The sequence below is a fragment of the Pygocentrus nattereri genome, chromosome 6 (assembly GCF_015220715.1).
Source record: "Pygocentrus nattereri isolate fPygNat1 chromosome 6, fPygNat1.pri, whole genome shotgun sequence".
Lineage (NCBI taxonomy): Eukaryota > Metazoa > Chordata > Actinopteri > Characiformes > Serrasalmidae > Pygocentrus > Pygocentrus nattereri.
The window spans coordinates 15,085,662-15,156,236 of record NC_051216.1 but is presented as its reverse complement, the minus strand read 5'-3'; the positions used below and the strand labels follow the sequence as shown (position 1 = coordinate 15,156,236).

At 40.8% G+C, this 70,575-nt stretch overlaps 5 protein-coding genes across 8 annotated transcripts in view; 4 read left to right on the top strand and 1 right to left on the bottom strand.

The window, feature by feature from the left end:
* si:ch211-45c16.2 (mitogen-activated protein kinase kinase kinase 13) overlaps positions 1–19,798 on the top strand; it is a 56,684-nt gene extending 36,886 nt beyond the window's left edge. For all 4 annotated transcript variants that reach the window (XM_017691576.2, XM_037539346.1, XM_017691577.2 and 1 more), the window contains 13 exons: positions 3,169–3,874; positions 4,844–5,027; positions 5,206–5,397; positions 8,406–8,564; positions 9,326–9,484; positions 9,760–9,868; positions 10,271–10,380; positions 10,511–10,627; positions 11,695–11,838; positions 13,020–13,749; positions 14,741–14,811; positions 15,158–15,449; positions 16,067–19,798. In XM_017691576.2, coding sequence (XP_017547065.2) covers positions 3,244–3,874; positions 4,844–5,027; positions 5,206–5,397; positions 8,406–8,564; positions 9,326–9,484; positions 9,760–9,868; positions 10,271–10,380; positions 10,511–10,627; positions 11,695–11,838; positions 13,020–13,749; positions 14,741–14,811; positions 15,158–15,449; positions 16,067–16,168 — 3,000 coding nt within the window. In that variant the 5' untranslated portion in view covers positions 3,169–3,243 and the 3' untranslated portion in view covers positions 16,169–19,798. The remainder of the gene's footprint in view (positions 1–3,168; positions 3,875–4,843; positions 5,028–5,205; positions 5,398–8,405; positions 8,565–9,325; positions 9,485–9,759; positions 9,869–10,270; positions 10,381–10,510; positions 10,628–11,694; positions 11,839–13,019; positions 13,750–14,740; positions 14,812–15,157; positions 15,450–16,066) is intronic.
* Positions 19,799–21,673: 1,875 nt separating this feature from the next.
* pfkla (phosphofructokinase, liver a) lies at positions 21,674–40,587 on the top strand. The gene is made up of 22 exons (XM_017691575.2): positions 21,674–21,758; positions 23,518–23,591; positions 25,139–25,216; positions 26,055–26,244; positions 27,398–27,563; positions 28,621–28,665; positions 28,998–29,106; positions 30,180–30,275; positions 30,411–30,503; positions 31,491–31,616; positions 31,778–31,842; positions 31,967–32,030; positions 35,408–35,554; positions 35,851–35,921; positions 36,012–36,099; positions 36,195–36,347; positions 36,536–36,700; positions 36,863–36,924; positions 37,496–37,607; positions 38,995–39,094; positions 39,380–39,485; positions 39,629–40,587. The coding sequence occupies exons 1-22, from the start codon at positions 21,674–21,676 to the stop codon at positions 39,774–39,776; spliced, it is 2,343 nt and encodes a 780-aa protein (XP_017547064.1). The 3' UTR covers positions 39,777–40,587.
* Positions 40,484–45,784, bottom strand: LOC108423845 (coiled-coil domain-containing protein 18). The gene is made up of 15 exons (XM_017691449.2): positions 45,721–45,784; positions 45,385–45,444; positions 45,236–45,292; positions 44,993–45,119; positions 44,812–44,901; positions 44,487–44,674; positions 44,382–44,403; positions 44,197–44,299; positions 42,931–43,084; positions 42,736–42,773; positions 42,270–42,454; positions 41,726–41,864; positions 41,546–41,587; positions 41,199–41,223; positions 40,484–41,117 (listed from the first exon to the last, which is right to left on the bottom strand). The coding sequence occupies exons 2-15, from the start codon at positions 45,434–45,436 to the stop codon at positions 40,969–40,971; spliced, it is 1,371 nt and encodes a 456-aa protein (XP_017546938.1). The 5' UTR covers positions 45,437–45,444; positions 45,721–45,784; the 3' UTR covers positions 40,484–40,968.
* An 854-nt stretch (positions 45,785–46,638) lies between these two features.
* On the top strand, positions 46,639–50,925 carry tmem169b (transmembrane protein 169b). Its single transcript, XM_017691463.2, has 3 exons — positions 46,639–46,772; positions 47,578–47,944; positions 49,684–50,925. Exons 2-3 carry the CDS (start codon positions 47,680–47,682, stop codon positions 50,313–50,315), a joined length of 897 nt encoding a protein of 298 aa, XP_017546952.1. The 5' UTR covers positions 46,639–46,772; positions 47,578–47,679; the 3' UTR covers positions 50,316–50,925.
* Positions 50,926–54,231: 3,306 nt separating this feature from the next.
* xrcc5 (X-ray repair complementing defective repair in Chinese hamster cells 5) lies at positions 54,232–69,261 on the top strand. Its single transcript, XM_017691462.2, has 21 exons — positions 54,232–54,313; positions 56,178–56,291; positions 56,373–56,556; positions 57,961–58,009; positions 58,096–58,218; positions 58,385–58,567; positions 58,897–59,011; positions 59,212–59,350; positions 60,054–60,166; positions 60,515–60,577; positions 60,800–60,937; positions 61,022–61,112; positions 62,213–62,343; positions 62,711–62,907; positions 63,163–63,247; positions 63,632–63,701; positions 64,553–64,662; positions 65,516–65,612; positions 68,024–68,091; positions 68,462–68,536; positions 68,647–69,261. The coding sequence occupies exons 1-21, from the start codon at positions 54,296–54,298 to the stop codon at positions 68,659–68,661; spliced, it is 2,178 nt and encodes a 725-aa protein (XP_017546951.2). The 5' UTR covers positions 54,232–54,295; the 3' UTR covers positions 68,662–69,261.
* Positions 69,262–70,575: the final 1,314 nt, after the last annotated feature.

The window sequence follows — 70,575 nt, the reverse complement described above, 5'->3', positions numbered from 1 at the left end:
CAACGTACTTGTCTGGTTGTATTGTGCCAAGTGTAAAGTTTGGTGGAGGGGGATTATAGTGTGGGGTTGTTTTTCAGGAGTTGGGGTTGGCTCCTTAGTTCTAGTGAAAATGAACTCTTAGCAGACCAAGAGATTTTGGACAATTTTATGCTCCCATTTTGTGCGAATAGTTTGGGGACGGCCCTTTCCTGTTCCAACATGATTGCTCACCAGTGCACATAGCAAGGCCCATATAGACATGGATGAGCGAGTTTGGTGTAGAAGAAATCGACTGGTCTGCACAAAGTCCTGACCTCAACCCGATAGAACACCTTCGGGATTAATTTCAGTGGAGACCGCAAGCCAGGCCTTCTCGTCCATCATCAATGTCTGACCTCACAAATGCGCTTCTGGAAGAATGGTCAAAAATTCACAAACACACTCCTAAACCTTGTGGAAAGCCTTCCCAGAAGAGTTGAAGCTCTTATAGCTGCAAAGGGTGGGACATCATATTAAACCCTGTAGATTAAGAATCAGTTCTTGCTCAATTTCATATGCATGTAAAGGCAGATGAGCAAATACTTTTGGTGATATAGTGTATTTATATCTGGTCCTTGAAGTTTCTGCAGTGTTATTTTGATGGTAACTCTTTCAGTGACAGGCTGCTGCACCCCAAGTGTGTGTTCGCAGGTCCTTCCTTCCTGCTGCTGATAGACTGTACAACCAGCACTGCTCCCAGTAGAACCCCCTCCACCCCCCACTAGACCTCACACACCTACAGAACACACTGTGATTTTATCACCTTTTCCTGTGTGCAATGTAATCAACACTCCATGTGCAATAGATTTTAAAATATCTCTATAGTGTAAATATTTTTTAGCTTTCTGTTTATAATTGTTTATATTCTTAACTCCTCACCATCCCATGTGTGATATAAACCAGTACCTCACGTGCAATATTTCATGTGAATTTTGGGAAAATATCCTTTCAGTGTAAATATCTTAGCTTTTTATTTATTTATAATTCTTTACATTGTTATTTTTTTGTGAAGCATAGTTTATATTTTTTATCTTATTTTTTACTTTTAACATATATATAAGTAACAAACTGTCAAAAACCTTGTTAAGTACTTAGTCAATTACTTGTTTGTTAACTCTCTTCTTGTTACTTTTTCTCTTTTTCTTGAGTGCCTTGCTGTCCCTTTGCTGCTGTAACACTGAGATTTTCCCCATTGTGGGACTAAAGGATTATCTTATCTTATCTTTAATGTTTTTTCAGCACATGTTCGGTGCTTATGTCTCCGTCTAGCCACTGAGACTTCCTTTAACAAAGGCAGCAGACACAAGAACACATCTTTTGAGACCTTAAGAGGCATCCAAATGCAGTGTGTGTGATGCATTATTACTGAACTTTCGCTTTTTATATAGATTTATACACATTTCCCCTTTAGCCTTAGAAGAGGTTACATTTTCTGATTTCATGCATCACCTTGTAGAATAAAGAAGGTTGTGGAGAAGAACAGGTGAGTTTGAGAGTTTCACTGTAACAGAAGCAGAAATACCTGTTTGTTCAAGATAGTGAGTGGTTTGTTGTGTTCTGTGTTACTATGTTCTGCAGTTGAAACCACTGTTGTCATGTCGTTCAATAATAAAACCAGACAGTTGCTGAGAACATGGCAGCTGAGCTATGGGGGGAGTGTCTGAATATCTGGCCATGCCTACATCCTCTTTATACGCATTAATAAGGACACTGGGCGACACCCATGTGTTTCACCATGACCTTTGTGTTTATTTAGACACTGATGAGACTGAAATAAGTCCCCTTTTGGGAGCGTGGCCTCAGGCCATGCTTGAGCTTGCATAACCACAGCAGCGGATTATAGGCTGTGTGGCTGTTGGGTGCCAATGGTGGTGTGTGTGTGTCTGTGTGTGTGTGTTCACTGTGCTAGGCTGCTGGTTATGCACTGAGAGACAGCAGTGTGTGCCAGATGTTTGGCTCTCAGAGCTCCTAATACGCGTGCCTGCTTAATCCCTGTGCTGCAGTGGCAGAGTAAACCAGCAGAGTTTAGATCAGAACAAATGCTTCCTGGAATTTAGCCATGCATCACTCTCTCTCTTCCCCTCTCTCTCTCTCTATCTCTCTCTCTCTCTCTCTCTCTCTCTCTCTCTCTCTCTCTCTCTCTCTCCCTCTCTCTCTCTCTGATGATAATCATCATTAATATAAGCTCTTCCAATCCCACGACCCATGGATGGTAAAAGAGATAGGAAATTAAACTGGATTGACGGTTAAATGCTTGAAATTTCAGTTAGACCTGTACTAGTAGTTATCACCATGATTTTCAGATTTTTGCTTTGGATAATGCAGTCCACATGGATCATTCCAGCATAAAACTAGCATTTCATATGTTATTTGTTAGGTTATGTAATGTTTTGCAGCACAGTATTGCATCCCTCAGGCTCCTTAGTTTGACCGAATTTGCGATTTTGTGTCCTCCTTGTGTTTTAATTCTTCAGTGTTGTCTCACTACCGTACACTGTGAATAAGAATATGTTCTTAATGACTTTCCTGGTGAAATTGTAGGTTAAGATAATAATTCTGACTGCTAGCATAGCCACTGATAGAGGCCATAAATACAGATGTGATATTTGGCACCTATCAGTTAACCTATCGTTAACTTTCAGCCTTTCTTCAGCATTAGCCATAAAAGATCTTTCAAACAATCTGCCCCACAAATTCACACCAAAATTATAGTAGTTTTGCCCCCACCACCTTCAAAATACATCAACAAGAGGTCTTTCTAGCCTTTAGTCTGGAAAAGTCTTTTATACCACTGTAGGATAGGAATAGGCATGTTTACAACAGAGTAGCATTGGTTAAATATTTAATTTTGTCCAGCGTATCACTTTAAGTAGGGTACTAAAATGCGTTGATGCATGTTTGTATGTATTGCTTTTATTGACTGTATGTATTTCACCTTTAGTTTAGTACTTTTTAAAAAATATTTATGAATCATACTAAATTAATTTAATCTAATATGAAATTTGATATTTTTAATTAATCATAATCAAACCAAGATGGGATTTATATCTCTTGTCTCAAATGTTAAATCTTCACCTTCCAAATGACCTTCTACAGCTAACTGCAGTGCTGAGCTTTCTGTAATTTCTGTATTTATCTGCCTGTCTATAGGTTCCCTGATCTTCAACAGAAGCCTCCATCATTGAAGCCCCTCTGGCTTCCCTTCCTCTTGGCGGGTGGCCGCCCATGCACACACACAGCACTATGGGTAGCTCCCCGGAGGTGCTGTCCTGGACGTCCTGCCCCAGCCTGCTGGTGGGAAAGCTAAAAGAGGAACTCAAGCTCACTGTGGTGGGGGATGCTCTGAAGAAGTCCAACCCTAACACTTCTCCTTCCCCCCAAGCCCCACCTCTCGCACCTCCCCCACAGATCATCACAGACCTGGCCCCTCCCACCAACCTCCCTGTTACCCTGCAGCAGCTTCAGCCACCGGGTAGGGACGAGCTGGACTCGGGCCTGAGCGGGACAAGCCCACCATGCACGGCCCTGAGCGAAGACTCCACCAGAGAACAGGGACACTTTGACAACAGCGTTCTGCAGCTCCAGGAGCATGAGGACGCTGAATCACCTGGCTCCTGCGGACAGGGAGGATGCGGCAGCGGCGGGGAGGAGGGCACAGAGGAAGGAGGGAATGGATGCCCCATGGAGCACACCGAGGACGGCATGCACCACCACCATCACGATGACATCAAACTGCAGTTTCACAGGGCTGGCACGGGTGGTGGGGGGTTTCTCGAAGGGCTCTTTGGCTGTTTGAGACCTGTGTGGAACATCATAGGAAAGACTTACTCTACGGAATACAAGCTTCAGCAGCAAGGTGGGTGGTCTGATTTTGTTAGTTTCGTTTTTTTTTTTTTTAAGTTAAGGGTCTAGTCCAAAAAATCTAAAAATGTATTCATTTGTTCACGTCCACCCAAATGAGATTCTGCACTGGAGCTACAAGGCTAATGTAGTTTTGGACCAGTTAGCATTCTACAGGCCTAAATCATCAAATGCTTGCCTCAAACCGCATCAAGTAGCTAAGTAATCTCAAATATATAGAAGATACATACAAGATTCAGACCCCACAGTGGCTGTTGCTGCTGTTAGTTATGTGCTGTTCCTTTATAATAGCACTGTTCCTTTGTATATAACAGTGCTGTTGTATATAACAGTATCAGAAGCCATATAAGTCTGTTTGAAGCTGCTTAACAGGGTTACCAACATTGTGGCATGTCTATGGTGTAGATAATGTAGACATGCAGTTTGCACAATGCAAACTGGTGGGATATAAGCTTCTATTATTTGTTAGCTACATTAGCCTCAAAGAAACACTGAAAATCTGATGAGGCAAACTTTGGACACCGTTTCTGTGCATTATCACTGTGATATCAGTCCACAGTTGCAGCCACTGAGCCAGTGGGCAATTTCAAATTGTAGACATTTGCAGCCTGTCATTGTGTGCTGATATACCACTCTACTGGGAGTAAGCCATTTCGGTCACTCTGAAACAGCCTCCTGTCTGTGGATCTGTGTAAGTGGGTCAGATCAGCCCCCGACCTTGGGCTTAACTACCTTCCAGCATCTTTAGTTATGCAGCTTTTTTATATGATGCCCAAATGAAAAGAACCTTATCAGGACAGAGTAAGCTTTTCCAAATTGCTGCAAACGTCTGCTGTTAAACTAAATTTCACCACATTGATAAAGCAACCTGGAAAAATTAGCAGTGATAGAAAGTGTTAGAAATCTAGCTTTATTCCTGTAGTTTTGATTGGTTTGCCTTGTCTGTTTGTTAATTGGTCTATAGACATGTGGGAGGTTCCCTTTGAGGAGATTTCCGAGCTGCAGTGGTTGGGAAGTGGAGCACAGGGTGCCGTCTTTCTCGGCAAGTTCCGCTCAGAAGAAGTGGCCATCAAGAAAGTCAGGGAACAGAAAGAGACGGACATCAAGCATCTTCGCAAGCTGAAACATCCCAACATCATTGGCTTCAAGTATGACTTGCTGTCTCTGCTTGTGCAGCATTGTTCATTGTTTACAGATTGATTTGGTGTTTCTGTGCACCAAATGTACAGAGTCTGCAAACTGCCGAGTGTGAAACTCTTAAGAAATGCTTAATAAATGACACTGTGATATCTGACTCTGTGATGTTTGTTTTATTTCTCTCTGCAGAGGGGTGTGCACACAGGCTCCGTGTTACTGCATCATAATGGAGTACTGTGCTCAGGGTCAACTGTATGAGGTTCTTAGGGCAGGCAGGAAGATCACACCACGTCTTCTGGTAGACTGGGCCTCAGGCATCGCCAGCGGCATGAACTACCTGCATCTCCACAAGATCATCCATAGAGACCTCAAATCACCAAAGTAAGCCCCTTCTAGGAAGCAGATACACCCAGTAACAGAACTCGCTGAGCTCCGTTGCTTTAGCCCATAAAACTGTGCACTGTACCATGAAAGAACAATGTTTATACTCTTATCTACTGAACCACTTATTAATGTACAGAACTTTTCAAGAACACCAATGCAGAAGTATAGCATATAAAAGAAGACTTAGAAACAAATGCACTTATGTAATGTAGTTGCAAAGGAACTCAAGAAAAAAATGAGATTTAGTCAAAGGGCATTGAACAGAGATGGAAAAAATGATAGGAAATAAAGAGACTGATGAACAAAATCAAGCATAATCATAGACAGAGAAAAGCAGAAATTGTGTAAAAAGAAACAGAAAGCAAGATTTGACTGTAGTGTTGGCTGACATGAAAACATGCAAGCATGCCATTTAGCTCATGTCCTAATCTGTAGTGTTAATAGCCAGTAGGGTTCACTGCTTAAAAGTATGTAGATTTTAATGGTAGCTTATCACAAATGTGTATGTACTATTTTGTACAACTGTTAAAGAGCCAGGGTTGACAGTAAGTTTAGCTAATCTATGCTTGTTCTTTTGTATAAGTCAGTCTGCTTAAGCATATACAGAAAGCGTAGCATGAGTGCATATGTACTGTCCTCTCAGTGTGGCCTCTGTTTTTTGTTTTAAGCATATTGCAGCCAATTAGTGTCACTTTTGTCTCTTTCAATGCATCTTTTTGGCCTGTTATTCCATGAGCTTCAAGCATATTCAGTAAAAAGGCCATAAATTGGCACAGGAATCAGGGTTGCGACATCAGACATTCTTGGAAATCAGAAATGCCTGGTGTCTTTCCTCAAAGGCAGTTTATGTGAGCTATGTGAAAGTTTCATACACGTACGTATCATATGTCAAACCTGCCCAAACGGATCAAAACATTCAACTTCTGACCTAGTAACTGCACTTCTTTACAGCTGATCACATTGTAAATATAATGTGTATGTATGTGTGTGTGTGTGTGTGTGTGTGTGTGTGTGTGTGTGTGTGTGTGTGTGTATGTATGTGTATATATATATATATATATATATATATATATATATATATATATATATATATATATATATATATATATATATATGTATGTGTATATATATGTGTGTGTGTATATATATACTGCTCAAAAAAATAAAGGGAACAGTTAAACAACACAATATAACTCCAAGTAAATCAAACTTCTGTGAAATCAAACTGTCCACTTAGGAAGCAACACTGATTGACAATCAATTTCACAGCTGTTGTGCAAATGGAATAGACAACAGGTGGAAATTATTGGCAATTAGCAAGTCACACTCAATAAAGGAGTGGTTCTGCAGGTGGGGACCACAGACCACTTCTCAGTACCTTTCTGCTTTCTGGCTGATGTTTTGGTCTCTTTTGAATGTTGGTGGTGCTTTCACACTCGTGGTAGCATGAGACGGACTCTACAACCCACACAAGTGGCTCAGGTAGTGCAGCTCATCCAGGATGGCACATCAATGCGAGCTGTGGCAAGAAGGTTTGCTGTGTCTGTCAGCGTAGTGTCCAGAGCCTGGAGGTGCTACCAGGAGACAGCCCAGTACACCAGGAGACGTGGAGGAGGCCATAGGAGGGCAACAACCCAGCAGCAGGACCGCTACCTCCGCCTTTGTGCAAGGAGGAACAGGAGGAGCACTGCCAAAGCCCTGCAGACTGACCTCCAGCAGGCCACAAATGTCCATGTGTCTGCACAAACAGTTAGAAACCGACTCCATGAGGATGGTATGAGGGCTCGACGTCCACAGATGGGGGTTGTGCTCACAGCCCAACACCGTGCAGGACGCTTGGCATTTGCCAGAGAACACCAGGATTGGCAAATTCGCCACTGGCGCCCTGTGCTCTTCACAGATGAAAGCAGGTTCACACTGAGCACATGTGACAGACGTGACAGAGTCTGGAGACGCCGTGGAGAGCGATCTGCTGCCTGCAGCATCCTTCAGCCTGACCGGTTTGGCAGTGGGTCAGTAATGGTGTGGGGTGGCATTTCTTTGGAGAGCTGCACAGCCCTCCATGTGCTCGCCAGAGGTAGCCTGACTGCCATTAGGTACCGAGATGAGATCCTCAGACCCCTTGTGAGACCATATGCTGGTGCAGTTGGCCCTGGGTTCCTCCTAATGCAGGACAATGCTAGACCTCATGTGGCTAGAGTGTGTCAGCAGTTCCTGCAAGATGAAGGCATTGAAGCTATGGACTGGCCTGCCCGTTCCCCAGACCTGAATCCGATTGAGCACATCTGGGACATCATGTCTCGCTCCATCCACCAACGCCACGTTGCACCACAGACTGTCCAGGAGTTGGCGGATGCTTTAGTCCAGGTCTGGGAGGAGATCCCTCAGGAGATCATCCGCCTTCTCATCAGGAGCATGCCCAGGCATTGTAGGGAGGTTATACAGGCACGTGGAGGCCACACACAATACTGAGCCTCATTTTGACTTGTTTTAAGGACATTACATCAAAGTTGGATCAGCCTGTAGTGTGTTTTTCCACTTTAATTTTGTGTGTGACTCCAAATCCAGGCCTCCATTGGTTAATAAATTTGATTTCCATTGATGGTTTTGTGTGATTTTGTTGTCAGCACATACATATGTATGTGTGTGTGTGTGTGTGTGTGTGTGTGTGCGTGTGTGCGTGTATATGTATATATATATATATATATATATATATATATATATATATATATATATATATATGTGTGTATATATATATATATATATATATATATATGTATGTATGTATGTATGTATGTATGTAGGTATATTCATTGTTCTTGAGCTTCCGGGCATTACGTATTCAGTGTATTCAGTGTATCAAATCATTGTAAAATTTGTGATATATTGATATATTGTGATATCATGTCCTAAGGAATAATAATCCTTGTGAGGTCAAATATTTACACTACCCATGTATGATGTTAATATATTGAGGATTGTTGTTACTCTGTCTCTGTACACAGCGTTTTGGTCACGCATAATGACGCTGTGAAGATCTCAGACTTTGGGACATCAAAAGAGCTAAGTGATAAGAGCACAAAGATGTCATTTGCTGGCACGGTGGCCTGGATGGCTCCAGAGGTGATCCGTAATGAGCCTGTGTCTGAGAAAGTAGACATCTGGTAAGTATTTTGAACTAAATAACAAATACAAGTTCACTGCATAGCAGGATGCTTGGGGGTGGCCACTTGAGGCTAGGTGTTAGGCCAAATTCTGACTCCTGAGTTCAGATACATTCCTTTTTCTAAGTAGCTGTAATTTTGAATTTTCAAACTGAAGATATATCTTTAAAAACAGAAACAGAAATATACAAATTGCAAATGTAACCTAGCATCCATATGCCTGCTGCGTAGGAATTCAGCACACCTGTTGTCTTAAGTGGTTTCCCCCAGCGTTCAGGTTGACGTTATGTTCATTTTTATAGTTCACAGTAAGTTATGATGTGTCCTAACCCATGTATTGTATTTACAGAAAATTGTATTTACATTTGGGTGACTATCAACTTCTAGTGTTAGTATTAGAATTGTGGCTCTAGTGCTAAAATTAAAGAAGGAAAATCTGGACAACAAATAAGTCTTGCCTGATTGTCTGTATATGGAAAAATGTATGTATGTATGTATTTTTGCCACTATTCCTTTCAAAAAGTTCAGCGCTAGCCAATTCAACTGGCCCCACCTTTTGCAAGGAGAATTTGTCATGAGAATTCTCTGGCAAGCTTCCATTGTTTGTTTAAAGTTAATTATTGTCAGAGGGCTTTTTGTGCCAAGAAGCTAACTGGCATGTAACAAGCCCTGACTCTGATGGTGTGCAGATTGACATGTGTGCACAAACACAATCTTTGTAATAAAAATGTGACCAGTAATTTGCTCTGTTTCACTCACAGGTCATTTGGAGTGGTGTTATGGGAGCTCCTGACTGGAGAGATTCCCTATAAGGATGTGGACTCCTCAGCCATTATCTGGGGTGTGGGGAGTAACAGCCTGCACCTTCCAGTGCCCTCCACCTGTCCTGACGGCTTCAAGATACTCATGAAACAGACATGGTGACTGAATCTATACAGCATGTTCTGTTATTTTAATCCTTATATGCATGAGTGTGCACTGTGCAAAAGTCTTCAGAGGCTACTTAAATGCTTCTTTTTTGTTCATTGTTGAAAACAATGATAGTATAAAAATATCAGTAAATATTGATATTAAAATGATCAATAGTGGCTAACTCACGAAATTTATGATGATATCTGCAAAAATAAAACAGTACAGTGTTAGCAGCTAGAGGCTGTGTCCTCACACTAGCTCTTTCTGTGTTATGTGTGTCCAGGCAAGGTAAGCCCAGAAACAGACCGTCCTTCCGACAGATCCTGCTGCACCTGGACATCGCCTCAGCAGATGTGCTGGGAGCTCCACAGGAGACATACTTCAAATCTCAGGTGGATATGTGTAAATATCAATAGTACACACACAGATTAACTACAAAGGTTGACAATTGTGTTCTCACCTGGTAAATCAGCTTTGGGAGCCTCTAGATTAGGGGTGAGGAACTGAGGGCCAGAGTCCAGCACAGTCTGTTGATTTCCCCAGCCTAGCACACGAAATCAACCTCATAATTAGCTGATAAGTTGAATTAGGTGTGTTTGAAGAGCTAAATCACCAAACTGTGCAGGAAACTTGCTCCCCAGCACTGGAGTTCCCCACATCAGCTCTAGAGTCATTAGGCTGACAGAATGGAGCCACTGTTAGTTGCGCCCCCTGCAGTATTATGGTTGAAAGTACCTTAAAGAAATTTCTGATTTTTTTTTTTTTTTTTTTTTTTTTTTTTTTTTGTGGATTAGGCGGAGTGGAGAGAGGAAGTGAAAAAGCACTTTGAGAAGATAAAGAGTGAAGGAACATGTATCCATCGGCTGGATGAAGAACTTATACGACGCAGGAGAGATGAACTCAGGTGATGACAGCGTGAAATGCAGTGAAAATTTACTCAAGCACAATGCCCTGAAATTACAAACTGACATCTTTCCTCCACACCCTCTCCTCCTCTGTCTGTATGTCTTTCTTCCTTTTTCTTGTGCTCTCAGACATGCGCTGGACATTCGAGAGCATTATGAGAGGAAGCTAGAGAGAGCTAATAACCTGTACATGGAGCTGAGTGCAATCATGCTGCAGCTAGAAGTACGGGAGAAGGAGCTTATGAAGTAAGTGCATCTCCCCAAATTCACTGCTTGACTACACTCTGCTTTAGCAAGAAATGACACTCATTTTCAGCAAGGCTCTCTGTAGTCCAGCAATTAATAGTGTTTGTCAAAGTTCTGTCCCTACAGGACAAATCTGATGATGAGCCACTGTCCTGCTGCGCTGTGGTTGTACAGCCTTTGAGCTGTACTTAGATAGCCAGAGCCTGTCTTTAGAAACATTTTCTTTCCTTACATAAACATGTAAGCTTATGTTGCAAGCATAACATGTTCCCCGGAGTGTGTTTAAGTGACAGAAAGACATATAATGGTGGATGTTGGTTTTGGTGGAATTCCTCTTAAATCCTCGGCTTCCCCAATGGCACAGCAGCGTGGGTGACCCCTGCTCACAGTCTGTGTACATATTCATGTCTTTCAAAAGATGATTGAAAATGCAAATGTTTTCAAATAAAACCACATGGGACATAATCTCACTGAACTGCACTGACATAATTGATCTAATATTACTTTTGTGAGATTCTTATTTATGAGGTGTGTATTCTTGGAAGGCGTATGTTCAGAAATTGAGGTGTAAACTCGGGTTTATAATAAGAGTCTTATATGATCAGATCTGTCCCTGAGCCCTGATATCTCAGTGCAATTTAGCCTAATCTTTTTACACATCTGCTCCAGCCAACCTTTATATCACACTTTTACTGTGAAAATATTCTGGCCTACATTTATTCCAACCAGCTTTCTACAGTTATTTATATCAATACAGTTTAATGGCACTCTCAAATAAAGTATGTGGTGGACATCATTTTGAAGCATCACTTTAAAAAACACAAAAGTTATTTAATTTACTTATTTCATTATGTATATTTCTGAAGTACCACCTTCAAGACTGGCTTTGGTAAAGAATGAGGGGATGAAAATGTGCATGTTGCTTGTTTAGTTGTTCTTTTAGTATTGTTTTTACAGCTTCTGCTGTTTTTAAAAAGCACTGACCTGTATATAATAATTACTATATTATGAGGTATCAATTTGTTTCTAATCCTTTCTGTTGATCTTTGTGCTTCCCTACTGAGCAGAAGAGAACAGGCTGTTGAGAAGAAATACCCTGGATCCTACAAACGCCACCTGGTTCGTCCCATCGTCAGGCCCAATGCAGTTGAGAAACTTATTAAGAAGAAAGGCAGTGTAAGCCACAAACCTGGCACACCGATTCCCAAAAGGTAACTGTTTAATGGCTAATTTGTGGCTGCAAATGTTAACCAGTCTTATATTGTATACCTATACAGTACACAGTGAATAGATCACTTGTGAAATTTCCATATATTAGGAAGTTAAATTTTCAGTAGTTACTGAAGTTAAGGTTTCAGTTGTTAGGGGTAAAGTACATTCCACAATATGTGAATGGTCATTAGTATATCGTTGCTGTCCAAAGAAAAACAAGTATCTCCAAAATAATAACATACAGGAGAAAGCAAAAACATTCTTTACTTTCAGTGTAAGTTAACGTGAAGAGATTTTATTCCAAGCATTTTTGGGGAATTTCTATTAGTCGGAACCTTATGAAATTTTGACTCAATGTAAATGACAGCTGCCATGCATACATAATGTAGAAATTGAAAAAAATGGAGATACTTGTTTTTCTTTGTACAGCACTAATATGGGTAATTGGACTTTAAAGGAGCTTATAGTGAAAAATCACATTTATGCCATTTTCACCTTACTTTGTTAGTAGTAAAATGTAATCTGCCAAGGCTTCCTACGTGGTGAAAGTTTGTTTCATTAGTTTTTTACTGGAACTACGAGTCTGTAAAAGATAAGTACTAGAAGAGACTAACAGAAGGTTTGTCTAAATCATACGCTTATATTGTTTACTGTTATCTATAAACTCTAAAAAAGCAATAGTGGCAGCATGAATTTTGTCTGTGCTCAAATCTTTTTAGATTACTTAATGGGGCATTCTGGCCTAAAACTAAATTTTAGTATATTTGTCATATTAGATATTATTTTGTTGGTACAGCATTGCATCCTTCAGCCTCATATGTTTGTCAGAATTACTTTTTTTTTGTGTTTTTGTGTTTTGTCCATCCTTGTTTTCTCATTACAATATGTCATATAACAACCAGGAATCCTGACAGTAACATTAGCTATCAAGCATTTTCTGCATTAGCCATAAAAACTTTTAAAACAGCATGCATCAAAAATGCACCTCAGAGTGCTTGTAGCTTTGTAAACATTCAAAATACATAATTTGAAGTTTTTCCTAGTCTTTAAACCAAAAATCCTCAGTCTAGGGACTATTGTGGCATTTTCATTTTGGCCAAAGTGTCCCTTTAAGAAGATTTTGAGGCAAATGTGAAATGTGTGCTACCTCTTACTGATTATCACCTGCTCCACTGTGTAGGCCTGACTTGCTGCGCTCTGATGGAATCCCGAGTGTGGAGCCTCTCCCAGCCCCCTCTCCTCTGTCTGGCAGCCCCAAGGTCTCCACTCCTCCCGGGAAGGCGCGATACCGTAGCAAGCCCCGCCATCGCCGAGCTAACAGCAAGGGTAGCCACAACGAGTTCCCCGGGGTGCTGAAGCCCAGTGTTGGGACAGCTGAGGAGCAGCAGCCCTTACAGCCACAGCACTACCATCACCATCATCACCACCATCATCATCCTCAGCCACTCCCCGAAACCCCTCTCCTGCCCCTTCAGAGCAGAGAGAACGCTGTGGCGACATGTGCCAACAATCTACGATACTTCGGGCCAGCTGCGGCTCTGCGGAGTCCACAGACAGACCACCTGCAGCGACGCATGTCCGGTTCCAGCCCTGACCTCATCTCCACCACGATGGATGCAGATTCACGCCAGTCAGCGGGCTCTGGGCCAGGGCCACTCTGCCCCTGCTGCCAGGCTCACCCCTTCCCAGGATGCCTGCACTGCCAGGTGACACCTCCAGCACCCAGCCACCCGGAGCTGCCCCACTACTCTCTGCTTAGCACGTGTGAGGGCTCACCAACCACAGCAGCACGTGCAACTGACCCAGCATCGCATGGAGAGGGCCAGGAGAAAAGGGAGCAGCCGGGGCAGGGGTCTCCACGGAACAGCCTGACCAGCGGCTTACCACGCACCCTCAGACCCCTCAACAAGGTGAGTGTTCCGAAGAGTAGGACAGATTAAAAAAAGAAAGGTGAAGTCTAGAGAGTATATTATGATGTGAAACACACAAGGATTAAACTAGTATAGACAGTTAGAATCCACTGCCTTGTGTCTATATTCATTGATCTTTTCATCAGTTCCACTTACTAGAACTTCTGTAGTTCTAAACTACAGAATGTAGTCCTTGTGTTTGTCTGCATACTTTAGACCCCTTTCACCCTGTTATTCAATGGTCAGGACCCCCACAGAGCAGGTATTATTTGGGTGGTGGATCATTCTCAGCAATACAGTAACACTGACGTGGTGGTAGTGTGTTACTGTGTGTTGTGCCTGCACAAGTGGATCAGACACAGCAGTGCTGCTGGAGTTACAGCAGATGTACAATTAGTGATGATAGCTCATCTGTTTCTGCACAGTTTGAGTTAGTCATTTTATAGTCCTTTATCAGTTACTGACAAAGTATCTGATCCACTGTACAGCACGTGCACACACACACACACACACACACACACACAGTCAGTCAACATGCCATCACCATATCAGTGTCACTGCAGTGCTGAGAATGATCCACCACCCAAAAAAACCTGCTCTCTGGTGGTCCTGTGGAGGGTTCGTTAAAGAACAGGGTAAAAGGGGGATAACAATGTATATATTGTTATCCCCCACATATATATATGTATATAGATAGATAGATATATGGTGTGTGTGTGTGTGTGTGTGTGTGTGTGTGTTATTTTTCTTAATTAATTGAAAAGTAACAGAAAATGTTAAGAAATCAAGAGATGGCAGAGTATCCTTAAAAAGATTTTGTAGGGTTTCAGATGATTCCCTACTGGATGACTGAATTCCACTGAATATACACGTGTCTAAATGTGCATGTTGGAGTGTGTATGTGTATGACATTAGGTTAATAGTATAATATGTTATCTTGGATAAGTGTGTGCATGTGTTAGAGTGAGATAACAGTCTGTTTCCTTGTCAGGCAGGGGATGAGTCATCTGAAGAAGAGGAGGGAGAGGTTGACAGTGAAGTGGAGTTTCCACGGCGACAGAGGTAAAAGATTGCTGCGTGTTTATTAATAATTGACTGTCTGTATGCCCTTTATAAGCTCTGGCTTTTACTAGCACAGGGATCTCAGAATGAATTCACTTTGATAAAAGTACATCTTTTCTGTATACAATAAGCAATGCACTATACATTGTAAAATATTAAAAATTCAGTTTGGTTATTGTAGATTTTTATGGTCATTTTGTAGATTTTTATTGTAGATTTGGAAACTGCAGGAAAAAAGAATTTAGTAGTATCTTTTTATTTTTATCCAGTTTTCTTATAAATCCTATATCCTGTAACTCCAAAATTGAATTCAGTGATGCTTAGCTGATGTGATGCATCTCTCCAGGCCTCACCGCTGCATGAGTAGCTTCCAGTCGTACTCCACCTTCAGCTCAGAGAACCTGTCCGTGTCAGATGGAGAGGAGGGCAACACTAGTGACCACTCACACAGCGGACCTCTGGAGGCTCTGAGTGCTAGTCAGGAGGAGCACCTGGACGAGCTGCTCTCACACACACCTGAGATCCCCATCGACATCTCCACGCAGTCTGACGGCCTATCTGACAAAGAGTGTGCCGTGCGACGGGTCAAGACCCAGATCTCTCTGGGCAAGCTGTGTGCTGACGAACACAGCTATGAGGTCAGCAGGCCTACCTGAATTTGTGCTGTTTCAGTTCAAAACACTAGTTCAGCAAAAGTAATCATAGCTCAAAGGAATAGTAGCATCTGGAAGACTTAGAACAGTATGGTCAACAGCATAGGTAGAAGTGGCGATGGAGACAATACAACCTTTTTAATAATTACTTGTCCATGTGACCCCAGTAATTAAGTTTGCTAATAATTATTTATTAATAAACATTTATTTTGATTAAATATTGAGTAAAATATTTTTGTTGACCCTTCTCACAATTCTAAAACAGTTGGTTGCACCCAAAGTGGATAACAGGAGCTTAAATCTTCCATCATCCTCCCTGCTATGGACTCCTTTTTTGTGTGAAAAAGTGAACTTCAAACACCAAATATGTCTCAGCTGATCAACTAAGCGTATAAGGGCTAAGGGGAAAATTGTGTAAATCTGATTTTTTGTCCCATGAACATACACAACGTTTATCTCAGTAGCAAGTACTGCATTATGTATAGTGCTGAGTAAATGTGCAAGTGAAGTGATTAAATCTATTCAGAGGTTAAGATGACTGACTTTTAAATGTATGTGAATTTGCATTCACATAATTCTCTCTCACCCTCTTTCTCCCTCAGAACCCTCTGCACTTTGGGGATTCGGACTGTGACTCTTCAGAGGCAGAGTGTTCTGACGCCACCATCAGGAACAAGCAGCCGTGTGCTCCCTCTTCCTGGTGAGCTCCTCCCATTTAATCTTGCCTCTTGGGAGGAAACCACCGCAATAACTGGAGCCTGCTGTAAACAACCACATCCGATGCCCTGTCCTCTCCCCTCCCTCTGGCTTCAAGCCCCTCCCATCCAAGTAACCTCAGGCACCTCTGGACTGACAATGTAGCTAGTGTAACATTTATAATTTATTTTTCTGCATTGAGAAAACCAACAAACATAAAAAAAATCAGGAACTCTGTACGTTTTGGCAAGGACAAAAACCAACAGTATGAATCCTCAGTGGAGCGTGCTGGATCAGAATGTTCTGGAATGAAAGAACTTGATACAGGGGTACTGATATACTTTGTGGGAGCAGTGAAGCAGGAATCACTGTTTGCATGAGTGCGTGCGTGTGTTTGTGTTTCTGCGCCCTAGGCTTTCGAACATAACACCAGATCAAAATAGCCAGGATTGTTCCTTGTCGGGACTGTTGGATTACTCTGAACCGTAGGAACCTTTAAAACTGACCCCAAGCAGCCAGCCCTGTACTTCTGGCAAAAATTTGCTAGCTACCTGGTAAATCTTGAGTTTACAGAAACGATGCCCTGTCGCCCTGCTGGGAGGTCAGGGTAACTTCAGTTTGAGCACCAGCATGAACAGCCCCACTCCTCCTTATTTGTCTGTCCATCGCTCTCATCTCCAAAACCGTGGACCCGTGCGGAATCATCCCAGGATGCCTGCTTGGCCTGCCATCGGAAAAAGCCAATCAGACCTCTGCTGCTGAGTTCCGTGGACAAACAGGACCACACCCAGCTACTTTTAACGGAGCGCTGATAGCTCGTGAAACGACACTAAGGGTACTGCAACAGCACACAGTGGAGATGATGAGAACGCTTGAAATCAGTGTTGAAAGTGGAGCAAACCAGTCCAGCTTTCCTCTGACCTCAGGACTGTGCTCAGAAAAGGATTATCAGACAGGAGGAGGACAATAACGCATTCCTTTTGCTTTCTGTAATGCGTGGACCAGCAATGTATGGACAAGACACATAAAAAGCCCTGTAACTCTTTCCTCTCATCTAATTCTTATCAGTAGGTTCATGTAGTTAATGTGAAGATGCAGCAGCCCTTTAAAACCTCCCTCAGGACTCTATTGTTTTTGTCCAGTTTGCTTGTGTCAGTGGAGTGAAACTGAATGTGTAGTGTACTGGGAGAGAGCATGGCAGAAGCACACACCCTCAGATGCACTCCACTGTTTCTTGAAAGGTTGTGATTGAATCAGCAATAATGCAGGATCCTGCTCAGGCTTAGGAGAATCTAGCTCAGGAGGACTGTCTAGCTGGCTGGACAGGTGCACTGGCAAGTTGCAGTGAAACAAGGTAGTTATAGATAAGCCACTTTTTTAAAAAGGCCTCTATTTTTTTTAATCTTTGAGTTGAGTTGAATAACCAGTTAAAAAAGGAAAAAGAACAAAAAAATCCTGCATTTTGATTGTTAATGCTCAGGTTAAGTTAAAAATGCACAGTGCAACTCTTCTCTTCAGCGTGCTAGCAATGAGTCTCCACTAGGGGGAGACGGATCTGTCCGTTTTGTCTCTCTAAAAGAAAAACTACCAACATTCCTTTTTTATATTCCTGTGAACCACTGGACACATTTCCTTTACTAGCCAAACTCCATCTTTTTTGTCCCTATATAAGGGATGCTGCATCTTTAATCATTACTACTGTATTGTCTTCATTTTACCTTTGTGTGTTTTTGGTGTGTGTGCGTGTATGTTTGTGTAATAGTATGTCTATTAGGATGGCCAGTCAACCTATATGTAGAAGAAGTCATGTCTCACCCATGACCCTTGAGAGATGGCAAATGAGAGAAACTGTGAAGGACATTATTTTTTCCTCCAAATTTACATTTGATGTAAATGGGGTTTGTAAGTCTAAGTCTTGCCGTTAAAGGTCCTGTTGCTGCAGGGATGCATTTGCAGCAAATGAACAAAGCAAATCTAAGGCATACACTGTGGAGTCTGCAAAACTCTGCCGGTTTCCTTTATTCCTTTTGAGAACCAGCCATTATTGTTTTCTGTTAATATTCTCTGACCAGCATGGTTGGAATTGGATGAACTTGATCTCGGTCTGAATGAAATGGACTTTGAGTGCTGTTTGTGGGAATAGTCCTGTAAATGGTGAGCCAGGACAACTTGTGGGCACACACCAACCTCATTTTTTTTCTTGTTTACGTATTTTAATCAACCGAAATCAGACGTGGTGTTGATGGTGAAGAACAGTGTCTTCACAGCTAAAACACCGTAACAGCTCCTGTAAAGTATGATTATTTGTTGTGTTAATTTAAGTTAATTTAATTGAATTTTCCTTCCTTTTCTTTTTGTAGCTGGCCTACACGATCATTGAATTAATTTATTTTGGACTACTAGTATGTTTAGAAGCAGAATCTGTTTTCCTGGAATTATTTGGAACTTTATGCTCATATCGTTATTAACTTGTGAAGTATTTCTAGAGGGAGAGCACACAGTCCAACTCTGAGTGAATGGCTTTGTCATAACTGGAGATGGAAAGGGTTTGACTGCATTATAATACATACCCAAAGAAAAGTAATAAGGGTTAAAAATTATGACAAAGTGTTCATATAGAGGATGGATGGATGGGATGGATGGTTCATATAGAGGACAGTCTTAATTGGTAGGGTTGACAGTACATATGAAACAGATGATAAAGTATTGGCCTGCTTCACTGGCCTGCTTCGTTGGCCTGTGGTTAGGATCTGACTGCTGTTTTCATAAGTTCAGTTTCATAAATTCTTGCAGACCTAGAGTAATACAATCTGCTACACGTTCTAGTTTAAAAGATGAGAAAGGAAAGGTAAAGTTAGCTAAACTTGCTGATGTGACCACAAAAGTCCACAGCCAGTCTTTATCAGTGAGTTAGCAGCACCCAGCAGTCACAGTATCAACCCTTGTTAAATTAGCACATGCAGTTTCAGTAACATGATTAGCTGTTACTGAGTAAAAAAGAGACACTGACTTGCATAAGCTTGAACATTTTGCTTATGATGTTGGCTTTAGTGAATAAGCCCAATAGTCTGCAAACGGTCAGTCCGATTCTTACCATGAGGGCCTTCTTATTGGTCAGTCAGCACAACACCTAACTCTCATTAGGCTGTAATGAAAACAGAACAATGTGTTAGTATTAGCTGATGCAGATTGGATTCTGACAGGAAAAGTCTTGTATTTAAACCAGGAAGATAATGGAACTGAACAATAAAAACTATTTACAGGCATCTCTATCGCCTTTCCTCAGCTCTCTCTCTCTCTCTCTCTCTCTCTCTCTCTCTCTTTCTCTCTCTTTCGCTGTGCATTCATCTCATTACTCCTCCTCAAATTTCTGTGAATTTTTTCAACTAATACATAAACAGTTATTTTGTTATTAACTATTTTTGTGCAGGATGTGTTCAACTCTAAGCTATTTTTTCCTCCTCCAGTATGTTTCTTACTCATGCCCTGCCTTCCCTTCCCTTATCTTGAATGGCATTATGATCAACCAATCCTGACGGTTTCCTGTATTAGCCTGTGTACAGTGCAATGGGAGCAAGAAGGAATAAAAATCAAAGCAAACAACTGCATGGAATAAAACGCTGATGTACTGTACCGAACATTGTTGCCTGCCTCTTTCTTTTAATTCACCCTGTGGAAAGACACGACTTCATATTTGATTTTGTACTGTTTGCAATATGAACCAGGAGAAATACTGTCTGATAACAGTTCCTTGCTGCCACAGCAGAGAGCGATTAGGGGATAATGTGTTGGGAACAAAGTTCACAAGCTTGCTAATAAAATAACGTCTGCAGAGCTTATCCTGTATGGGTGGACAATGGTGGATAGACTTGTCTATAAAATGATCTTGGCTGTGTTTTTGCTGCGTGGAGTCTTACATTTCTTGCGGTTTGTTTATTTGGATTATTACAACTAAAATATAGACTACAATGTGTATCCTGTATGGAGGGAAATTGGTGGATAGATTTTTCTATAAAAATGGTCTTGGACATATTTTTACTAAATAAGGTCTTTAATGACTGCCTGACTGCTTACTTGCATGTGTACATTAGTTTTATTCCCCTTAGCATATATCCCACAATGTGTGTCCTTCAGTGCTCTCAGGAGTTGGCTGACAGAAATCTCTCTAAAATGGTCTTAACTTCTAGCAGTTCATTTATTTGCACTGTTAGTTTCTTTATTTATCTTAGCATATAAGCTACAATGTGCATCCTGTGTGGAGGGAAACTGATGGACAGAGTTTTAGATAATACTTTATTAATCCCACAACGGGGAAATTCTCAGTGTTGCAGCAGCAAAGGGACAGCAAGGCACTCAAGAAAAAGGGAAGAGGTAACAAGAAGAGAGTTAACAAGCAAACAATTACATTTGTTAAATACCTAACAAGGTTTTTACAGTCTGTTACTTGTTACTATATAGACAATATATATAATACTAAACATAAAAATAAGAAAAAAAATATATAAACTCTCCTTCACAAAAAAAGTAATAATTGTAAATAAATAAAAAGCTAAGATATTTACACTGTAAGGATATTTTCCTCAAATGCACATGAAATATTGCATGTGAGGTACTGGTTTATATCACACATGGGATGGTGAGGAGTTAACAATATAAACAGTTATAAATAGAAAGCTAAAAAATATTGGCACTATAGAGATATTTTAAAAATCTATTGCACATGGAGTGTTGATTACATTGCACACAGGAAAAGGTGATAAGTTCACAGTGTGTTCTGTAGGTGTGTGAGGTCTAGTGGGGGGTGGAGGGGGTTCTACTGGGAGCAGTGCTGGTTGTACAGTCTAACAGCAGCAGGAAGGAAGGACCTGCGAAAGCGCTCCACACACTTGGGGTGAAGCAGCCGGTGCTGTCAGAATCTCATGCATGGGGTGGGAGCTGTTCTCAGGTAACCTCCTCCTGTCTCCCACCGTCTGCACTGGGTCTACGGGGCGTCCCAGGACAGAGCTGGGCCTCTTAATGATACAATATAGCTGTGTTTGCTAAATGGATATTTTCATCACTAGCAGTTTTAATGACACAGGTTTATTTAAGACTACACTATGTAGACTACAGTGTCTTACTTATTTTGTTAAATGAGGTCTTTTGTGACTGGCAGTTTGCTTCTTTGGACAAATGATCCTATAAAAAGATTACAAGTTGCTATGTACAGCAGACGCCTCACAGCTCCTCCTTGACTCCTATTTTAAACATACACTTCTCCTTATCTTTTATCCTGACTTCTGCATGCACAGTTATGGAGATGGTGAAAGACCACCCTAAGAAATATGAGAGCCAGGCAGAGCCCCTCCCACGGGGGGCGTGGTCATGTTTACATGTTACCCGAAGGTCATTGCTGAAGTAAACGACTCTCTGGCTAACCAAGGAGCTCGTGTGAGTGTAAACGGAGACCTAAACTTGAGGAAGGGTTATATTCACTGCCTGCACTGGCCTGAGAATCTGTGTCTTGCGGCAAAATGACCTCTCAAGGTTTGGAGAAGCTGCGGATGACCGGGGCTGGGAAAGCCATCGCCGTGCTCACCAGTGGAGGAGATGCCCAGGGTAAACGCACGCACTTCAACGGTTAATGTGACAGGGTGTTTGACTATCAACGCTCTCCGTGCGGTTAATGGATTATTGTGTGCCCAGTATTTATTATTTTAGACAGTGAAGATAAGTAAAATTATAGCTTCCCATAATGGCTTTTGAAATACTATACTAAACACCCTCAGCCTCTGCGGTAATGTTATATTTCTTTGAAAAAGGAAGACGCCCGTTAAGTCTGTTTACATTAGCTTCACATCGTTAGCTCTCCGCGTTAGTATGACGGCGTGTTGAGACACTGAATAACTCTGGAGTACGATTAACGATTGTGGAGGTGACGACGCTTTCACGAAGGTTTCACATTCGCCAGCTTCTTGTCCCGTTCGACCTTAAATGGTGCAGCAGTTAGCTACCTAACTACCCTACATTCCGGCACCTCGGGCTCCAAATGCTGCACCATTTAAGGTGGAACGGGAATATTCGAACAAGACGCTGGCTAATAAGCAACTAACATAACCTTCGTCCGTAAACAACATAAAATGACAATGATCCAGCCACAGAGGCTCATAAAATACCGTAGATAAACACGGGCAAACAGATCAACACTTTACAACCATTATGTCAACCATTATCTGACTGTATTAGTTATATGTCTTGTGGTTTAACGTTAAGTTACACCGCACTGATTGCGTTACTGTAGCTACCTCCACAAAACTGGGATGGTTAGCTAGATGGTTGTGTTTGGCTTAGCAGTCACGATGCATCCAGTCACTTATACAGCGCGTATAAAGTCGTAATAAAAAGCATTTTGCATTTGCTTACGATTAACACTGCTCCATTGGACCTATGTGTAGGCCCTGTAGCCCTGCATTACGTGTAAATGAGGTTTTTTCAGTCCGGACAGATCTTCGACAGCCAGGAAATGATGGAAAACAGTGTACAGGGGTGGCGTCGAGCCTGCCTAAGTGGGTGTGTCGCACTGTACGTGCAGCCTGTCAGGACATAAATGTACTCTTCTGTATGTTAGCTAGATCAGTCTGTTCACCACTAGGCTGCTGATGAGAGAACCACAGCTCTGTCTAACCTCCTGTTTCACAGGCTTGTTACACCCGAAGATTGTACACTACAATGCAGGAGGGCTGGACCCATTGTCCTGACCTGGCTGTTTAAGAAGTTAAATGTGTGCCTGAATAATATACTGGCTTATATTTCACTTCTGCTGAGTGATAAGTTACACTATATGCTTGTGGATTCAGTACTGATACAATTGCTCAAACACAGCCTGTGTAATCTCCATGGAAAATCACTGAATAAATAGATTGGGATGCTGTGGAGCAGCTGCTTATGAGCCTTAGGTCATTATGCCCAGTGCTTAGCCTCAATTAGAAAGGTACAACGCCCCATAGCATTGGGCTGTAGGCGTCCTGGAACGATGAAGGACCATCCAGTACCTCTGGGATGTGTTGGAGTAGCATTCGTGATCCAGATCATCCAACAACAATACTTGACCTCTAATGTTCTTGTGGCTGTCAGTCAGATCCTCACAGCAGTGTTCCATCTAGTGTAAAAGCTTCCAAGAAGAGTAGAGGCTGTTATTGTAGCAAAGGTGGACAAAGTCCCTATGAATATGTCTAATTTCAGGAGAAAGTTCAGAATGAGCAGGTATCTTGGACACACAGTGTATCTTTAAAGTGTTTAATATGTAAAAGGCCCAGCGTAACCCAAGAGAGATGAGTGATGTTGATGGTGTGCACCTGTACCCCATGTCTCTGCTCAGGTATGAACGCTGCTCTCCGTGCTGTCACTCGGATGGGTATATACGTCGGAGCCAAGGTGTATCTGATTTACGAGGTACTCTCACCACCGCATTTCGCCCAGATTTTTTTGCAAGGAGGAGGCGATGAGGGTTCTATATTATATTTCTTTTGTGTCAGAATGAGGTATGATCTACAGATATGATAAATAACTTCTCTGGATGTTTAGGTGTAAAGTGAAACCAAAAGAGCCCTATTGAATTCTGTTATTTACAGTAAACACATGTATTCTGAAAGTCTGTGCTCTTAAATGACTTATGTTGATGAAGTGATACAGTACAGTTGAAACAAGTACTTGAATTCACTGCAAAAATTATATTTGGGCAAGTGAAATCTTTTTATATCTAATATTTCTCGTTATTAAATTGCATTTTTCTTTCAAAAAAAGACATGAGATTCAAAAGGCTGTTAGGATGTTCTTGTCATTTCTACATCACACCAAATTAGAGCTTCACTCTCCATTAGAATAAGCTCCCCACCCAACCCCCAAATTAGAATAACCACATCCACAAATGTGATTTCACAGCAAAAAAAATAAATGTTCACAGCTAGAATAAATGTGCTGATGATGGATGGCAGGTTTTCCGTTAGTCATGTTTTCAAGCCTGAGATAGTTCAGGAAAGTAAACACACATTTCGTTTCTGTATTTCAGTTTAACTGGTAACACCGTGTGCCCTCAAGGCAAGTGTTTGCCTCTCCTTTGCAATTAAAGATGTCAGTTCTTCTCTAAGCTCTTGAAAAATAATGCAAATTATAGGCTACATGGTTGATGTTTCAACTCAGAGCACTGAGTTTTCTCAGTACCACTGTACAGCGTGCAAAAACTTTGCGCACCAGCGCCAGCGCTCCATGTCGATGCGCAGCAACACTCTGCAACTGACTCCAAGCACTGTTCAGTTTCTCAGCTCCCCACTCAGCAGGTCATTCAATTGCACTATTTAAAGCCATATCAAGACCACAGAAAGCCAGAGTTCTCATTTGAATATAGAATCAATGCCCAAAACAACCCTGCTCTCACAGATGAGAAGATTCTGTCTTTAAACACTACATAAAAGCTGAATTAAAGCATTTCACCCACTCAACACAGATGTCTTTCAAAGAGCACAAGGAAGCATATTAAGCTGAGAAAAAATGGGTAAAATAGGGCCCCTTTAAGTTATTTTATATAGTGAAATTGTCAGAATTGTATCAAATAATTTCCAGAATTATTTCATAGGCAAATAATTTCACTAGATAACATGACTTGAAAGCCCTAGACATAGGTCTTATAGTAAGCTTACAACAGTGTCATAATGACACATATGTTGCCTAGATGTGAGATTAATTCACTTGACAAGAAATGTTTTCAAGTTTTTTTTTTCTCAGTAATAATGTTGCTTTATGTTTCTGAATGCAGATTTATATCTATATATTTGAGAATAGAATGTGGCAGCATACTGTGCCTATAATCCATGCTTGAAAATCCTTCTTGAGGACTTGACCTAGCTTGTAGGTTAAAATCACAGAAGGAAACACAGAAGGGGACGCTGGTCTTGCGTATCTGGCCTGTCTGATATGTGCTGTGCTGTACTGATTTTCTACAGGGTTACCAGGGCTTGGTGGACGGAGGAGACAATATCAAACTAGCTCACTGGCACAGTGTCACTAACATCATTCAGCTGGTAAGAGCACTCAAACCTAATTTATTCTGACTTTGTAGTAACACACATGGCACGTTGTCAGTTAATTGCAATGTCAAAATTTAGGTGGACTTGGTTTGTTGCAAGCATGTTCTCTGTATAAATATTTGGTCTTTTTTTTTTCTGTAAGTTCAATCGACTGAACTTTTGTTGTATGATTTATCTGTATATTTTTTGTATTTCCTCTTCTGTCTCTTCTGTCTAGTTTTGATTCTGTACTGGTAAGATGTCATATTGCATGTACTGTGGGGCCGTTTCTTGGCACTTCTGAACTTGTAGTTCAGAAGGCATTGCATTCACTAATGTTACGGACCAGACTGTCTTATTTTCCTTTTTCCTTGTCTGTAGTTTTGATCCTGGTAAATGTCAGACCTGATTTTCTATGTCGTATCACCTTATAGGAGTGATGAAATATGTCTTCCCTTTACCTTTTTCACCCAACCTAGAGGTCTGTAGTTTGTGGTTCCATGCTCAGTGTTACCTGGCTTTTCTCACAGTCATAATAGATTCGGTGTATGTACTGCTACATTTACATTTAGCATTTAGCAGGTACATCTGTGGTGAAAGCACAGATTCCTTGAACAGATTCAATTACACTGTAAAAATTCAATGCTCAATTCATGTGTTGAACTGACTGTGGTTTTAAAAGAGTTTTCTTCTGAATTCTGCTACTATGTCAAAATAACTTAATGTAGAAAATGCATGTTGGCTAGAAAGAACTTTCAGCTTAATTTTTAAAAATTATTTTGCACTGACCAGCATGTGATGAATGGGCTTCCATAGGATAGCATTTGCTGCAGGTTTTCCTTCTCTTCCCCAGGGAGGGACAGTAATAGGCAGTGCACGCTGCAAAGCCTTCACCACGCGTGAGGGTCGTGTGGCTGCTGCATTTAACCTAGTGCAACGAGGGATCACCAATCTTTGTGTGTGTGGAGGGGACGGCAGCCTCACAGGGGCCAACATCTTCCGAAGCGAATGGAGTGGAATACTCGCTGAGCTGGTGGCAAAAGGTACACACTAGACGGTTAGATGGCATTTTGCATGAGGATAATTCATATTTTAAATTCTCCTTCTACTCTCTTGCAGTAAGAAACAGAGTCTGAAGAACATACTCATATGCGTATGTTGAGTACTCTTTAAAGGTGCAGGTGTAAGATTTAGGGGGATCTATTAGCAGAAATGTTGTATTAAAAAGTTTTTTTCATGTAATCAGTGTATAATCACCTGTAACTACAAATTGTTGTGTTTTCATTAGGTTTGAATGAGCCCTTCATATCTACATAGGAATCAGGTTCTCTTTCAACATGTTGAACTGCCATGTTTATACCGTAGCCCAGAACAGACAAACCAAACAATGGCTCTAGATATTGCCTCTTGCTTTTTTCGGTGAAGAGACAGCTTGAATTTGGTGGTGCTGTAGCACTGGTAGAAAGACACATTGAAAAAGTAGCAAAAGCATGATGGCCTACTGCTCATTTGGAAAGGGAGGGGTATTCAGTTGGTGGCAATCTCACTACTAGTTGCCATTTGAAGATGCTCCAGATGAAAGGCTGGCCTCCTGGTTCTGATTCTTTCATTAATGAAGAGCGGTCCAAAATTCTTCACACTAAATCTTACACATTGCACCTTTAAAGGCTTGCTAGTTTGCCTGTTCAAATAAAATATTTTGGAAAGGTGGTGCATGTGTTATTGTTCATTAAATCAGTTTTGCCTCAATACCAGATGTTGCTAACGGTCTCGGTAGATTCACTCTGGCATGCCTCATTTCCATTTCTCCATTTCCCCAGCCTTTATTAGGCCACTGCTTCTCAGTTCAAACACATAGCTAATTAACAAGACTTTAATGAGGTATAAATAAATAAAAAAAGAACAGCTAAAACATAAAATGTGATGTAGTGGTAGTAGCAGGGTAGTGTTATTGGCTTATAATAATAAAAAAAATGTGGAGATTTTTTTACCTTTCTCCTGATTTTTGCTTACTCCTGCCCCCAAAAAAATTTGGAGAGTATTTAGTAGTAGGACACTACCAGACTGAATCTGTGGAGTAGTTTGAAGTGAAAGCCCATGAGACACAATGGTTTGTTTTTTTTTTTTGGTGTTTTTTTTAGCTTTTAGCAATCTTACCCTGCCTACAGACACCCTTCATGTCCTTCTCCTTTGTAGGCAGGATCACAGCTGAAACAGCAAAGCGGTTTGGTCACCTGAACATTGTGGGCTTGGTGGGCTCCATTGATAACGATTTCTGTGGAACTGACATGACCATTGGAGCAGATTCCGCCCTCCATCGCATAATGGAGATCGTGGATGCCATTACCACCACTGCCATTAGGTCAGCAATTACACTTCATCTACAGCATAGAGAATAATGTAAATTAGGACTTTTGGAACAGATCAGAACAGAAACTCTCTAAACTGAATCTGTTATAGATTATGGGTATAAAAGAGTAGCCCTGAAGAGAAAAAACGTGTCCCATGTCGACTAGACTGTATAATTGTTATGCATTGTGTGGGTTAATTGCATAACTTCTTGAAGGAATGCATTTTCCTCATCATTGCAAACTAGAAGTGTGATGTGGCTACCTGTGTGTTTTCCTTAAATCCTTGTCTGAACTTGCCCCGACTACTTAAAGGCTCTTAAAGGGAAATGCCAAGCATTTTTTTCAAAACTTCTGCATAAGCAGTTGGGAAACACAGTCATTCATAGTTGATTGAAATTGTTCATTGAAGAGGAAATGACTCAGATTTGTTTGCAGTGGTGGTGATAGTAACCAGGGGTTGTAGTGTCTACAACACTTGTATAGCCAATTTATTTACTATCTCAAATGACCAGCGAACCTACACATGAATCCTAAATGTTTATGTGTAATGTCTTAGTGTAGTGAGTAACACCGCTGCCCTCCATCCCCTGCACGAGAAATCACCTGACCTTACATTATACCAATACGAATTCTTGGACAAGACTCCTAGCACTACTTTCTCCTACCTGTGTTAAATGAATAAATGGCTCTGGATAAGAGTGTCTGCTAAATGCTGTAAATGTAAATGATAATAACAGCAAATTAATCATAAATATGAAAAATAGGTAATGTAATACAAAATACAAAAGTCAATACAAAATATTTTAGGCCAAAACCTTATCTCAAAACTAAAAGATGTGTCAGGCATCAGGCAGTATATTCATAGTCATTTCTTAGGAAAATCAGTGGAAATCCCCTTTGAAGTTTTCCTGCTTATGCACTCCCAGATTCAGAGGTAAAATACATGGTTTCTGATAACAAATAATGACATCAGCCTTCTGCATTAAATACTGTCTTGTCTGGATATAGTATTTCTCTAACTCATGAAGCTCTCAGCCATTTGTAAATCTTTTCCCTTCTGCTCTGCAGCCACCAGCGCACGTTTGTTCTGGAGGTGATGGGCCGACACTGCGGGTGAGTCATGTCTGAGTGCTGTAGATTCATTTCCATTCAGTCTCTGTGAGCAATGCATCACTGTGTCATTAGATTTAGAACTGCACTCCTGCCAGTGCACCAAAACATGTATAATCATCCTGTCACAGTTGGCTGACCAAGGTATAAATCAACACTGAGGTCACTTCTGCACTAATTATAGAAGTACTTACAGTTTGTGATAAAGGTCAGTGCTGTGTTAGTGAAAGCTGCCATTATTGTTCCTGATAGAGGTCATCGCTGTATTTAGAGGTCAGTGCAGTGTCGCAGATGGAGTTAAGTGGTCCTGATTTAGATGTGTGTCTGCTGGGCAGATATCTGGCTCTGGTGTCTGCGCTGGCGTCTGGAGCAGACTGGCTCTTTATTCCTGAGGCTCCCCCGGAGGATGGCTGGGAGGAGCTCATGTGCTCTCGGCTGGGAGAGGTGAGGCTGGCATAACAAACTGATAAGTGCCATAAGAATTATATGTAAAAAATGGGAAGATAAGTTCTGGTAATAGGCACTGTTGTAAGGGAAACCTGGGGAAGGTTATAGCACTTTTTCTGACAGCCTCTGAAACCCAGTAGTTATTTGCACTATACTTTTCAAACTTTTATTTCTCAGCTCTAAATTAAAACTTTTCTTTTTTAAAATGGAAAAGTTTTCTGGTATAAATAGGTCAGTGTTTCACACAAAGTCTTACAAATTCTCCTGTCAGCTCAGATATGTACAATAGTGAAATCACCCATGTAGCTTATTTCTGATTGGTGATATTAGGTATGTTACGGCGTACCTTGTGTTATAACTGTCCTTGCACTCCAGTAGCAGAATCAGATATGGCATATTATTTTTCATGAGAAATGAAAAACCTCTCTGCTCTGTCTAGGGCTATCACAATTACTCAATTAAACTTGATTACTCAGTTATACAAGATAATTAAGTAGTAATCATGGCAATGGTAATAATTAAAAATTAAATGGAAATTTGTATGATCACAATTCATACAGAGCCTGATGGCCACAGCCATTGGTGTGCACTTTTGCCACATAGTATTTTTTAAATATTTTAACGCCACATAAAAGTTGTAATGGTATCTTTTTTAAAGGCTTCGTTGTTTGTCTTTTGGAATCTCTGAAGGGCTGTGCATGTCTTGTTATTCTCTACTTTTTGGCCTTTTACACTTTTGCTTGAGTAATCATCGAAATAAATGATAGATTACTTGATTACTCATGTAATCAATAGTGAAATCCCTAGTTTTCACTGTATGTTTGAAACTGAAAGACTGAACATTGTATAAGTTTAAGGGATTAAAATAATAGCATAAAGATCATGTCACAGACTGGACTAGATTTGTTTATGTGAAGCACATTCAGAACTGATTTACTAGTTTATATTGAGCGGCTGGTTACGATTTTAACCAGGTTTTTGACATACAGTAGTCAGTAAGTCAGTAATTGTTCTGGCCCACTCTTGAATGCTTTCAGTAGTAATGCTTACTGGAATTAATGTGTGTACAGAGTCGCAGCAAAGGATCCAGGCTCAACATCATCATAGTCGCTGAGGGAGCTATCAACAAAAAAGGCGAGCCGATCTCCTCAAGTTACATCAAGGATGTAAGTATTTTGAAATGTATGATATGCATAAGGAAGATTTTGTGCATCACTGGAGAAAACATTGTGTACTTCTATAACGAAGAATAAAGATATCCCAGCTTCTTTTTACTCTGCTTTATGTGTATGTTTATGTAGCTTGTGGTGAAGCGGTTGGGCTATGACACCAGGGTGACTGTACTGGGCCATGTGCAGAGAGGAGGAACTCCCTCAGCTTTCGATCGAGTACTAGTAAGCAATTCAAACTACTCTGTGGAGCCTTTTTGATAGCAAAAAGTATGTGTAATGTGTAGTGTAAGTGACATTCTATTTGCATAATAGCATGTCATAGAATAGAATGACATTTACTCTAAAACATGACTCTTTTAATAGAAGGGTGCAGTACAGTGTAAGTCACAGTACCCTTACAGATTCTGGCAAAATGCACAGCTACACCCAAAGTCAAAGTGCAGTCTTTAGATCATAAACTTGTCCTGCTGTTACAATCAGGTTCTACTCTGTTCCAAAGTTAATCTGAGTTTTTTATAATGACTGGAATTCAACTTCTTAATAAAAATAAAGGTTTCTAAATGGTTCTTGGCTTTCATACAGTAAAACATAGAAGGTATAGAAGGTTTACATTATGTAGAGGTTCTTTAACCCCTTAACATTCCAAGCTTATTACATACTAAGGCTTATTATTCATTAACTACAGGGGCTTCAATGCAAACTAATTGAGCTTTTCTTAGGTTATAGAAGTGTGTAATAAAACTGGTTTGGTAAGGGGTCAAACTTCAAAAATATTCTTCACGCTTGAAGATTTTATTTATGAAATTGTTTCATTAAAAAAAAAACATCCATTGAAAGACTCTTTGGGCTCTTTTTGAAAGGCTCTTACCCATGCCATCACTTCAAATCTTAAAAGGATTCCAACCTGATTCTGTAGTAGAAACGTACAGAGCCCTGCAGGTGACATCCCATATAAACAAAAAGTCATGCTTGGTCACAACTTTGCATTATTTTTAGTTATATGGAATGTCACCAGCAGGGCTCCACAGAAACATTCATAATGAAGTAAGGAGTATTACAGACAGTGTGAAATGCTAGAGGGTGGGAATGGGACTGACCGTATACGTTTTTCATATGTTAACAGTTAAAAAAATAGAGTGAAAGATAAGCTCATTAGTACGTAAGATAAAGGGTTATATTCCAAACACTGCTTTCGTTCTTTTAATCTAGAGCAGTAAATTGGGAATGGAGGCAGTGGTGGCCCTGATGGAGGCATCTTCAGACACCCCTGCTTGCGTGATCGGTCTATCTGGCAACCAAACAGTGCGTCTCCCTCTTATGGAAGGAGTGGAACTGGTGAGACACTTATAGTTAAAGGATTGTTTTCTAAAACAATGTTTCAAAATCAGTGATAAACATATCGAAGAGACTAAAATTTAATTAGGTATAATTAATGCTATATTTCAATGACCTATTTATTTAGTAACTTGCTTGAAGCTGTATGTCTTGTTTTTAAGACTAAAGAGGTGCAAAAGGCCATGAATGAGAGAAGGTTTGAGGAGGCCATACAGCTCCGCGGAAGGTGAGTCTTGCTGTGCCATCATTTCTTCAGTGCAGACACAGTTTAGTCACAAGTTTATAGGCTTAGGTTAGTGTTTGTGTTCATTTGTACACCCACAGCTAACACAAAACGGAACTCATTTCAGGAGCTTTGAAAACAATTGGAACATTTACAAGTTACTGGCGTACCAGAAGCCTGCTCAAGTCAAGGTAATGTTTTTTATATGACAGCAACTCTGAGGGATTGATAGGACTATCAACATTATGTGTTTTAAATGTTCTTTAACAGATTCTGAACAGTTTTGGGAGATATTTTATGTAGGTATGTACATTTATATGTATGTGTTTTTGTTGGTTTGTCCATCCATCCATCCATCCATCCATCCATCCATCCATTAGCTTCCGCTTCTCCGGGGTTCGGGTCGCGGGGGCAGCATCCTAAGCAGTGAGGCCCAGACCTCCCTTTCCCCAGCCACTTCCACTAGCTCTCCAAGGGGGATTCCGAGGCGCTCCCAGGCCAGCTGGGCGACATAGTCACGCCAGCGTGTCCTGGGTCTTCCCCGGGGTCTCCTCCCAGGTGGACTTGCCTGTGACACCTCCCGAGGGAGGCGTCCAGGAGGCATCCTAATCAGATGCCCGAACCACCTCAGCTGACTCCTCTCGATGTGAAGAAGCAGCGGCTCTACTCCGAGTCCCTCCCGGATGACCGAACTTCTCACCCTATCTCTAAGGGAGAGCCCAGACACCCTGCGGAGGAAACTCATTTCGGCCGCTTGTATTCGCGATCTTATTCTTTCGGTCATTACCCAAAGCTCATGACCATAGGTGAGGGTGGGAACGTAGATTGACCGGTAAATCGAGAGCCTTGCCTTATGGCTCAGCTCTTTCTTTACCACAACAGACCGGTAAAGAGCCCGCATCACTGCTGACCCAGCACCAATCCGCCTGTCAATCTCCCGCTCCCTTGTACCATCACTCGTGAACAAGACCCCGAGATACTTGAACTCCTCCACTTGAGGCAAGAGCCTATCCCCGACCCAGAGAGGGCTCTCCACCCTTTTCCGCCTGAGAACCATGGTCTCGGATTTGGAGGTACTGATTCTCATCCCAGCCGCTTCACACTCGGCTGCAAACCGATCCAGCGAAAGCTGAAGTTCGCGGCCTGATGTCCCCAATAGGACCACATCATCTGCAAACAGCAGCGATGTGACCCTGAGGTCACCAAACCGGACACCCTCCATCCCCTGACTGCGCCTAGAAATTCTATCCATAAAAATTATGAATAGAATCGGTGACAAAGGGCAGCCCTGACGGAGTCCAACTCTCACTGGGAACAAGTCTGACTTACTGCCGGCCATGCGAACCAAACTCCTGCTCTGTTTGTACAGGGCCTGAATGGCTCGTAGCAAAGAGCCATGTACCCCGTACTCCCGAAGCACCTCCCACAGAATACTCCGGGGAACACAGTCGAATGCCTTCTCCAGATCCACAAAGCACATGTGGACTGGTTGGGCAAACTCCCATGAACCCTCCAGAATCCTGGAGAGGGTGAAAAGTTGGTCCAGTGTTCCACGACCAGGACGGAACCCGCACTGCTCCTCCTGGATCCGAAGTTCAACTATAAGCCGGACTCTCTTCTCCAGTACCCCTGCATAGACCTTGCCAGGGAGGCTGAGGAGTGTGATTCCCCTGTAGTTGGAACACACCCTCCGGTCCCCTTTTTTAAAAAGAGGCACCACCACCCCAGTCTGCCAATCCAGTGGCACCGCCCCCGATGTCCACGCAATGTTGAAAAGGCGTGTCAGCCAAGACAGCCCCACAACATCCAGAGCCTTGAGGAACTCAGGGCGGATCTCATCCACCCCTGGAGCCTTGCCACCAAGGAGCTTCTTAACAACCTTAGCGACTTCGGCCTCAGTAATGGACAAGCCTATTCCCATGTCCCCAGACTCTGCCTCCTCACTGGAGAACGTGTCGGTGGGATTGAGAAGGTCCTCAAAGTATTCCTTCCACCGCTCAATGACGTCTTCAGTCGAAGTCAGCAGCACACCATCTCCACTATATACAGTGCTAGTGGCACACTGCTTTCCCCTTCTGAGTCGCCTGACGGTTTGCCAGAATCTTTTCGGAGCCGACTTAAAGTCACTTTCCAAGGCCTCACCAAACTCCTCCCATACACGGGTTTTTGCCTTGGCGACGACTGAAGCCGCAGATCGCTTTGCCTGTCGATACCTGCCAGCTGCCTCTGGTGTCCCACAGGCCAACCATACCCGGTAGGACTCCTTCTTCAGCTTGACGGCATCTCTCACCTGGGGTGTCCACCACCGGGTTCGAGGATTACCGCCCCGACAGGCACCAACTACCTTACGGCCACAGCTACAGTCAGCCGCTTCAACAATGGAGGAACGGAACATGGCCCATTCTGAGTCTATGTCCCCCACCTCCCCCGATATCTGGTCAAAGTTCTGACGGAGGTGTGAGTTGAAGATCAATCTGACAGGTTCTTCTGCCAGACATTCCCAGCAAACCCTCACTATACGTTTGGGCTTGCCTGGTCTGACCGGCATCTTCCCCCACCACCTGAACCAACTCACCACCAGGTGGTGATCAGTTGACAGCTCAGCTCCTCTCTTTACCCGAGTGTCCAAAACACATGACCGCAAGTCCGATGACACGACTACAAAGTCAATCAATGAACTGCGGCCTAGGGTGTCCTGGTGCCATGTGCACTTATGGACATCCTTGTGTTCAAACATGGTGTTCGTGATGGACAAACTGTGGTTTGCACAGAAGTCCAAAAACTGAACACCACTCGGGTTCAGATCAGAGAGGCCATTCCTCCCAATCACACCCCTCCAGGTCTCACTGTCATTGCCCACGTGAGCGTTAAAGTCCCCCAGTAGGACAATAGAGTCTCCAGGAGGAGCACTTTCAAGCACCCTTTCCAAGGACTCTAAGAAGGCTGGGTACTCTGAACTGCTGTTCGGTGCATAAGCACAGACAGCAGTCAGGACCCGTTCCCCAACCCGAAGGCGTAGGGAAGCTACCCTCTCGTCCACCGGAGAAAACCCCAACATACAGGCACCGAGTCGAGGGGCTATTAGAAAGCCCACACCTGCCCGTCGCCTCTCACCATGGGCAACTCCAGAAAAGAATAAAGTCCAGCCCCTCTCAAGGAGATTGGACCCAGAGCCCAAGCTGTGTGTTGAGGTGAGCCCGACTATATCTAGCCGGTATCTCTCAACCTCACGCACCAACTCAGGCTCCTTCCCCGCCAGTGAGGTAACGTTCCAAGTTCCAAAAGCCAGTTTCAGCAACCGAGGATCAGAACGCCAAGGCCCACGCCTTCGGACACTGCCCGATCCACAAAGCACCGGTTGTTGGTTTGTGTGGTTTTAAACTCTGGAGTTGTCTTTGTGTGATACTCACCCATGCGGGAATCTAACCCCAGTTCTTTCTTTACTAAAACAAAGCTGCCATCAGTGCTTAGCTTAGCATAGCTTGCTGTAGAAAGCTGAATGGAGAATGGTTTCAAGGATGCAGCCTATTTGCTTAATGTTTTTTTGTTTGTTTGTTTTTTTGTGTAGAGCGACTTCTCACTGGCCATCCTGAATGTGGGAGCACCGGCAGCAGGTATGAATGCAGCAGTGAGGTCTGCAGTGAGGATGGGATTGGCTGCTGGGCACAGAGTCTACACTGTTAACGATGGATTCGAGGGTCTCGCCAATGGAGCAGTAAGTTCCAAGCAGTTTACACTGGATAACTGGTCTACACTTTATCATTATTCTATCATAACCATAGTGATAATTCATCCTTTTTTAAACACTAGCAGTAACTCAGTAGGTTGGGGCTCCACCTAAAGATCTGTAGGGTTGTTAGATCAAATCAGCTAGGGATTCAAATGACTGTTGGATGCATAAACTGAAAAAAAAAACAGTCTTTTTGTAACAACAGTAATCTCACACGTGTACTACAGCAGTGAACTTTACAATACAGAATTCAACACAGATGTTTTCATCCCTGCGCTCAGATCAGTGAAGTGTCCTGGCATAGTGTGGCTGGCTGGACCGGCCAAGGGGGCTCACTTCTGGGGACTAAACGGTAAGTCAATTATTACTTATTTTTCTAATTATTATTATTATTCAGCTGATATTTTGACTGTGACTACATATTTGATCATTGTCTCTACAGAACTCTGCCTAGTACCTGCATGGAAAAGTTGGTGGAAAATCTTAATAAATACAATATCCAGTCACTGCTAGTAGTTGGTGGCTTTGAGGTAAGTAGAACTTCATGCTTCTGCTCTTGTGTTTTAGTCATTATATGTCGCTGGAAACTGTCCTGACCAAACTCAGAGCTCTGTTTTGTTCTTAGGCTTATGAAGGGATCCTGGAGTTGTTTGAAGGTAGGGGACACTATGATGAGCTCTGTATTCCTATGTGTATTATTCCTGCCACCATCAGCAACAATGTCCCTGGGACTGATTTCAGCCTGGGAGCTGACACAGCTGTCAATGCAGCTATGGAGGTGAGTTTCCAGTGAAAAATCAAATTAGTTATTTACCCAACTGTGAATTTTGTGGACAGTGATGTACAGTTGCACAGACACATAAATATAGTCATACATTAGTTATAATACACACTGCTTACATGTCAAATGAAACCCAATCAAGTACTTTTGAGTAATTTGGTATATGTGGGCAATTTTGTCTTAAGAGCTGTGATAAAATCAAGCAGTCAGCAACAGGAACAAAGAGGAGGGTCTTTGTGGTGGAGACTATGGGGGGATATTGTGGATACCTGGCAACCACTACTGGCATTGCAGTGGGTGCTGATGCAGCATATATATTTGAAGATGCTTTTGATATCCATGAACTCAAGGTGAGATGTATGCCTGTGTTTACGTTGCTTAAATGTTAAGACCTGGGTAGACAAAACATGGGAATACCTGGTGTCACTAGCATAGTTGTATCATCATCTGGTGGCCTAGTACATCTTTTTAACTCAATTTATTGCTTTCATTTATGTCTCTTCCTTTGACAGACTAATGTTGAACATCTGACAGAGAAGATGAAGAAGGATATCCAGAGGGGTCTGGTGCTGAGGTCACGTATTGTAAAACCTGCTTTATTTCACCCTGTTTGAATGTTCAGTTTGATAAACACCTCATCTCATTCAACTTCATTCACAGAATGCCAGATCAGGTGATATATTACTGTTAAAATAACTACCACTATCACTTACAGTATATTGTATAGTTTAATCTTAAAATATAAATTGTAATGTTGAACCATGTCAAATAATAGGATATTTCCTTTAAATAACATAAAATATCCCACATTTCAATCAGTATGTGCTATCTATTTTATAATATAAAGGTAATGGGAGACTTTGCAGTCTGATTTAGTTTTGCCACCTTTGGCTTTTCGCTGTCAGTTAGTTGTATTTGACTACTACACTGAGTCCTGAACTGAACTAGCAGTAAGCTAGAGGTTTTATTTTATATTAACGAATTATGTGATAGTACACTCCTGGTTCTTATCCTAGATCAGTGCTCTTATTCTAAAGTCTTTGCTGTGGGTCATGCTCTGTTACACTCTCTTATTCTTTTGTATATGAAGAGTGTTTTAGGTAATCAGGCTCTAACTATTGGCCATCTATTTCCATTTGACACAGGAATGAGAAATGCCATGCACACTACACCACTGACTTTATCTACAACCTGTATTCTGCTGAGGGTAAAGGTGTGTTTGACTGCAGAGTGAATGTCCTAGGACATCTCCAACAGGTGAGGACAAACTGTGTGATGTGGACAGGTGAACTGTGGATTTGTCCAAAGTGTGGACATATAAATACATAATCAACATAATTATAACCTGAACTCTCAGCTCACCTGTAATAATAAAGCTTATGTTTTATTCTTTATCTGTTTGCACAATATGACACCTGCTGATCCAGTGACTCTTCTGTAATAGAGCTTGTCCCTCTGTTGCTGTAGTAACAGCCTTTACCCTTTTGGAAAGGCTTTATACTAGATGTTGGAACATTGATGTGCCATTGTGGATTGTGAATTCAACCACAATAACATTAGTGAGATCAGGTACTGATGCTGGATGATTCATTCTGGATCACAAACGCCTGCCCAACTCATTAAGGCAGGGGTGTCCAAAGTCCAGCCCCACGGCCAAATGCGGCCCATAGACAGATTTTAATTAGCCTCCAGCTTCTGTTTTATAGTGTATTGTAAGTGGCCTGCCAGCTAGTAAGTACAGTTCTTCCTTTCACCTGATGGGGGCAGCTGACCAGACCTGCAGCTTCATTTAGTGAATGACATTTAGTCAAGACTGCTGACATAAAGCTCAAACTAAACACTAAAAACTGCTGATTTTGACAAGATGGATAACTTCTTATCAGAGCAAAAAATCTGTAGTTCCATAAATATTAACCATTTAATGTAGAACAAAAATGTGGCTACACTATGTTTATTTGATATGAAAAGAACATTACCTAACAAAACGAACAATGTATTTTCCATTAGTCTCACAAATATTTTTCAACAAGTAAACAATAGGAACATGATTAATATATTAAACAAGTTGTACTGTTACTCTTAAACAGTTTCATTCTTTATTATAAGCACTTATTGATCCAAAATGTTCTGAATGAACAGTTCAACAATAAAAGAAGCCTTGTGTATCTTTTATACAATCATAAGAAACACAGCAGCTCACAGAAGGCTCAGATCCTATGCGCTGATATTTTGAAATCTTAATATTTATTCATTTGTGAATAATATGTGAGCCCTCAGGTATTTTAATACTGTACAATCCGGTCATTTTTGAAAAAGGTTTGGACACCCATGCATTAAGGTGTTGGATGGAACGCCATTAGTCCAGAGAACGCAGTTCAATGCTGCACAGCCCAGTGCTGGAGGCTTTATACCCCTTAAGCTGACGTTGGCACTGGGCATGGTTACCTCCTATTGTACTGGCTGTGCTTTTCTATGGAGATTACACAAGCTGTGTGTGTACAATGCCTGTGTCAGCAATGGGTGAATCTTAAAGTAGATGAATTCATTAATTAGAAGATGTCTCAATACGTTTGGACATACTTGATTACACATTTATTTTCTCCTCATAGCTGTAGACTGACTGTCTTGTCTGTTTCTGTTTTAGGGCGGTGCACCCTCACCTTTTGACAGAAATTTTGGAACAAAGTTGGGTGTGAAGGCTGTGCAGTGGCTCACAGAGAAGATGGCTGATACCTATAGACAGGGTATAAAGATCTTTTTTAATTTAAAAAAGTCCTTTTTAAAGAAGCAGCTTCTTAAACCTTCAGGCTTTTTATTTATTATAAGCCTTTCCTTAAGGCTTATTATTCAGCAACTACTGTGAAACTAATATCTACACCATGTAATTAGTACAGTAAAAAGTGTGGGCCTACATATAGGCATAAGAGTTTAAAAGGATTATATATAATTATTGTTATATATAACGGGTCCAGCTTCATCTTGTGGAATTTTTGAAGACACCATTAATGCCTTCACCTTCTCTTGAGCAGGACGTGTATTTGCCAACTCCTCGGACACAGCTTGTGTGGTGGGCCTGAATAAGAAAGTGCTCTCATTCAGCCCTGTGACTGAAGTGAAGGCCCAGACTGACTTTGAGTGAGTATCTCCAAATGAAGTATAACCACTTGTCAATTACGGATTATGTTTTATGCTTGAGCTATTATACTTTACTGTCACAGATGCTTCTAGAGTTTATGTATTTATATAGAATGTTTTTGAGTCACTGTATCTCTTTATAGACACAGAATGCCCAAAGAGCAGTGGTGGCTGGGTCTACGACTGCTGCTCAAGATGCTGGCCAAATACCAGACCTCCTTGGATCACTACGTCACTGGAGAGATTGAACATGTGACACGTCGCTCTCTCAGTATAGACACTGGGTTGTAGACAACTGCATACATAATAACGTGCACCAGCAAACATTCATGCCAGCTACAGCCATCGCTAACTCTCTTTTCAAGCGTGTAATAAAGTCTGATCCTCTAACGAGGATTATTCGTGCCTTCCTTAACTCCATATTCGGTGCTCAGTTTACATCAGGGAACAAAATTACTGTCCATACAGTGTATAAATTAATTTTGATCTGGCAACGGGACCAGGAGTATGACCACACATTGCCAAAAACTAAAATCATAACAAGCCTGTAACAGAAATAATAGAGATGCTAGCAGCTCATTTGTTTTTTTTAGACCGTTTTAGACTAAGTAGGTGTTAAAAGTGTGAGCTTTGCTGTGAGTAGTGCTATTTTGTGCCTATGCAGCATGATCAATGTGAAGCAAAAGCTATAAGTGTTGTCTCCTGTCTTTGCTACTGTATTAAGGTAACTGTATTCATTGTATGCAGTACATAGTTTTGAGAGCATGTACAGATTATCTGACCATACTTATCAGTGTTGTTGATTGATATGTGATGTGATATTCTAAACAAAGTGCTTGAAGTGTTATATCACTGATTTTACTCATGCTATGCCAGCCAAAAAAACAATCACTGGAATCAGACTTCTATTTTAGCCTTCACAGTGTTCAATCAGACATTTTCAGTTCAGTCATTCTTTGGATAACCTTCTTACTCTGTGGACTTTTTTGGAAAATGCACTGCAACACTCCTCTGTATAAAGTATCGAAAAATTGAGAAACTTGAATGTGAACTGACTATTATTAAGCTAAGATGAATTTCATTAAAGGAAACACATATCGTCGTTGATGGCTTATTTTTATATCCTTGACAAGTTCAAAATTTATTTATAACAATATTAGAGGAAGGTAAACAAACATTAACTTAAGCTTCACTCTAAAAATATTTTGAAAGGCATTTTTCTAACATTTTTCTTGTCATGGCAGAAACTGTAACTGCCATGCAGACTCTTCAGGTATAACTATATATTGGCATTTACACAGCTTCAAACAAAATAATCACTAACAAAGCCAAACTCATGTTGAACAGTGTCTAAAATCAAATAAAGCAGCATCACTTCAAGAAATGCTATTTCTATAGTATTAAACTGTAACATTTAATTTGAACATTTAATCTTTCCAGAATCTGACATCCATTAGTGAAGCACAATCTGCTTACAGCAGATTTAAAACTTGCCAAAGTTGAAGGAGAAAGGGAAGGTGTCTCCAGTCTCTCCTGGCTCTTGGGTGGAGGAGCTGGGCTGAGGGCTCTTAGAACTGAAAGAAAATGGAAACACCTCCTCTGGATGATTCTCTAACTCATCAAACAGAAAGCCTGACAGAGGACAAAAAAAGTTAATCACACATCTTCAGCTCTCAAAATGCCAAATGTGACATGTTTAAAGCTGTAACTCACCTGGCAGCTTTGTTTCTGGGGACCTCTACAGGTAATAAATTAAAAATATGTGTTAGGATAGATCAGTGTGCTCATGAAAATATGAGCAAAATTATCTATTCAAAAAATATAAATAAAAATGGACAACATGGCTAAAAAATAACATCACAACAGTAATTACTGTCAACCAACTGCACATGTAAACTAATGTTTGATAAAGAGGTATGAAATTTGTGTGAAAATAATATGTAGCATTAAAGAAACAGAAGAGATCAGTTTCAGGCTATAATATACAATCCTAAATTCCTCATGATGCCTCAGCAACATATACACAATACCTATTGCTATCAAAATAAAGAAATAAATACCTTGTTTGTAAAGTAAGGGCTTGTAAATGTAAAAGGTGACTCCTAGAAAACAAACAGTTACATCACTACAACTACTGCCTGGTAGCATAACACAATACAAGGACACTGATCAGTACTGTGAAGAACAGGATTATTTTTTGTCATCGCTGTTGTTGTAACTGTTGTTGATTTTTGTCCGACCTCATTTTGACTCGACCCCACATCAAAGCCACAGCCAAATCCAGAGAACCCAGGTGTGCTGGGACCAGCATTCAAAGAGAAAACGAAGGTTGGTGCTTCTGAACTCTCCTTGTGACCAGGTGAAGTACTGGGGCTGCTACTGCACAAAGATATCATAACATTTAGTATCATCATTTATAAATTTAAAGATACATAATGTGTGACTTTAATTTACAGGTGCATAACTTGGGTGACAAAAGGGGCCAGCCTCAGTCAAGCAAATATGACTGTTCTTGCTTAGAAGTAAAGTAAACTCTGGATTTGACTCTAAACTGAAGTATACTTGAACAGGTTAATTTATCCATAATTCAAGTGATTTTTAATACAGTAGGAATCTGCAGTGTCTGTAGATTTTACAAGTCTGACAAGTGACTTATTTAATATAAGATTAATATAAACATTTCAGTTAACAGCAACTTGATTCGTTGGGACTGGGAGAAATAAATATTAGACTAACAGTCATTTTCTGACATCTATAAATGCCGCTCCAGAATCTATGCATTACTTTAGGGAGAACGTTGGAGTGCTCAGCACTTTAGTCAGTCTGGTGGGGGATGATGGGGCTGTCCCCTCATTAGCGCCTTCCTCTCTAGCAGCTCTTTCAGTCTCCTGCTGGTCCTCAACCTCCATCACCTTCAACATTTCCTCCATCACATCAGACCCAGTGGAGGTGTTCATATTGCAATCCTGCTTAAAATGTCAGTGAGACAAATAATACAACTTGATAAAACATGTTAAAGCCCATTTTAGTAACTGGCAAAACAGCCACCTCACAGATAAGCTCTGGCCATGGTAACTAGATATGGTGTTTTAGTGGCTGCATTGTTATCAAAAATAAAAATAAAAAACTTTCCTGTTGACTAGACTAGATTGAAGATTGAAACTGACTAGATTTAAGCTTTATTGAGCCAGGGAGATGACACAGTCAGCCTCATGAAAAAATGCCTGAAAAAAATTAACTTCAACAATACCATGTCGGATGTTTGCTCTTCCTGTTTCTGTTCTGCCACTTGAATTTGTTCCGAAGGATAAAAAAACAGAGTTTCTGTCAGTCTTTGACTCCTGTATAAGTATGCCTGTTTTATACATACACAGACTAAGTAGCTTATGTTTTTAAATCAGTGCTGTGTTACTGTGATACATCAGTGTAAATATGTTATGATTACCACATCTCATCTCATGCTTTGTCCAAACAATGCTGCCAATTGCGCCCACTTGAGACGCATTTGACTCATCACAGCCATCTGCTTGGTCGTGATTGTTCTCCGTAGCCTTCTCTTCCATCTCAATTTGAGCATCATCTTGCTCTGTTTCTGTGCCCTGAACATCAGAGATAAAGGTTATATAAACAGTTTAAACAAGCTTTTATATTTTCTATGCACAGACCCTGATTAAGACCTGCAAAAATAAAGCTTAAAATGGGTCTTTTATTCAGGTGACCACCTTGTTATAAATATGCAGCTGGATGGCTACAGTATCACCACTGAAAGAAACTTTAAAGCGCTCAAGTTTAGCTACAATTTGATGTAAAACATGACTTGCGTGCAAAGATAGCCTACATCCAAAACTGGGTCAATGACAAATAAGGATTTCAAAACGATAATTAACAATTTTGTTATTTAAAAAAGGTATGATGTGCATTGTTGTGTCTGCAAAAATTCACGGTGTTGATATTTCATTCAGAGCTTTTAATAAGGATAATCTGTAGTAGCACATTCATAAAATATTTTCAAGTTTACCACAACTAAAAAAACGAAAAGATAGAAACTAGTCTTTGCCCTTGGATACCGGTGTAAACCCTTGAATATGTGAACTCAACTTTGCACATACGTTTTTCAAATAAATAAACATAATAACAGATTTTCAGGTTTTTCCTGGGGTCACACCACCTGACTCAAAAATTATGTTTTTTTCCAGTATCTGTGAAGGGGCTACTGACCTTGGCATTGCACCAGGCAGGCCACTGTGGGTCTTTACGATGCAGCACCCTGCCCACTCTCATTTTTAAAAGCATGTTTATAAATGTCCTTTGTTATCGGGTGTGCCATCTTGGCATTTGAGGAATCAAAAATCAGAAAACATGTTCAATGAGCTGAATACTCTTCGAGAATACTTTTAGATTTAGAACTTTTACTTTAAAGAATTTTCTTTTGATGCACTGAGAGCATTTTCACATAAAGAATAATATATACAGGATGTATACAAAAAATACATACCATGTCATATCATTAACCCATCTATATATTTTTCACGCTCAGGCCTCAGAGTAAGAATGCTAAAAGATCCTCCTCAGTAAAGAAACACATGTTGACTATGGTCTTTGTAATCTCAGAACGATCTCAGGAGCAACAAACACAATCATTCAGCATTTTCTGATTCGAAAGCAGAAAAAGAAAGTCTGAAGCGTTCTGAACACAGACGAGTTACTGTACCTGTGGTCGGAGGTCTCTGTGTGAGGCTGTATCGGCCTCAGGTTGAAAGCTACTCTCAGATGGAAGTGCTTCTTGTTCTTCTGACTCTATAGGTGTTTTACTACTGTGGAAACATTCAGAGCTACAGAATACTGATCACTTGACAGGACTAGTGAAATAGGAACTATACCATAAATATACACTACCTGTCACATGTGTCCTGGCCCCCTGTAAAATGGGTGAAAGCAGATTGCTAAACAGGACAAAACTGGGACAATTATGGGCAACTGAAAATCTATGGAGTGAATTACCTTGTAGATCTTTCAGCTCTTTCTCAATTGCAGTTATTTGCTCTTCTTTGGCTCGAATTCTTTTCTCAATTTCTTCATTCTCTGCCTGAAAGCTTAGGAGCTTTTTAGCCAGAGGATTTTTACAGTATTCTTCTTTACACTGTTGAAATACTGCCTTGTAGTTTTCGATTCTCTCCTGGAACACCTTCCTAATGAAAATAAAAGAGTTCCTAATAAGAATAAACACCAGATGGATGTTCATCTCCTCAGCACTTGGTATCATCACAAACTATTCACAGACTGAAGCTGAATGTCGTAGATGGATTTCACACTGAAATGATCTCACATGTCCTGATTACAGCTGTCCGTCCTCCTTTCTAGCTCAGATTCCAGTGTCTTTTCATACTGAAGCAGAAGTTCACTTGTTCCTCGAAGACTGAGAAGCAAAATAACAGGTACAATTTCTTTAATGATGTAGGCGGTATAAAATTGAGCTCTTCTTTTTTTGGATTTTCCTTTAAGCTTACCTCTTCACATTTTCTTTGTAACACTTCACAGTGTTGCGTTTTTGCAGAATTTCTTCCTCTAGTTTCTTTAGACTCTTCTGAGCTTCATCTATGTAGCTCTTCTTTTCTTGTATATTGGATTTACATACTATTATACAGAGTTTAAAAGTAGCTTAATTAGGGTTAGCTTTATGCAAAATGGACGGCTAATATTTTGCTGGTTTTGCTCGTTTTGAAGTTGAGCTTATCACTCTCATTACTCACTTTCAATTTGCCTTTTCAAATTGTCCTTCCTCTGGCTTAATTCTCGAGTATCGAGAGCTGATGTTAAAACAAGGACCGTTATTATTTGTGAGCGACAAAATATTAAAACGCTTCCTCACAGCGGGTAAACGATAAAGCTAACAGCTCACCTAACTGCAATAGCAGACTGTCCAGACTTGTCAGCTCCGCCTGATCAGCCATTATGAAGCCTGAGGAAAGGACGAGTCTCAACATTTTGCTAAGCTGGACAAATAATGTGGCTGGCTCATTAGCTGGCTAGCTAACTAGCTTAGCTAACGTTCAACCAGAGCTAGCTTCGGGTGTTTCTTTCATCTAAAAGCAATGAAAATATTTTCTCTAAACTCAAATATTTTAATTAGTCTGGGCACTAAATGCAAACCATGTTCAACAGCATTTCATTCACATTAGTAACGTCTGACTTGCTAAGTTAACGATTTCCATAAGCGTCCCTGTTCAGTCCTTACCACAAACCTCACTAACGCCCGCTAAGCCAACCAGGCCGGTCTGCCGGTGAACCCAACGGTTACTTTTCCCGACAGCTTAGCTAACTAACCTACGTCAGCTGTTAAGCAGCCCTAACGGCTTTTCTGGAGTCGATTCCGACTCTCGATTCCTGCCACTGGAATCGATACAATCGACTCTTCGACTCCACTCAGTTTTAGCCAGATTACAGTGATAAGATTAAAATTCGTCGATTATGCCAATATCAGGTATCGGGACGAATAGTTACAGCTGATTATTGTTTCAACACTTCTTAACACTCCTAAAAAAGTGGGTTTCTTCTGTTTAAAGAACCATCTTTTAAGACTGTATCACCAAAATCCACATAATTTAACTTATTTCATTTTTTGTCCATTGATGCACAGTATATTTTCTAGAAAATTAGACAGTCAAATAGAACATCGATATCTTTCTGGTTATTTAAAGCTAATCAACTTCGTGACATCATCGCTTCTAGGGAGGGAGAAAACAGTGAATTACAGTGAATCTCTTGTGTGTGCTTTGGTGAGTAGCCTTTGTTTGTTTGTTTGCTGTTTTCCTCATAGTTTGTTGATATTTTCAGTGGTTATTTGTTTTTTAGAGCTGCTTTTATCTTACTGGGGAGTTGGAGAACTTCTGGGCGGGGTTAAATGTGCTCCTATTGGACAGGACAGAGGATGGAGAATCAGTGGGCGGGGATAAATCTGATTCTATTGGACAGGACAGAGATTGAGAATTAGTGGGCGGGGATAAGTCTGATCCTATTGGACAGGACAGAGGTTGGAGAATCAGTGGGCGGAGTTAAATATGATCCTATTGGATAGAACAGTGGTTGGAGAATCAGTGGGCGGAGTTAAATCTGATCCTATTGGATAGAACAGTGGTTGGAGAATCAGTGGGCGGGGTTACTTCTGATCTGGAGCAGAAGAGCATCTGCATGGCGGCTGTGTTTGGGACACGCGTCAGACGAATAAAAGAAAACAAATAAAGGCGTTTTGCTTACTGTCACTGAAGTGGTTCGCTCTAGTCGGTGTAGGTAAGGTGGCTTTCGAGTTTTGTGCTTTGCTTCGGCGCACCGCTCAGTGTCTTTGTGCTTGGGTTTCAGTGGATCCGTGGTGGGGTGTGATTACCCGGGGAGGAGGATCAGCTGGAAAAACAGACCCTTAGCTGTTGTGGCTAAGCCTTTTCTCCAATCTCTGATCATACTACACGGCGTGGCCCGGCTGAAATGATCGGGCATGTACTCTAGAGAACTTTAAACAGGCGATTTCACTGGTTTGACTGTTTGTTTCGGTGTATGTTTTGGTTTGGTGTCGATTCGGCTGTAGCCTAGATGCCTGTGTAACAATGGGTCTTTATGGCTAACTCAGCCCCATCTAACGGGAAGGGTGTCGTCAAACAAAACTTCCATTATGTTGAATTGGACTTGGCCTGCAGGAGTCAGAATGAGTTGTAACGTCTCTATTGGAGAATAATCTGAATTTATTTTTGACATTTTGGAAATGAGCCTGAAGTGAAAACTTTAATCCTGCTGAAAAAACAGAAACCATTACAAATTTCTGGTTCCTTGTGGTGTAACTGCAACAGTCTGTAATGGTATTCTGTGTTTTTGGGTTGATGTTACAGTATAAAGGATTCAGGCTTTAATCCTAATGGTTGTAGTGATGTTTTTTTGCAGGGATGTATATTCTTTTTATGTTTTTATATAATGTTATGCTAAATATAGCTGAGGCCTGTCCATTCCATCAGAGCTTACAGACTTTAATACACTCAACTCATTCTGGTCAAACAGACTGTCCCTATTGCTGAGCAGAACCCTGTTTCCTCTGTTTCCTCCACAGGATCACCATGCTTGATTTTGACAAGTAGCCGTTCTCGCCCTCACATGTAGATCCTGCAGAAGCTTGTTGACACACAGGAGTGATATTTTTTTAAGGTGGAGCATGGAGCAAGTTGAGCAGTCGGGGGGAGAGAGCCCCCAGCTAACATCTATACGGTCAGATGCTTCAGGGGCCACGGCGGAGGAAGGAAATTCCGGAACCAACACACGGAGGAAGCGCAGGAAGAGAGAGCCCAGACCAGAGTCCATCATTGTGTACCGCTCTGATGCTGAGAGATTAGATGGAGAGGAGCGTGGAGGAGATGTGGAAGGGACAGAGAGGAGCTCTGAGGAAGGGGCCAAATTTCTCACCACCCCAACGAGTGAAGGTAATGTCATGTGGGGTCACTCTTTTCCCCTAACTGCATCTATTTTTATACAGCAGGCTGTTCTGCCTGAATAATTTACGCTGGAAAGTGTTGTGATGAATAAACCATATGTGAAGAGTTTCATTCCAAAACGCATTAAACAGCGCTTTTTTTTTTTTTGCAATGAATCGACTTTCATTGTTGTGAGTGGGCTTTACAAATGCATGAAATGTCAATGCTCAGCTCAGCCGGCAAAAAATAGCCACATGCCTAATTTATTTTTCTGTACTTGGTTGTGCATCCCCTTGCCTCATCTCCAAGGGATCTGGTGTAAAAAAAGAATACACCAATCTCATGAGAGAGTTCCAGTATATCAGTCTTGATATCCAGATATCAGTCTTGCCCTACTCTTTCACACGTGAAATTCTGGCAGAAATGCGTTGTGCTTAATTCAGCTTTTTACCTGCTGTTCCAAATTGAAAATTGGGATTGAGGTCTGGTGATTTTACAGGTCAGTCACATTGTGCCAGTGTTCCATCAGATCTGTTGAAACAGTCGCATATTGACACCCTACGGTTGTCATCCTGGAGTGTGGCAATATCAGTGTTTGTGCTTCATGTCTATAAAGAACACATGTGGTGGGTCTAGGTGACAATGGAAATGCTATTCTAAAACTACTAAAGTCCATAACTGACAGAATTTGAACATTTGTTAGGGCAAGTAACCAAGTATTAGGAATGAAATGATGCATCTTGACTAATTATTTTTTGTCTGGGGATGTGATTTAATAACATAAAGGGCTGAACAATTAATTTTAATTATCAAAACCGCAATTTGAAAGAGTGCAATATTCAAATCGCAAGAGCTGCAGTATTAATTATATCTTACATTATTCAACATTGTCTTAAGTGTTAGGTGGGGAAATTTAATATAATAATATAGAGCTAATGAACTGGCAGTCTGGCTCAATGCTTTAAAGCCTCAAGCCTGAAAACAGTAGACGTGCTGGACATCTTTGCCAAAGCAAAACTTTGAAAATTAATAAATTTATTTAATAAATAAAATGAATAAATAAAATGCAATATTGGTTCGAATAATTCACCATTTTCCCCCAAAACATTAAGCTGTGGTACCACCTTTATTTAAAAAAAGGCATCTTTTCACAAAATACATTATATCAGCTAGTATTTTTTTAACCTCTTCTTATTTTTTCTTATATATTTTCAGTATATTTATCTGTGATAGTGTCTAGTCACCTGTTCATCCAATATTTCCTCTGTAATCAAGGGTGTTAATAAGGAATTGGTCCCTGTTTGCTGCAGTCCCTATTCTTCTGGAAAGGCTTTAGAATAGATAGAAGAATGATGGGAGGATTTGATTGCATTCGACAACATTACTGAGGTCAGGTACTGATGTTGTATGCCACTTTAACTCATCCCAAAGGTATTGGATGGAACTCAATTATTCCAGAGTACAGCAGTTCCAGTTCTGCACGGCTCAGTTGATGCTTGGCGTTGAGCGAGGTGACCTCAAACTCGTGTCCAGCTGGTCCAGAGTGTCCTATTATATTGACAGTGCTTTTGTCTGGAGATTATACAAGCTGTGTGTGCATGCAAACTGAACACATATGGCCACAATAGCATCTTAAAGTAGCTGAATTCACTTTTTAAAAAGAACTCTTTTTGATGTATAGTATGTATTAACTGTCTGCCCAGAACTGTTTTCTTCTTTAATGTAGTTTTCTTTCTCTATACGTCCAGGAGGCTGGAACCTACCACCCGATAGCCGCTATGTGACACTAACAGGCACAATCACACGTGGGAAGAAAAAAGGTCAGATGGTGGACATTCATGTCACACTGACGGAGAAAGAATTACGGGAGATGGCCAAGTCCAAAGAGCGGCTGGACGCTGAATGTGAAGCCGGAGATGGAGCCAAGCGCTCATGTGGTTTGGGGTTTTCTCAGGGTCCTCACGTGGTGTTGTGGAGTCTTTCTTGTGCTCCCATAGTCTTTATCCTCTCCTTCATTACCTCATTTTACTATGGCACACTCACCTGGTACAATGTGTTCCTGGTGTACAACGAGGAGAGGACGTTTTGGCACAAAATCACCATATGCCCCTTTCTCATCATTTTCTACCCCATGCTCATCATGGCTGTTTCATTGTCTCTCGGTTTGTATTCGGCTGTGGTGCAAGTGTCCTGGGCGTTTAGTGAGTGGTGGATGTCAGTGAAGGACTTGGAGAAGGGCTTCTGCGGCTGGGCCTGTGGTAAGCTGGGGCTGGAGGATTGCTCTCCATATAGCATTGTAGAGTTACTCGACTCTGACACAATCTCTGGCAGTCTGCAGGGGAAAACTCCAGGAGAAAGCGTGCAAACGTCGTCTGTGTGAAAGCCTGAATAGATTTGTGGTGGTAGATAAGGCCAACTAGCTGGTCCACAGTGTCTTGTTTAGATTTTGTTTACATGTGGGTTTTATTACTGCTTGTGTGATGTAATGTAAGAGTACGTAGCCATGATGATGCCACACATACCATATAAACCCACAATCATAGGTTTGTGAGTGAGAGAGTAGTCTTTGTGAACTTCATTGTTTGGTGTTATTTTTAGCCTTTAGCCACTGATAAACCCTTATTCAATGCCTTACTCCTCGATTATGTAATTTGAGTTGAATGGAACATTTTTCTTTCACAATCACTTGTGGTTTCTCATATCAAACTCTGCTTTTTATCCATGTATTTATGCTATTTATTTTATTTTTATTCTATTTATTTTAATGGATTGCATGTCTGGATTATTAGCAGTTGGTGCCAGGAAAGGCTTTTCCAAAACAGTCCATGCTGGCTTAAATGTGGGGAAAAGGCTTTTGATAATCCTTAAATGCTAAAGCCATATATCATGTGTCAGATCTGATGAAAGTGGGAAGATGTTTTGTGAGAAACTTTGTGCAAAGTATTATTCTTTAATTGTTTTTTAATTAACAAATGATATGATGTATTTTCAGAATATAATTAAAATCTGTTTTTGCACAGATTGATTTGAGTGCAAAGTTATTTGTTTGACAGAAAATTGTGCCATTGTATCTCGATAATTGTCCCACTGAGAAGATATGCAAGCTACGCCTAGTGTTACTTGTTACATTACACAACACTTGGACTCAACATGTAGCAGATGTGATAATAAAACATATTATTGCTCACTCTATTTGTTACACACAGCAAGTTGTGTATTTGTTGTGTAACATAAAGCTGACTGAAATTAATTATAGTCAGTATGTTCACAATCTTGGACAAAATAAGTGGCATATTCTTGTGGCAAGTAACTATACCTTATATAACAATTGTGCAAACTGTACATAATGATAACCATTTAATCCTTTAGACTCTTAAAGCTTTTTGGCTTATTTGTCACAAAAAGTCTTCTGCTTACTTTTATTCTTGAACCGTTAAGCTGTGCATAACAAGTTTAATTTGAATATGTGCCCTTCTGCTCACAGATTTGCCCTGAAGTCAGAGCTACAATGTCATCATTAATGCCACTGTGTGCACATCCAAGGAAGCAGCTTGCCTGTGCAGCATGCATAGACACGCATTGCATCACTCTGTATTAGGCCTTCACAGAAAGGAAAGCATCTAAGTTTGCAAAGTACAGTTTTTTTTAATAGGCAGGTTGAATAATAGGCTGGTTGAATAATAAATGTATTGTTGTTTACTTCATGATTGATGTACCATCCCTAGAAATAATCATCATGATATACCAACCCTAATAATAATGCACCTGCCTGTTAGACATACCTGCATCTAAACAATGGAGGGAAAGTATGTAGCACAGAAAAAGCACTCTCGCAATAATTGTGAACGCATTTATAGGAATAACACTTCTAATGCAGTGATGGGACAACACTGTGAGCCGTTGTGAATATTGTAAGAGTTGGTTGAATTTGTGACCACAAATTCCTGGAGGTACTGGTTACAGTTATTACTTATGTTGCAACCAGCTTGTGCACCAAAAGTAAAAGTAAACATCTTGTGTACTTGTTATTTTTCAAGCTTGAGGGTAAATCTATTTTGTAACAATTACACTTAAATGTTCTTAGTTTCCTAGCAGTTGCTGTTTTGGCAAGTGCTAAAAGATGTTGGAGTATATGTTGGTGTCAGAAGTCAGACACATTTTAGAGGTATCCATTCATCCATCCATCATCTTCCGCTTCTCCGGGGTTCGGGTCGCGGGGGCAGCATCTTGAGCAATGAGGCCCAGACCTCCCTTTCCCCAGCCACTTCCACTAGCTCTCCAGGGGGGATTTCGAGGCGCTCCCAGGCCAGTTGGGCAATATAGTCACGCCAGCGTGTCCTGGGTCTTCCCCGGGGTCTCCTCCCTGGTGGACTTGCCTGTGACACCTCACGAGGGAGGCGTCCAGGTGGCATCCTAACCAGATGCCCGAACCACCTCAACTGGCTCCTCTCGATGTGAAGAAGCAGCGGCTCTACTCCGAGTCCCTCCCGGATGACTGAACTTCTCACCCTATCTCTAAGGGAGAGTCCAGACACCCTGCGGAGGAAACTCATTTTGGCCGCTTGTATTTGCGATCTTATTCTTTCGGTCATTACCCAAAGCTCATGACCATAGTTGAGGGTGGGAACATAGCCTTATGCTACCTTATGCTTATGATACCCTTGCCTTATGGCTCAGCTCTTTCTTTACCACAACAGACCGGTAAGAGCCCGCATCACTACTGACCCAGCACCAATCCGTCTGTCAATCTCCCGCTCCCTTGTACCATCACTCGTGAACAAGACCCCGAGATACTTAAACTCCTCCACTTGAGGCAAGAGCTCATCCCAGACCCAGAGAGGGCTCTCCACCCTTTTCCGCCTGAGAACCATGGTCTCGGATTTAGAGGTACTGATTCTCATCCCGGCCACTTCACACTCGGCTGAAAACCAATCCAGCGAAAGCTGAAGTTCGCGGCCTGATGTCCCCGATACCCTCCATCCCCTGACTGTGCCTAGAAATTCTATCCATAAAAATTATGAATAGAATCAGTGACAAAGGGCAGCCCTGACGGAGTCCAACTCTCACTGGGAACGAGTCTGACTTACTGCCGGCCATGCGAACCAAACTCCAGCTTTGTTTGTACAGGGCCTGAATGGCTCGTAGCAAAGAGCCATGTACCCCGTACTCCCGAAGCACCTCCTACAGAATACCCCGGGGAACACAGCCGAATGCCTTCTCCAGATCCACAAAGCACATGTGGACTGGTTGGGCAAACTCCCATGAACCCTCCAGAATCCTGGAGAGGGTGAAGAGTGGGTCCAGTGTTCCACGACCAGGGCGGAACCCGCACTGCTCCTCCTGGATCCGAGGTTCGACTATAAGCCGGACTCTCTTCTCCAGTAGCCCTGCATAGACCTTACCAGGGAGGCTGAGGAGCGTGATTCCCCTGTAGTTGGAACACACCCTACGGTTCCCCTTTTTAAAAAGAGGCACCACCACCCCAGTCTGCCAATCCAGTGGCACCGTCCACGCAATGTTGAAAAGGCGTGCAATGGTCCTTCAGATTGATGGAGAATATTTTTGTATATGGTTCTACATAGCGGCACGGTGGCGTGGTGGGTAGCGCTGTCGCCTCACAGCAAGGAGGGCCTGGGTTTGATTCCCCAGCCGGGCGGCCAGGGTCCTCTCTGTGTGGAGTTTGCATGTTCTCCCTGTGTCTGCATGGGTTTCCTCCCACAGACATGCAGTCAGGCCAATTGGACATGCTACATTGCTCCTAGGTGTGAGTGACTGTCTGTGTCTGTCTGCCCTGCGATGGACTGGCGACCTGTCCAGGGTGTATCCTGCCTTCCGCCTGAAGACTGCTGGGATAGGCTCCAGCATCCCCCCGCGACCCTGACGGAGAAGCGGCTTAGAAAATGGATGGATGGATGGTTCTACATAGGACCGTTTTTGAAACTGTGTCTATACGGCACCAAAAGGGTTCTTCTATTGTTACAAGTTTGACATCACAACAACAGCAAGACCCTTTTAGTGCTATATAGAGCCATTGTCTTTCACCAAAGAACCAGTTGAACATGAAATGCTTCTATATAGAACTCATGGTTGTGAACACAAGCATTGTCTCCACTAAATAAGAGCCTTAAGAGTATTTGAACTCCATTCTCCTCCAGCACTGAGTCTCAATCTGTGATTTCAGAATTACTGTTTTCATTCCCCTCAAAGAAACCAAAAGCTGCTCACATATGAATGTGGTATAATACACAACGCCTATAGAACCGTTTAGGACGACATGATGGGCGGGACATTTCCGCGCGGAACATTCTGAGTCTCGTCCTCTTGTTCACTCCGGACCCATAACAGTGTAAAACCGGCGGGATGGCGAGAGCGTCTAAGGTAAATGAAGAAATAAACGGACACAAATCCTCATTAAAGTGCTGTTTTCTGTGAATAACTTTTACATGGATGCAGTTCATTATCCAGGCTGTTTTAGACTCTAACGACGGCGAGGAAGTTTGCAGAAAGCATGTTGAGCGAGAGAAAGAAAAAGAGGGAGATTTTAACGCACTTTAGCTGCGACGGTGTTATAAGTTCACGTTTTTATGGTTTGGATGTAGTTAGTTCGGTTAGTTAACTAGCCCCCTTAAACTGTCATTATTTTAGGTTAACTTACACTCCATTATTTATACCAGGCCAGCTTCTTGTTTGGATTTTCCGTTCCACCTTAAATGGTGCAGCAGTTAACGTTACATTCATTCTGGCAACTCAACATTTACATTTACAGCATTTAGCAGACTTACAAGTGCTTTGTCTATCTAGAGAAAATATCTTTGCTAGTTCCCAATAGCTTAGAGAAAAAGACAGCCCTGAGCTCAGATACTGCTAGAAACTAAATGTCACTGTAGATACCGAGAGAGAAGGAGCAGAGTTGAACACAGAACTCCGTGCCATGCAATACAATACAATAAACTACAATACACAATACAAATAAAATATAATATATAAGTGCAGCTTATAATTCAATGCTCTTTTAAGTGCTGTGTATAGAGGTACGTCTTCAGTCTGCGTTTGAAAACGGCAAGAGACTCTGCAGTTCGGACAGCCTATATTCTCTATTCTGTTCTGAGGCGAACTGCACGGTTTAAAGACGCGAAAAGGACTCGGACTTCAGCTTCGTGATATTTATTTTCTGTGTTGAGAGAAATTAATTTTAGTTTCAAAAGTGATAGAAGTGATAGTTTGTTGGTCGCTCTTCGGCTTTAAGTTAGTTAGCAGCAGCCAAACTAACGGTTGTCCAGCAACCTGGTTTTAGGGTGTATTATTCTGCATAAGGTTAAACCTGTTGTAGTTGATATGGCAGATATTCTTAGTCAGGCAAATCCAGACATGTTTCAACTTGTCTGTTTATTCTCTCGTAAGTTGTTTAGCCCCACCTAGTGGTGAACGTCTTTACCAGCCGTCTAGTGAAAACTCTTACGAGGGCCAAAATAAAGATGTGATCGTACTTAAAGTGAGATCTTTCAGTTTTAACACTATAAACACCCTATTCTGATGATACATCGTGATGTGGGAGGAATTTCTGAAAAACTGCAAGCTCTATATGGGGAGTGAGCTATGATGATGTGTTTGCATAATGGATGTTGGTTATTGTACTGAGAGAACATCGATGGACCAAATCACAAAAGGGATATAAAATTATCAATTGTCACAAACTGATAAGGTGGAAAGATGCAGTTCTGTGCCACAGAGTATTACGTAACATGATGAATAATGTATTAAGGGCTGGAAATGTCCGTTTAAGGCTACTTATTCAACAAATCAATTTTGTATAATGCACTTTAATGCATTATTTCCATGCCTTGGGGTGTTTTCTTTTTTTTTACTGCAAAAACAGTGATCACAATCTGTCATTTACACATTAGTCATAAAGAAAAACACATTTAAGCATTTGAAGTTTACATATTAAAACGCAAAATCAGTCATCAGAAAAGACACTCAGTTGGAATTCAGGTTTTGTTCAGCCGAGATATTTAACGGTCATTGGGATAAAAGATTTCTTTAGAGGTATAGAGATGAAGAGAGGCTCTAACTGGCCACACATACTCATAAGTGTAGTTTAAACCCTAGCTAGACCACCTGGTGTAAAGAGCAGCTGTAATGGGTGTGTGAATATATCTCTGCTCACTAAACACACAGGCTGCTGTAAGAGGGAAAATGTGCATATTTGAAGCACTAGTATTATCTTTCTCTTTTTCTGTAGTCCGCTTTGGTGCTTTGCATGGATGTGGGCTTCTCTATGAGCAACTCTGTTCCTGGTCAGGAAGCCCCATTCGAGCGAGCTAAGAAGGTCATTCAGAAATTCATCCAGCGCCAGGTAAGTTGCTGTACTTTAATAGGTACCATTTGTTTCTTGATATGTACACTCAATCTAAGCATTACTCTGCAACCATTTTAGGTTTTTGCCGAGAACAAGGATGAGTTGGCCCTGGTCCTTTTTGGTACAGATGAGACAAAGAATCCACTGGCCCAAGATGGCCAGTACCAGAACATCTGTGTACACCGACATCTGATGTTGCCAGACTTTGAGCTGCTGGAGGAAATTGAAAATCAGCTTCAGCCTGGTAGTCAGCATGCAGACTGTATCCTTTCTGAGGTTTCTCTGTTTACATTACACTCTCCTGTTTATCATCTCATTTGGGGTTGCAGCAATAGAGGAATTGTGTGCCGATGCCAGTATGCAATATTTTTATATACATATCTGCAAATATCGCTTTCAAAGTGAAGAAATTAGGTCTAGATCCACCTGGGTTAGCATTACAGGGAAAAAACATGTATTTCTGTAGATTTACAAAAACACATCAAATTAATTAAATGCTGAGTGCATTGTCCCAGTGTCACATAATACAATAATCATTTAGGTTGGATGCTTGTTCCCTTAAAAGGCACAAATCTTACATTTTTTTGTGTATTCTCTTGTGTTTTACTTTTTCCCTTGAGGTAACATTTGTGTGGTTTATGTACAAAAATCAGTCATAATTCATTTTTTATGACCAGTTTCCAACCTCTCTTTATCACTTAGAATTAAATGGGCTGTTTGTTACTGTGTCTTGTTATTGGGTGCCCTATCTTGTGCCTCATTTGAAAAGCAGTCCAGGTTGAAACACTCATAACTTTAGTGTGAATTGGCTGGGCTAAACTGCTTTAGACATAGATATGTATATTTACCAATGTTTATGTCCTACATCAAACTCTTTTATTTCCAAAAAAGAGGAAAAATACATTTTTCATGGTATGGGGGCCCTTGTCCATGTATATGTATATCTGCAGAGAGTAATATAATTCTGATATGCACAGATCAGGCATAAAATTATGACCTTGTTTCTATGCTCAGTGTGCATTTTATCAGCTCCACTTACACAGCTCTGCTGTGTCTGATCCACTCAGACCAGTGCAAAACACACTAACACACCACCACCACCACATCAGTGTTACTGCAGTGCTGAGAATGATCCGCCACCCAAGTAGTACCTGCTATGTGAGGGTCCTTGGGGGTCCTGACCACTGAAGAGCAGGGTAAAAGGGGGCTCACAAAGTATGCAGAGACTACAGTCTCTATTTGTAGAACTACAAAGTGCACGTATATAGTAAGTGGAGCTGATAAAATGGACAGTGAGCATTGAAACAAGGAGGTGGTCATAATGTTATGCCTGATCTGTGTAATTGTGCATCCCTAGTTACAGGGGGTTTGTTTAACTTAAATCATAGTAATGTATAAGGGTTGAATGTTTATTCTTTTACATTAAAGGCTAAGATATTGTGGTATATCTAAATTCATCCTAAAACAATTTATAGACTGAGACACTAAGATTGCTATTTCTTCAAACCCCATATATAACTGGTTATATATTATAGTTTATTGGAATTAACTAATTGCTACTTTAAAGGATTATAGTTTGTGCTGTTTTTTGGCCATATTCTGTCTGTATTGTTGAGATAATGTTGAGATGAAGACAGCATTAAACCCTTGACTTCATGGCTGACAGGGCTCGATGCACTTGTTGTATGCATGGATCTTCTCCAAAAAGAAACCATGTAAGGATGTTTACTACACTACCTTTCACTGGCTGCTAATACACTTCAAGATTCCTGATGTTTGTGTGATGTGATGTTCTGTTTAGGGGGAAGAAGTATGAGAGGCTGAATATCGCCCTCCTCACTGACCTCAATACGCCGACCTGTGCTGATCAACTGGACGTCATCATTACCAACTTGAAGAAAGCTGGCATTACCTTGCAATTCTTGTGAGGGTCTTTTTTTAACAATTCAGCACAAATTCCACTTGCATCAACACTTTTTAAATAGCATAGTCCAGGACTCGCTTAACGATGTGAAAATTGGAAATCTGAGTAGCAGCCTTACTTTGCATAATTTGTTAATAAATTTATATTTGGTGTGTTTGCTGTGAAGCCTGCCATTCCCTGTGGATGCAGATGAAGGAGCTGACAGAGGAGGAGATGCAGCAAGTCCGAGGCATCCACCCCATGGGGGAAAAGGCCTGAGTAGGGAACAGAAGCAGGGGCTTGAGATGGTCAAGCAAGTCATGACCGCTCTTGATGAAGAGGATGGCCTGGATGAGGTCTACACCTTCAGGTACAAAGGATCAAGAAATGTAGAAAAAAAATTCTTTGAGAGCTTTTGCAAAATCGAATTATTTTAATATGTATTAAGGTCAAGCTTTTGGTTGGTTTGGGTGACAAGTTCAGCATGTGTTTTTTTTTTTTTTTTTTTTTTTTTTTTTTTTTTTTTTTGTTAAAATTGAAAGTAGTAACATTACTGAGTTAAGAAAAAAAAAAGGCACAGGATCTGATCTCATAGAGTGTATTTAAGAGAAGGTCCCGGTCAATGTTTAGGTCTGAAATGCAAAATCAACATGATACTAATGATGTAATGATGTGATGTGTTTTATTTTTGTTGAGCAGCGAAGCTGTGGAGAAGCTGTCCATCTTTAAGCGTATTGAGCGACGACCCATGGCTTGGCCCTGTCAGCTCACAATCGGAAGCTCCCTTTCCATCCGCATTGTTGGATACAAAGCAGTGAGTTCAGATAAGTTTTACAGCAGCTACAGGCATTGGTGGGAGAGCTAAAGAGAAGCAAGAAGTTTCAGCTATGATTCTCTGGAGCTGAGCTGTAGGGGGTGTTAATGTTGGAATAGTGTGCAGTTGTACATTGTCCTGTAGTTATGAAGTTAGTGTTTTCAGAAGCTGATTTTGGGGTCTTATTCTGTGCTATCCAGGTTTGTGAGGAGAAATTGAAGAAGACCTGGGCTGTGGTGGATGCTGAGAGTCACCAGAAAGACGATGTGAAGAGAGAGACGGTGTATTGCCTCAGCGATGACAATGAGACTGAAGTGCAGAAAGATGACACTATTCAGGGTGAGATCAGGGACCTCTGTGGCTGCTGGTTTTGGGGTCAGAGGCTAGTTTGCGATGCCCCTTCATTATGAATTCTTAATTTCTTTGCACAGTTTAGAGGAGTTTGAATTGGATTTTATTTTATTTTTTTATTGCAGTGCTTGGTTTTAGTTTTTATTTGGTTTGTAATTTCAATGAAGTAAATAATAAAAATAGTAATCTGTTCCAGTAGTAGTTAATTGAACCCAGTTACTTCAATCAGTCTAAAGCTTATGCATAACTCAGGCTAGACTTGATGACTGATTTAAATGTTCTGATTTAAATTTTAGCTGACAATTAATTGCCATATAAATAATTGCAATTCACGTTATATTTGTCAATATGAAAAACAATTGAATTGTACTAAACCACAAGCCTAAAAAGGCCTAATTGACTGCTGTCAATACTTGATTAATTGATACTTGTCAATTGCTGACCACAGAAACAGCTTTAGCTCAAATACACGAGCATTACTCACCGCTGCCCTCTAAACATATTACAGAACCAGTCAGCAGTTATAACTATTTGTAACACTTTACTGGATGGCAGCACTTGTAAGGCTACATGGAAAATAATTGCAATCAGCTCAAAGAATTGTGAGCAGGCAGTTACGTAATAATTGAGAAAGGCCTTCCTGTGGCTCTGAAGTTCTGTTAAATTCACACATTTTCTTCCACCCTTTTAGGTTTCCGTTATGGAAGCGATATTGTCCCATTCTCTAAAGTGGACCAAGACCAAATGAAGTACAAGTCAGATGGAAAGAGCTTTGCTGTGCTTGGCTTTGCCAAGCAGGAGCTGGTGAGTCATTTGCCACTAGATGGAGTACTTTTTCAGTAAACCAGAATATCCTACCTAGGGCCAAATTTCAGAGGAGTAGGAGTTGCCATTCGAAATGATGTTCACCAGCTCCCCCTGTTTAGGATGGCAGATCAGACCACTATAAAAGAGAGGGGTCCTAAATTCAGTAACATAAGTGTTCAAATGAGGACATCAAGAACCTCCACCAGTGTACAATAGGGATTAAAATAACCCATCAAGTACATAATGCTTTCTGTTAGCTACAAAAACAAATGTACTAAAGATACAAGTGCTGTTTATGTGTATATGTCTGAATCTATTTAAAGTGTATTGTATTTTTCAATGCAGATTAATCGTCATCAGTTCATGGGCAACCAAGTCGTTAAGGTTTTTGCTCCCAGGGAAGATGAGGTGAGGATAAAATTAATTTATCAGCTGAAAATTCCCTGTATTGTAACTGTAGATTATTGCACAGGCATGTTATTTATGACAGATTATTCTTTATTCTAGGCTAAAGCTTTCCGTTGAGAATACACACTAATGTTAATTCATTCCACCATCAGCCTAATGTGTATCTGTAAACATGACTAGCTGTTTGTCACTTGTCACCTTGTTGTCTGTGTATGTGCTCAGCATGCAGGTGTTGCACTCTCTGCTCTGATCCACGCTTTGGACAGTCTAAAGATGGTGGCTATTGTTCGCTATGCCTATGACCGCCGCAGCAACCCGCAAGTAGGAGCTGCTTTTCCCTGCATCAAAGAGAAGTATGAGGTATGTGTGTCTGTCATACTGACCTACGTATACATGCCACCCTATGTGTTAGGAGTCAGTCTCACTCATCCCTCTGGTCCCCAGTGTCTGCTGTATGTCCAGTTGCCGTACATGGAGGACCTCCGTCAGTTCATTTTCCCTTCATTGGAGAACAACAAAAAGTTTGCTCCCTCAGGTGAGAGCCCAACAAGTTACATTTCCAGTTCAACTAATTTGTACAAAATATTGACGAAACATTATGTTTGCGTGTGTGGCTTAATGCAGTGTGCCTCCTTTATTACTTCTCTTTAGGACAGTTGAATGTTGTAGCATCGTGGCTTTGTTTTTGCGAAATTGCTCAATCACATTATCTAGATCTGTAGATTCTAGCAAGTCTTTTTCCATTGCTAAAAAGAGTAGACAGTACAGTCAATCTTGCGGTATTGTGCTCCTCAGCCAGGTGATAAACATTGCGATGCTATTACTTCTTGATCCTTCTGGCTCATGTGTTTTCAGACATAATTGCTGAATAAACATACTTTGCTAATGATTTTTATCTGTTATAGAGGGAGAAATTCAGGATGTAAAATAAAACTTCTCTTGTGGCCAGCCTAATGTTGCTTTTACCTAGCTCTATTAATTATCAGTTAAGATTAATTTGAGCTAACTTACCCAGTGTTTTCTAACTAATGCGAAAGCTTCATTCTGACCAAATTTCAAGGACATGATGAGCATATTTGATGGTTTAGTATTTTTGAATGAATGAATGAATCCATGAATTAATCAGTGAATTAATCAATTAATTAATGAATCAATCCAAAAAACAAGTATCTGCAAAATAATACATTCATAGGAAAACTGTTAAAAAAGAAATCAGTCACAACTAAGATGCAAAAAACAGCCTGTTTGGAATTCATTGTTTTTTTTTTTTTTTTTGGTTTTTTTTTTTTTGTTTGTTTGTTTTTTTTTTTTTTGTTTTTGGTGTTATGAAAACATAAAATTTACATATGTTCTCCTGTTTAGCTTATAGTGCTTTAGCCCTGTCCATTCACACTGAAATTATGAGTAGTGTTTCAACTTAGACTACCTTTTGATTGGGGGGTAAAATACAAGAAAAGCGTAGGATACGGCCCTTTAAATCGAAAAGCAAATCTAATCTAATTTATTTGCATTGTACGTGTACCAGATATTGATAAGCATCTGAAACCAAGAACAGAAGGACTGATAATGTTTAATGATGGTCCTCAAAGCTGTGACTTTGACCCTAGCTTTTTCCATATACCTCTCTGTATCCAGAGGCTCAGCTGTCAGCAGTAGATTCTCTCATCAACTCCATGATGCTGGTGGAGGAGGGTGAAGATGGAAAGAAGGAGGACATCTTCAAAGTCAACCATATCTCCAACCCACAGTTCCAGAGGATTTTCCAGGTAGGAGGTCCAGACAGCTTATTTTCATGCTGTTTTTGCAGAATTTTGCCTCAAATCAGCCAGGGGCAGAGTAGGAAACTGCTTTGCTTGTCTGGAATTGTCTAAGATGGCTTTGTAGACACAAATGAATCCTGATTATAGTCTGCAAAAGAATTGAGAGGGAGCAGCATTAGTTTAGTCCAAAACAAGCAATTATTGAATGCGTTGAAAAAACACCAACCCTCTATTTGTGCCAGAGGCCTTACATGCTGCACTCACCAGTGTACTGGTGCATATTTAGCAAAACTCAGTCTATGGACATGGAATTCCATATAGGCCTCAAGAATATAATGTTTCTGTAGTCAGTTGTTTTGTCTCATTACCTCAGTGCCTACACCATCGTGGAGTGAACCCAGGTGCCCCCTTGCCTCCTGTAGACCCTTGGCTAAAGAGGATACTAGACCGGCCTGAGGCTGTCTTGGCCCGCTGCCAAGGACCCCTGCAGGAGATGAAAAAATGCTTCCCTCTGAAGGAGGTGGTGTGGAAGAAGGAGCAGAAGACTAGTGCGGACGTGTTTGGGAATGGGTAAGAATCTCTCCAGTCAGCAAAAAAGGCGGTGACCTAATGTGTGAGAGAAGAGTTGCATTGCTAAGCGCTAACAATGGTTTGACTTTTAAATCTAAGGGTAGGTTTAATTTATATTCTGGACAGCAGCTCTTCACACTGCTTTTTCCAGACACAGACAAAGCAAAGTCCTAGATTAACTTAGTAACACCCTTACGTGCTTTAATGTGATGTCTGGGTCTGAAAGTAAGTTTTCTGATTTTCCTCTGACTGCAGTGAGGAGCCAAATGCTAAGAAGCTGAAACTGGCTGAAGAAGATAAGTTCAATCTGGCTGAGATTTCAGAGGGAAACGTTACCTCGGTGAGAGTAAATGAGTGTTGACATAAACTATGTGTTAGTATTTTTCACTACCCATGTAGAAATCAAGCAGCCTGTCACATGGTTGTGTAGACAGCTCATTCATGTGTCGCTGAGTTGGGTGAATAAATGAATGAATACTTACTGTTTTATTGGACTGCTGTTTAACAAATCACTGCATTTAATTTGTACTGCAATAGCGTAATGTCAGAATAGATAATAACTTTCAGTGCAGCATAAATACGTAACCTGAATGTCCTGAATGTTATGTATATACAGAAGGCGAAATATTAATGAATTTGCACAATTAGCATGAGTATATGGGTCTTTAATGAGATTTTTAAGTCTTGATTAGAGTGAATCTCTAATGCTACTTTTATATTTCAGGTTGGTAGTGTTAACCCTGCAAAAGACTTCCGCACTTTAATTCAGCACAAAACCATTCCCTATGACCAAGGTAAGAGGTTTTTTTTATGTGTATTACTCAGTCGTCAATGTAAACAAAGTAATTCGGGGGGTTTTGCTGTGAAATGCTCTGTTCTAGAGAAACTTACTGACTCAAATTTCTTTGCTGTGGTGGTAACAAGAATCAGGTATCATGATGACCACAATGCAAAAATATTTTTATAATTTTATTTAATTTCCAAAATGGTCAGAGAACCTTAATTTAACAAAACCATACCCATCGAACGAGTTTGTAACTGAGTTTTGGTTGAACTTTTCAAGCTGTATGTTCTGTGTTCTGAATAAAGATATTTGTTTTCTGCACTTTTTCTCCTCATATTTTAATTTCTGGCTTATTTTGCCAAGAAATATTAAATGTTACTTGATCATTCAAAGTAACTGTACTGCACACTGTTAATTCTGAATACAGAGGTGTAAAACTGTTGTTGACTGTAGGGCAGTTACACAGTTAAACAGTTACCTTATATTAATAGTCTCACTTCTTGGACTCGACAAACATTTCAAAAAGCTCCCAATGCATGTGTTCCATTTGATAGTATATCCCTTCAGAATCAAACATTTCTGATGCTGCACAGCAAATAGCTGAAACGGATCACAGAGGTTTCTGGTTGTACTTTGGGCCTTCTGTGTGATCTCAAATGAAACACAGGTGTTCCCATGGTGAAACACTAGCACTTGTGCACATAATGATTATGTATTGAAATGTGTGTTAAATGCAGGTGATAATCACATTCGTATTGTGAGCAGAAGTAACTCCAGTTGTCACCTGTGTCATGACACTCCTTGTATATCTCTTGTCTTGTTGTTGTCCCCAATATACTCTTTGTTTTGGGTTCTTGACAGCATGTGAGCAGCTAACCCACAGGATGGAGCAGTTGCTGGGCAACAGGAGCACTGACTACTACATGAAGACCATCACCTGCATCCAGGCCTTTAGGGAGCAGTCTGTAAAGGTGAAAACTCAATTAGCGCTTACTATTCAATTAAGGTTCACATAAGGATCTGTTACTGTTAGCCTATAGCTGAACCAACACGTTGCTTTCTAGCCGACAAACTAGTATCTGTTGCTGGATGCCCCACATCTAGGGTAACATCAACACATGACGAAATAAGTAGCTTTCACACTTGATTGATAGGACATAAGGTCAAAATATAATGCTTTAATCAGAATAATTTATGCAGTTACATAATTGCTAAAGGCATCAATTAGTGTTTTCTAGTATGCCCTTTACACCGCAAGCGTTCTAACTTGCAAACAACAAATGAGTTGTTTCTGAAATGAGCACTGAATCACAGGAATTTTGTTCCGAGTGCAGCGAACACTCGGATGTTCCTGTTGACTGTTCTGAGTGTTCTAACAAAGCACAGATGTTCACACAGGCTGGCAGATAATAGGACTTTTTGCACACAGAGTGCTGTGACTATGTACTGAAATGTGTTAATCACAGTTAATAATCATTATCACAAGATTGGTCAAAGCAATTTGAGTTCTGTTTCTTTTGAACATTCCTACAAAGAGCAAACAAGGCATCTGTACTGCACTAAAGCAAGCATTCTGCAACTTTCTCATAATTTAAAGGTGGTCACTTCCCATTTTTATTGCTTTTTAAAGAACATAACATTTATCCACATAAGGAGTATCTGCATAAATAGATGTAGTGTATTTACTTTGTGTGCTTTTGTATTGTCCAATATATGGCAGTATTCGTGTATTTCATTGCAAAGTATGAGCGTAGAAGTAGAACAGTGGACTAGCTGAATATACTCATTTCAAAAAGCAATAACATATGGTTTTAAATTTTTCAGGTTTCAAATGCAGAAGTTTTCAACAGCTACATGCAGTCTCTGAAGAAGAGTGTTCCAGACCGCAGTCTTCAGGAATTCTGGGATCTGCTTGTTCAAGGTCTGTCTAGGCGACAGTAATGTTTCACAAAAATCAGAGTTCAGTTCTATGTGATACAGTGGTGTCTCAAAAATAAGTACTGGCTGAATACAGTGGGGCAAAAAAGTATTTAGTCAGCCACTGATTGTGCAAGTTCTCCTACTTAGAAAGATGAGAGAGGAATTTTCATCATAGGTACACTTCAACTATGAGAGAGAAAAAAATCCAGGAAATCACATTGTAGGATTTTTAAAGAATTATTTGTAATTTATGTGGAAAATAAGTATTTGGTCAGTAACAAAAGTTCAACTCAATACTCTGTAACATAACCTTTGTTGGCAATGACAGAGGTCAAACGTTTCCTGTAAGTCTTCACCAGGTTTGCACACACTGTAGCTGGTATTTTGGCCCATTCCTCCTGCAGATCTCCTCTAGAGCAGTGATGTTTTGGGGCTGTCGCTGGGCAACACGGACTTCCAACTCCCTCCACAAATTTTCTATGGGGTGAGGTCTGGAGACTGGCTAGGCCACTCCAGGACCTTGAAATGCTTTTACGGAGTCACTCCTTCGTTGCCCGATTGGTGTGTTTGGGATCATTGCCATGCTGGAAGACCCAGCCACGTTCCATCTTCAATGCCCTCACTGATGGAAAGAGGTTTTGGTTTAAAATCTCACGAAACATGGCCCCGTTCATTCTTCCCTTATCATGGATCAGTCGTCCTGTCCCCTTTACAGAAAAACAGCCCAAAGCATGATGCCTTCCACCCCCATGCTTCACAGTAGGTATAGTGTTCTTGGGATGCTCAGCATTCTTCTTCCTCCAAACACGATGAGTTGAGTTTTTACCAAAAAGTTTTATTTTGATTTCATCTGAGCACATGATATTCTCCCAATCCTCTTCTGGATCATTCATATGCTCTCTGGCAAACTTCAGACGGGCCTGGACATGTACTGGCTTAAGCAGGGGGACACGCCTGGCACTGCAGGATTTGAGTCCCTCTTGGCGTAGTGTGTTACTGAGGGTAGCCTTTGTTACTTTGGTCCCAGCTCTCTGCAGGTCATTCATCAGGTCCTTCCGTGTAGTTCTGGGATTTGTGCTCACCGTTCTCATGATCATTTTGACCCCACAGGATGAGATCTTGCGTGGGGCCCCAGATCGAGGGAGATTATCAATGGTCTTGTCTTCCATTTTCTTACAATTGCTCCCACAGTTGATTTATTCACACCAACCTGCTCGCCTATTGTAGATTCACTCTTCCCAGCCTGGTGCAGGTCTACAATCTTCTCCCGGGTGTCCTTCGACAGCTCTTTGGTCTTGGTCATGGTTGAGTTTGGAGTCTGACTGTTTGAGACTGTGGACAGGTGTCTTTTATACCGATAACAAGGTCAAATGGGTGCCATTAATACAGGTAACAAGTGGAGGATAGAAGAGCTTCTTAAAGAAGAAGTTGCAGGTCTGTGAGAGCCAGAAATCTTGCTTGTTTGTGGGTGACCAAATACTTATTTTCCACCATAATTTACAAATAAATTCTTTAAAAATCAGACAATGAGATTTCCTGGATTTTTTTTTCTCATTTTGTCTCTCATAGTTGAAATGTGCCTATGATGAAAATTACAGACCTCTCTCATCTTTCTAAGTAGGAGAACTTGCACAATCAGTGACTGACTAAATACTTTTTGCCCCACTGTATGTGGCTTACATATGTTAAAGTTTCATGCTTTAAAGTGTCCTGATCTAATACTCTAGCCCCATGCTAATATGTAAGCCCCAAGCAAACACATTGGCCATTCTGACCATGTTCGACCAAAATGTTTCTGTAGCCTCAGGTTTTGAAATGATGAAAAAACAATCACAAATGGCAGCACCAAAGTGCAAAGTATAACTGAAAAATAGCAGAGGTCACTGTCTTGGATAACTACACTAACATTCTCTGTTGTTGAGGATGTTTGATTTTATGGCACATTCTGTAGTCTATGTGAAGTAATAATTTCAGTAATTTTATATTATGCACAGTTTTATTTATTGACAGCTCAGTTTGTTTGTTTAAAGCCGATTTAATCAATAATAAAAGTGTATCTTCTTTATGACATTTCATGTTTAGTATATTTATTCAAAAGCATAGATTAAATGGCAAATTAAAAAAGCATAAAAACCTTTTGGTTTTCGGCCAGGTGTATCTTGAAATTTCAGTTTTGCTTTCGGCCAGGAATTATCATTTTGGTGCATCCAAATGCTAACCCAGGACCACTTTCTACATTTTATAATGGTTTATACAGCATTGGTAAAGGAGAATATGTACATAAAAATGTTGGCTGTCAGCAATTGGTCCTCAGTTTCCATACTGATGCATCCCTAATTATATTCCTGATACAGAGTACAAACATGAACTCTCCAAATGAGCTTTATCACTAACTCGGATCTCTGTTTGCAGATGCTCTAACATTAATCAGCAAGGATGAAGTGGAGAGCAGCACAGTGTCCAAACAAGAGGCAGACCAGGTGCTTACCTTGCTTTCGTTCTTCTTTGATAATCTATCAGTAAAACGCTTGGAAGCAAACTGTGTATCTCCATTTTTTTCGTTTTTCAGTTTTTGACATAATTTAAAAATGACTGTGGCTCTTTACATTGTAAGTAAATGTCATGAAGATTGGACCAAGACAAACAGCCCAAAATTACTTGGAAAAATCTCTGTTTCCATTGACTTACATTAAAAATAAAGTAGGTTTTTACTTCTACTGTAAAATGACCATTTTGGAGATAAGAGGTTTTCTTCTGACAACAGCAAAATATTGGTTACTGTGTGGCAGCTTTATGGTTTTTTTACCAAGTGTATGTTCAATTATAACTAAACAAGTTCTTTCTTCCTAGTTTTTGATGTCTGAAGAGAAAGAGGAGGAGGCAGTTATTCCTATCCAGGATGATGCAGGAGATGTGGATGATTTGGTAAGTGTGATTTATGGTGTTAAAACAGTGAGTTTGATCTCTGGCATATTGTTGAGGCATTTGTACTGTGCTTTTTGTGATCTGATTTTTGTTATCTTTTTCTTACACAGCTGGACATGATGTAAACCTCCATCTAGCCATTGACTAGTGCTTGTTCCTTTTGCTTCATTTTCATTCCTCTTCATCAGAGCACCTAATGTTTTCTAGGTTTTTTTGTAAAGAAAGGAAGTGTAGTTTTAGCAAAAAGCAAGACTGTTTACAACCGCCTTATGCCAAATAAATAATTAATTAATTAAAAGCAGAACGTGAAATATCTAATAAAAAATGGTTTTACATTTTGAGTGATGCCTTGAAGGGGTTCATTTTTGTATCCTCTGTTAACCATTGTTTTTCACTCATGGTGTGAGCACTCAGCAGGGTCTTATTTATAGAAATCCTTTGCTCCACAGCATTTTCACCAGCTGTCAGCTTTGAAAGTACATGTATGCTTTAACTTTATCTCATTGAAAACAGATCTCCGTTCATTGCACATATTGTAAGATTGGAGACTGTACAGACAACGCAAAAGCGGATACCAGATTTCATTGTTAGCCATGATGTTTTCCTCTTTTTCAAAACAAACAACTGTAAATACCTTTTTCCTATTGTGCTGTACCATTGATTTTTCAAATATAACATGCTGTAATTTTCTAAAGACAAATAAATGCCTTAATTGACTTTCTTCATTCTGCTGTTACGTCAGATTAGGTTTAAATTCAGTCGTTTGCATTTGCATATTTACATGCACGTTTAGAAATCAAGTTTTTTTAGTTTGACTTTTACTTTCACACTTCCATTTTTTAACTTCTTAAATACGTTAATGATTTAAGAGACTTCTAACTCACTAATTGACAACCTCAGTGTTTTTCCCCATCAGTCCATCAGTAATGAATGATAACTATGAATATCATAGGGCTGCCATGAGGGGGAGGAGGGTTGGAAATGGTTTAACAGAGATGAATAGCCCAGATGAATAGCTTTGTAACTAATTTTCTCAAGTCCCTTAAACCTTTGCACCATATTGTGTTCTCAGAAAAAATAAAAATAGGATTTCTTTTTTGTATTTGTGCTAATGCAACTAATGAGCAATGCTAGTCACACAAAGACAAATTTAGCACAGTTGTGAGCAGTTTTTTTACACGGATTAGAAATTAGCAGGATGTGATAGAAAAAAAATTAAAATGCACTGGAGAAAGACTGGTTTTCGAGAGAAAATAAAAAAAGGGCTTTTAAATTCTCCTTTAAAATTTGTAATGCACTTGAAAAGCCTAAATGGAGTTATGAAGGATGTGCCTGAAGCTCCTCCTCTTTCCAATCTAACATCCTATAAATTTGGACCCGCTACCCACTGTTTCCTGTGACAAATTTCTGCACCCCAACACCACCCCATCTCTTCCCCGTTCCTTAATCTGGCACTCCTGTTTAACGCAGAAGACACATAACATTCCAGCTTATGTCCTCAGTTCTGTCCCCTTGTGCAGTCATTTTTCATGCTACATCAAAGTGTAATATATAAAAATAAAATGCAAGTCCAAGTTTTCGGCTTCAATAATACTTGAAGGAACATTTTGGATCTTTGTTACACCACTGTTAAAAATGCCTATTGCACTGTCACACGTGCAGCTCTAGGTCATTCCAACCACAGTCTCGTTCACTTCATCATACATGCAAAAACTCAAAACCAACAAGCCTGTCATCACAACAGCAAAGAGGTGGACCAGTAGAGACACTGAAAAGCTACAGGGCTCCTTTAAACCCTCAAACCGAACTGTTTTTGAAGAGACGACAGAGAGCCTAGACAAATATACAGACACTGTGATGTCATGCCTCTTGACAAACATTAGACAGCAAGTGTGACTTGGAAAATACACATCAAACCCTCAATTCTGATGAACCACAGGGTTGTGTGCTCTCACCCCTGTCTTCATTGCGATTGTGTCTCTAAGGAGCTAACTGAAGATCTGAAAGTTTGCAGATGAGTCTGCCTACAGAAAGGAAGT

Coding starts and splice junctions, on each gene's coding strand:
- pfkla (XM_017691575.2), top strand. CDS start 21,674: ATGACCTCTCAAGGTTTGGAGAAGCTGCGGATGACCGGGGCTGGGAAA. Junction 21,759..23,517: donor CAGTGGAGGAGATGCCCAGG/GTAAACGCACGC, acceptor GTCTCTGCTCAG/GTATGAACGCTGCTCTCCGT. Junction 39,095..39,379: donor GGCTGATACCTATAGACAGG/GTATAAAGATCT, acceptor TCTCTTGAGCAG/GACGTGTATTTGCCAACTCC.
- LOC108423845 (XM_017691449.2), bottom strand. CDS start 45,436: ATGGCTGATCAGGCGGAGCTGACAAGTCTGGACAGTCTGCTATTGCAG. Junction 44,675..44,811: donor GACAGCTGTAATCAGGACAT/GTGAGATCATTT, acceptor TATTTTCATTAG/GAAGGTGTTCCAGGAGAGAA. Junction 42,774..42,930: donor AAAGCATGAGATGAGATGTG/GTAATCATAACA, acceptor AACAAATTCAAG/TGGCAGAACAGAAACAGGAA.
- tmem169b (XM_017691463.2), top strand. CDS start 47,680: ATGGAGCAAGTTGAGCAGTCGGGGGGAGAGAGCCCCCAGCTAACATCT. Junction 47,945..49,683: donor CACCACCCCAACGAGTGAAG/GTAATGTCATGT, acceptor CTATACGTCCAG/GAGGCTGGAACCTACCACCC.
- xrcc5 (XM_017691462.2), top strand. Junction 58,010..58,095: donor CTTCTCCAAAAAGAAACCAT/GTAAGGATGTTT, acceptor TGTTCTGTTTAG/GGGGAAGAAGTATGAGAGGC. Junction 60,578..60,799: donor TTGCTCCCAGGGAAGATGAG/GTGAGGATAAAA, acceptor GTATGTGCTCAG/CATGCAGGTGTTGCACTCTC.